Source organism: Lathyrus oleraceus, chromosome 3, assembly GCF_024323335.1.
Source record: "Lathyrus oleraceus cultivar Zhongwan6 chromosome 3, CAAS_Psat_ZW6_1.0, whole genome shotgun sequence".
Classification (NCBI taxonomy): domain Eukaryota; kingdom Viridiplantae; phylum Streptophyta; class Magnoliopsida; order Fabales; family Fabaceae; genus Lathyrus; species Lathyrus oleraceus.
Genome location: NC_066581.1, coordinates 244,920,640 through 244,992,728, shown reverse-complemented (window position 1 = coordinate 244,992,728; position 72,089 = coordinate 244,920,640). Strand labels below are relative to the sequence as shown.

Here is a 72,089-nt window from a genome sequence, read left to right as displayed (position 1 = left end):
ACAAGAGAATCAAGCTCTTGAATAAACAAAATTAAACACGACAACTTAAATACACAATTTTCAAGATAAACTTTTCACTGTCTTAACACTAACACAATGTGCAATGAACAAAATTGATTATAGAAGGATAAAAAGTGAGATATGGGAGTAGATAGTTCATAAAATCCGTGCTTTAGAAGTGAGCACAACACTTCTTTATATAGAAAAATATTTAGCTCAAAAAGGCAAAAATTCATGGGTCTGACTACTCTCTAATAGATTAAAAACGACAAGCTAATCAATTACATTAAGTCAACAAAGAAAATATTAAAACAGGTTCCCTCCTTAATCGATTAATTAGAATCCTCACCGATTAGGAGGCCAACCCGCTCATAAATATATTATAAGAAATCGTTAATGAATTAGAAAACAAATTTAAATACTTTAATTTTTCTGAATTGTTTCTTAATCAATTAAGCATTTGCCAAGATTGGTTATTAGAAGAAATGAGAAATAGATGAAGAAAGAAAAAAGGTTTTTATATGTATGTGTGTCTATATGTGTGTGTGTGTCTACATTTGTATGTGCTTGCGTACGTACGTATGTGTGTGTGCGCGTGTGAGTGTATGGTATGGGTGTGTGTGAATGCGTGCGTGTGTGTGTACGTGTGTCTGTATGTGTGTGTGTGTGGTGTGGGTGTGAGTGTGGGTGTGTAGGTGCGTGTGTGCGCACATACGTGTATGTGTGTGTACGTGTGTGTGTGCGCGTGTGTTATAATATTTTATCTGGACAATTCTGAGATTAACTTTGTAATCACTTTACTCTTGTTTCCTCTAGATAACTTACACACGAAAACTATCCCTAACGGCGTATTCTATTTCAATTGTAGATAACACAACACTTATTTATTTTTTGCTATGCCATGAGACAAGCGATTCCCAAGCAAGTGACACGTACTGTTGGTACTTTTTCGATCTAATTTACAACCAATAAATTTAGAATAAGAGTACATAACTAAAGGAAAATCACCCCATTTGGGGTACCATAAACCCATAAGTGGTGTGCTCATGAGATACCTTATAATGTGTTTGACCATACAAAGGTGTTATTCTTTGGGATTTGCTTGAATGAGTGCATACATACAGACAAAAAAACATTATATTAGGGTGAGATGTAGTAGGATAAAGAAGAGAACTGATATACCTCGATATATGCTTTCTTCAATCACTTTTCCTCCCTCGTCCTTATCGAGACTACACGAATTGCTCATGGGAGTTCAAATAGATTTCTATTTTTCCATATCAAACCTTCTTAGTAGTTCTTTACAATATTTAGCTTTATTGATAAAGGTGTCTTCTTTTGATCGATATATTTGTGAACCAATAAGTGTTGAAGTTCCCTTATTATAAACATTTTTTAATTCATTATGCGTCATATCAGAAAAATCGTTGTACTAGGACTCGTTAGTAGCACCAAATATAATATCATTGACATGTATTTGCACAAGTAAAATACCATGCTCATATTTCTTAATGAAAAGTGTTTTTGAACTATCCCTCTTTGAAAATTTCTTTCAAGCAAAAACTTGCTCAAATGCTCATACCAAGCTCTGGGAGTTTATTTCAAACTATAGAGATCCTTTTCAGCTTGAGGACATGACTAGGAGAAAAGAAGTTTAGAAAACTTAGAGGTTGTTCAACATACACTTCCTATTGGATATAACGGTTCAAGAACAAACTCTTTACATCCATTTGGAAGAGTTTAAAATTTAAAATGCATGAAAATACTAAAATCATACTTATGGCTTCTAATCTATCTATAGGGGTATAACTCTCATCAAAATCTATGCATTCACGTTGTTTGTACTCTATTGAAACAAGTTTTGCTTTATTTCTTAAAACTTTTCCATTTTTGTCAAGTTTGCTGCGAAACACCTTACACAAAGCTTTTTACAAGTTTAGCTTGCAACCTTCGAGTAACTTAAAAATGAACAATAGAACTAAGCTCTTGAAAAAACAAAATAATCACAACAACATAAATACATAGCTCTCAAGATAATCTTTTCACTCTCTCACCACTAAGACAATGTGTATTGAATAAAACTAATTTTAGGAAGAAAGAGTAATACATAAGAATATATAGTTCATAGAATTCATTTTATAGAAGTGGGCACATAATTTTTTTATATAGGAAAATATTTATTTTAAAAGGCAACAATCTATGGTCCTGACCGCTCTCTAATCGATTAAAATGACAAGATAATCAATTAGATTAAGTAAGAAAAGTAAACCCTAAAACAAGTTTGTTCTTTAATCGATTAAATTGACATCTTAATCAATTAAGAGGTGAACTTTCTCCTTAACTATTAGTATAACGCTTTAATCAATTAGACAACTAGTTTAGCTTTCCTAATTGGTCAAAATTGTCTCTTAATTGATTAAGCAATTGGCAGATTAAGTTTTATAAGAAATGAGAAATATATGAAGAGAGAATGTGTCTGTGTGTGTGTGTGTGCGCGTGCGCGCATCGCATTAGTACTTCAAGACTTATTCTTGCTTATTTTACATATAAGTGATCAGAAAGACAAATGATTAAGCATAAGATCAGGCAAGATTTCACATCTGTTCCTCTCAATTTTGATCTTTAAAATTGTTTTTTCTTGTTTTTATCTTAACATTGGAACTTGATTAACTTTGATTTTTGATAGTTTCTTATCTAATGATGCTTATGATTGATTTTTCTTTGTTCAATTGTCTTCATTGAAATCTCAAAATTCTTTAACCTGCACAACACATAGAACCACAACATTGAGTGATAATAATGGTGTCATGTTGGTCGAGGATGTTCCTAAGTTGTCTTATTCCGATCTAAAGATCACTTTATGAAAAAAAATCAGAGAATTGAATGTATCCATAAAACCAGTGACACCTGACTAAAATCAAGGCCTTACAACATCAAGGTTGTTTTCCAATAACTTTATTCCCAACATTTGTATACATAGATCGATGAACATCCTTGTGGATTCATAGGGTCAGGCTATAATTAAGCCTCACTTCATAGACACTAAGGGCTTGGTTATGAGTCATGTGAATGGAGAAGTCAGTGAACTTCTTAGTAAGTTGTCTTAAAGTTTCTTTATGTTGTTGTATTTTTTATTTCCTTGAGTCGAGTTCATTTTTTGTAGGTGGAATATCTAATATGCACCAAAAACTAGAGAAGTTTTAGAAATAAAAATGGCAATAAGGGTAAGTTTTCCAAATCCCATTCCCCGTCCTTACAAAAATGATATCTTGGAATTTCCAAATATAATTGTATGAAATTTTGTTCCTCATGAGACAGATGTCGAACACGATATCCTAGACAACTGGTTTGACAATATAAACCAGAATCACCATAATTAACACATATTTAATTTTGCAAGATAATGAAGCATAAAAGAAATAAATAAAACTATAATTTGTAACCTAGTTTGATGCAACAACACCTACATCTGGAGGTTTAGCTTCCAACCCAAAAAAGGAAATTCACTATTAGTAGTTTAGTACAATTAGTCTTACAAGCAACAACAAACCCTATGTTATTCAATTCCTCTTCATAACACTACCCAATGACTTTCTATTTAGGACTCTTCCTAAATATGAGAACCCCTCTCACTTTCTCTCAATTACTAGACCCTAGTGATTAGAGTTTAACCCAATTATGAATGTTGAATATTATAACTCAACTAGACAAACCTACAACTATTTCAAGTTACTGAAACATAGTGTCGTGTACATAAAGCAATAATAAGGACTTAAAAATAAAACCTATAACTCGAATATCTTCAATGTATTGCTTGCTTTCAACGGTAGGTTTTAAGCTCCTTATATAGAAAAAGTATTATGGGCTTTTTCCTTTGAATCTTAGCTTTAATTTTGTCCAGAATCTTTGCACAATCAATTGGATATTATTTGTTCCATAAATATCTCAAACAAAAAGATATGATTTGGTTTAATTCAAATTCAAATTTAAATTTAAACTTGGTTTGATCTTATCAACTATCTAACAAATCATATAATCATATAATAATATAATCATATAATCATATTGTTAAATAAAAACAATAAAATCTAACTGAATCTTCAACAAAAAAGTCATCCCAAAATGGAACAATTTGGCATGTTGAGCAATTCCCATATGTTGTACCCACATGTTGTGACATCACATCTATCACGTGTCTCTTCTCCACCAGAAAATCATCTTGAAGCAGCTTAGAAAACTTGAAAACTTCTCCATGATGCTATTTTATAAAATGCAATCAATCCAATAGGAACAACAATCTTCCCCTTTGGAAAATTATGGAAAAACAAATCTTCAAGATAGATATCACTTATTCAATCAGAACAAGTGACATTCAACAAAAGACTATCATAGCATACACTTTCATCAACAACAACTCTCATTAGAATAGTAGCATAACAACGCAAATCAGTAGCATAGATGCATGCCACACAAATAATGCTCCAAAATCAATCAGACAAACATGCAATCATTCACAACTTAGTCATGCATGGCACTCAGTCATCTCATAATTAGTAGCATACAATCCTACTAACTAACAATTATTAGCATGAAATCATTCACATACTTAGTCATGCATAATCCAAACAGTTAGTAGTTAATATCTGGATATGAAAAATACTACTAACACAAAAGCTCGCTCCAAAGGACTAGATGTCTTGCCTGATGCTCTAACATGTGATTCCATCATTAGTACTTACCCAAATGATCATTACTAAACAAATACATATGTCCCCTCAGTAACACCGTACTACTCCCCCTTTTTTCCATAATTTGGAAAAGGGTTCGTACATCAAATATCACCCAGAGGTCAGTCATGCATAGGTTAGTATGTTATCACATACACAACCACAACATGAGTAGAATAATTAGAATAGCATCTTGAGATGCACAAGTATTAGATTTGTTTTAATGTACATAGTCTAAAGATGCTATAGAGCCTTTACAAATCCAAAACATAAACAAAAAATGCCCAAATACAAGGGCCACAAACACTTGAAATAAACATTCTTCATACTTGATCTCTTGACCAACCATCTGACTCTGGGAAGATAACATAGTCTTCATCATCCTCTGAGTCAGATTCATGAGATTGAACATGTCGCTTCTTCAAGACCTTCATCTTGGTGACAAAATTCTTACCAGCTGAAGATACTCCAACATATGTTGTACCATGAGGAATCTCTTCACGTTAGCTTTCTAACGCTTCAAATGGCGCATCATTTCGACCTATGGATCAAAAGATACAGCCAAAATCGTCGAATAATGCAACAAAAACAAAAGTATAATTTTTCACTATTTGGCTTGGTGCAATCGATTGCAATCTGGTGCAATCGATTGCATATAATCATGCTTTGCTACTGACTTTGAAAAAAATCACACTTCCTGGCATTGCAATTGATTGTAATCCCCCTGCAAGCGATTGCACGACTTAATTTTTCACTTTTTTGAAGGCGTGCAATCGATTGCAATTCTGGTGCAATCAATAGACACTGCAATTTTTCTCAAAAATTCCAGTTTCTCTTCTACGATCTTCATCCCTCTCATCTCAAAAACCCCATATGTCATTCCAAAATATATCCCACAAATTTAACAGACCCAAACATGATTTTTAACAGTGAATCATTCTAGCATAATCATTAAAATATAAATATTGTTTCACCATAATTAATAGCGATTTCATCAATAATTTTAACATCAAATTCATCATCAATCATGAAAAAAATTAAGCTCTCACATCTTCATCAATGACATAATCTCAGACATACATAATCATGATCATTCAAACATAGATTCAAGTATAACAACACATATAAACACCAAACAACCAACAATTTTTCAGAATTTCATCATATAACACATTATCAAACAAAAACCTAGAACCCTAATGAGATTAAGGACTTCTCATCTCTATCCCATCATGTAATACACCTAGATTGAATGCCCATTCTCCCCCTTACCTTAGATTTCCAACAATTGATGATGAATCAAGCAATCGTTATGGTTCATTCTTCAGAATCCTAGCTTTTGCTCTTTCTCCCTTTTGCCTCTTTTCTACGTATCTGATGTTTCTCTAAAAACTTAACTATTTCCCTACTTTCATTATATTATCTTACCACTTTGTTTAATTATGAAATTTTCCCAACTCAATAATAACTTCTTTATTTTTACCACTTATTTCCTCCAATTCTCACAAATGGCCTAATTCTATCATTTACTTATTTATTTAATTTAAATAAAATACTATTTATTCTAATAATTAATTAAAATTCTAATTAATTCTAAACAAATATGTCAAGCTCTTAGTCTCTCTATACCTCCACTTCAAGGATACTTATCTCCAAAATTACACAACAAATAATTTAAAACACCAATTAATCAAATAAAATTATAAATAATTAAATTAAATTAATTAATTGAATTTGGGGTGTTACAATTACAACCACTCCCCACCCTTTTTGGTCTCGGGTGTTACATGCCAACCAACATCCGCTTAGTTCGTCCCGAACCACATCATATTGAGACATATTTTCTCTGATACTATTTATAACACCCTAGATTGCTTTCAGGATTATCGACTGACTCTACAAACCAACATGAGTCTTTTCAGCATAATTTGTCCTCACTCACACGTTTTCCAGGAAACTTCCCTGAAGGTTACCTATCCAAATACTACTCCAAGTCAAGCATGTTTAACTGTAGATTTCTTATTTGTTATGCTATTGAAAAGAATGTGTATCGTGTTAGTATAGGTAGTAGCAATCAATCCTTATAAGCCTTCTTTCAACCATATAGTTTCATACATGCACAACCTCAGGATCCTCACTTACCGATGTGAATTCAGGCGACCATTTCCCACCCTCTTCGACCTCAGATGTTAAAACCACTCCCCACCCTCTCCGGCCTCGGGTGTTACAAGGTTCACCCTTGCTCTCGTCCTTAGGGAGATCTTATATACTCAGGATCTAGCGTGCGTACCTTCTGTGGGCGGAGCTAGTTTTCCCGCCCCGACGAATCCTCCTACTATGGTGTTAAGTGTGTGGTACACAACTTTATTGCCCCCTCCTTGGGATACATCTTTTAATTAATTGGGTCTAGGGCTTCACACGCCCTCCCGCCCATGCAAGTTAGGTTTGTGTGACGCATGAGAGGAGTTACCCTTCACACATTTTTTGAGGTTCCCTTCTTGGATCAGCCTCTCAATTTCCTTTTTTAGCTGGTAGGAATCTTCAATACGGTGTCCTTTAACTCTATGGAACTTGCACCATCTTCCTAGTTTAGGGACCCTTATATCTTCCTTTAGAGCGAGGAATATAGGGATATGGTGTAGGTGAAGAACCTCGCGCCAGATCTGCTCACAATGGGTGTTCATGGGCATAATGTTCTCCATCGCCTTCTCTATTGGCGTGAACCCTCAATTTTGTGAATAAGCTTTTTGACATCACACACCTTCTTTTCGGTGTTCCTCTCCTCACCTTTTATGTAGCATTCTTCTATGGTGATCACCTTTGCCAATGAAAGCGCTAGCTTATGGGTGATAGATTCATTAAAGTGTCCCTCATAGAGTCCATTTTAAAACCCCTACAAATGTTTATTGGTTTGGTGGAACGACCATGATGGTGGCCTTGTTAAATCGGACGAGGTAGTCCCTTAGTGATTCTGATGGACCCCGCCGTATGTTGAAGAGGCTGGTTGTGGACATTTTTTTTGTGAATTCTGGCAGCAAATTGGTGCACAAGATTTCTTACCAAATATTGATAGATGGCGATGGAGGCACGGGGCAAACCCATACACTATTGAAGGGCAACATCCTTGAAGGTTCCAGATAGCAGCTTGCACTTCAGGGAGTCAGATTCTCCTATGGTGGCCATTTGTGTGTTGATGGAGGCAACATGCTTGTAGGGGTCACTACGCCCATCAAACTTGGCCAACAAGGGGGGTTTGAATCCCTCCAAGATAGGCGCCCCTATATCTCATATGAAAGTAGCTAGAGATCCAAAACTTCCATCTATTTTGGGGGATTGAATTCTTGTTGGAGTTGTCAGATGTTGTGGACATCATTCTCTAGTGTCCAGTTATGACGGTGTAACTCGTCCAAACACATATCTCTGCCAGGGTGTGGACATCATTGCTACCATCAATACTTTATGGTGTAAGGGGTAGAACTATCTTGTTAACCATAGCCAAATGAAGCTAAGTGTAGGAGTAAGAAGTAATAGTGAGTAGGGTAACGTCGATGGATAAGGTATGAACCAAGTTATTTTTACTAGGGCCCCATGGTGGATGCCACTATACTGATCAAAAAGTACATGTGTGTGTTCCTTCTACAAGGACAGGGGGACTCAGGGGCCTTTGTAGGTGTATAACAAATCATTGTGGTTAAGGCTTATCCACGACAGTGAGAAGCTATGCACAGTGGTGATTATGGTGGTTTTAGGGACATGCTCGCGTGAGGCGAGAGACCTTATAACAAAGTGGTGTGCTTAAGTATAAGCGTGTATAGGGGTGTGATATGTATGACTTAAGATATATCTTCTCTCTTTGAGGAGAGGTATTTATAAACGCCTCTTGGGCCTAGGGTTTGGGTAACCCTTAGAGGTGGTAACCGCTCCCTACTCAGAGGGAGTTGTTGACCACCTAATCTTTCAGAGGTAGTGTATGACTTCCTCTCCTTTTACTAATGGTATTTACACATCATCAGTACTAACGTCGAACCCTTTATTCTGGTGGGATATCGCCTAGGTGATGCCTCACTCGGGCGAGGGTGCCCTTGTTGGGGAGACTTACAAATATAACACTACATCAATCATACAAAATTGACTTGTAGGGTGAGGATTGCTCCAATTTATAAATATATATTCACACCATATATTGTTAAATGTGGAACTTTTAACACACCTCATCATCCCCAAAGAATAGACATTTTGAGTGTGGAAATAAATGGTGGATGACCTAGTAGTGGAAATCGGATAGTAGATGACCCACCGAATCTTAAACCGGAGTCTTGTTAACATGATAATAAATGATGTTCTCGATTAAACACCTACCACTACGCTAAGAGCAATTTTTGTTAATGAGGGCGCAACTATATTTGCTTATAGCACAAAGCCCTCAATGGGTTGCACATACACATCGTAAGTGCCATAAGTTGTGATGTTAAGCTCATCAAATCGCACCAGCGATGCTAGATAAATAAATCCAACAATCTCCTCACAGATAATCAAGGGGGGATTCGAACCCGTGACTTTGCTCTGATACAAATTTTTGGATCAAAAGTCTACCATTGCACTAAAAGCAATTGTGGTTAGTCAGGGCACAACTATACTTCCTTATAGCAAAAAGCCCTCAACGGGATGCGCCTAACACATCGTAGGCGCCATGGGTTAGGATGTTAAGCCCATTAAATTGCACGGTGATACTGGACAAATAAATACAATAATATGACATGACTCAACCCCACAATACTGACTTGTAAGGTAAAGATTGTCCCCACTTATAAGCACATGTTCAAGTAAAATATTTTTCGATGTGAGACTCTTATCACACCACACCTAAGACCGAACATTTGAAGCATAGAAATAAATAATGGATGATCCGATAGCGAAAACTTGATCAAATATGACCCATCAGATCTTAAACCAGACAATAATACCATATTAAGAATTGTGTGATTTGACCTAACTCAACCATACAAAATCATCTTGTAGGGTGAAAAATTCCCCCACTTATCGACACATGTTCATGCCTTTTATTGTCCGATGTAAAACTCTTAACACACTCTCTCACGCTTATAACTGAACATCTAGAGCGTAGAAATAAATGGTGGATAACGTGATAGAAAAAATCTGATAACAAGCGATCAATCGAATTTTAAACCAGACTCTTGACACCATGTTAATAAACGTGGTTTGACCTATCTCAACCTAAAAACTATTTAAGGTGAAAGTTCTTTATGATTTTTATGGTACCAATCAATTCTATAATTGTAATTTTTTTATATTTTAAATTAAGACTTGTAAATTTTAATTTAGACATTATTTTTATATTATAATTTATTATTCAATTCATAAATACATTTAAATGTAAACTTTTTTACATTTAACATACTTTTAACTAAATTTAATTTATACCATCAATTTATTAAAAACTAATTTTTTCAAAGAATAAATAAGTTTACCTTTTAATTCTATCATGTCTATATTTCATCATATTAGTATTATCAAACTCTCTTATCTTTTCTCCTCTATGACCACCAACCCTGCCCACATGAGAAGCATGATAAAATAAGCGAGATTAGGTAGTTTACATAGAAATTACCAATGTTGAAATTGTATAATATGATAGTTAGTACTACAAACAATAGGAAGAATCAATGAGAATAGTAGGACTAATAATAATCCAGATAACAAAAGTCTCAAACCAGCTCAACCGTACTCACCACCCCCACGACTTTAATAATTAAATTAACTCATCAAATACACAAAACTCAAAGCAATGAAATTCCTCAAACTAACTAAGCAGTAATCCAAATTATTGACCAACCACACCATGACACAACCCAAGAGACACCAATTATTTTTCCTTTAAAAAAACCTTACATATCATTTTTTTAATTTAAAAAAACGAAAAGGTAGTTTCTTTTATTTTTTTCAAAGAAAAAAAAATTGATGACCCCATAAACCGTTGGCGACAGCTGTATACCACCAAGAATTTTCAATAAAGACAGACATGCTGTCCAACAAAACGGGCAGCAACAAAAAAAAGTTCGGTCAGCCTGCCCGTAACTATATAAAACCAACCATAACCGCACTGTGATTTCCACCCACTGCCACTAATCTTTCTTTGTTTCAAAACATTCTCTCTCTTGAAAACAATGGAAGCACTGAAGATGAATGTTTTTGTGGCGGTTATGGTTGCTTTGTTGGTGATAGCTACAAGTGGTGTTTCAGCTGCCGATTCACCAGCTCCTAGTCCTGCTTCTGATGCTACTGCACTTTTTGTTCCAAGTGCTGTTGCTTCTCTCATAGCTCTTGCATTTGGGTTTCTCTTTTGATGCTTTAACTATGTGAGTTTGATTTGTGCATAGGATGAAGGATGAAGACACTTTTAGGTTTTGTTTGAAATATGAATTATTATTATTAATGATTTATTATTATTCATATATTCTTATGTAACACATTCATTTATCATTGTACTTTTTTTTATGGGTTGTGACTTGTGACATGTAATATTATTATGATTTGTTTGCTTCTATTCATTTGACTTTCCTCTATTGTTGGTAATGGAGGGTGAAATTTTGATTTTCTTTTTGTTGTTCTTAAATAGTATTCCAACATGAATGATTTTTTTTTAATTTAAAATGTAAATTAATTTACTATTTTTTTCCAATTCTAACATCTTTCATTTCAAATTAATAAACGTGAATGTTAATTAGATAGATGACATCTCTTAATTCTATTATTTTAAAAATAAATTAATTTAGAAAGTAAGTGAAAATCATAAAGGAAATTTAATTGAAAATATTAATTATTTAGATAAAAAAAATCTCATTTTAAGACTTTTCTCTTATAAAAAAACTCATAAAACTTTTTAGTTCATAAACTTATTTAAAATTTCACAAACAATCTCCTCATTAAAAAATGATTTAGAAAACAGTATATTTTAAGTTTTTGTCCACATTACCTCCTCAATTAATCCAATTTATTTGAATTGAAATTAGAAAATTAAAAACAAAAGCAACAACAATACTGGTGACTAGAGTTAGAGGATTCCACAGAATTTGCAACAATTCTTTTTATCCATAAAACGTTCACAAACTTTTTTATATTTATTGTTTATTCAAAGAATTCATAGCAATAAATCATATAAATTATATTTCAAAATTGTATAAAATAAATATCAACTATTATTTTTAATAGTAAAAAGATATAAGTGATAATTATTTTAAAGATATTAGTGATGGAAAATATTTTATAATTAATTTCGTTATCAATCATTAGTAGTGGTAATTTTAGCTGAAAAAAAATAGAGAAAAAGGAGAATTCGTTTTTTAAAATAATCATGTTTTAAAAAAATTCAAAATAACCATATTTTTTAAAAAATAAAATACAAAATTAATCATGTTTCAAAAAAAAAAAATCGCCCATAAGAGGATGTGTCACATAATGTGGCACATGCACGGCTATAGCGCATGTCCTTAGTAGTAGTCAAAGGGTGTGGCACATGCATTCAATTTTTAGGTGCATGCGTGTCTGCGGCTTCTGTGTTATTTTGGTTTTTTATATATAGATCATTCTTTTCCCATCATTTTCCATTCATTTTCTAATTCTCTCCTTCAATTTTTCTTCAAAACGCCGTGTTATATTATCAAGAGAAATGTCAACTTTATTTATTAAATACTAAAGCCTCTGATCCGACTCTAGAACACGGAGACTTCCGAGCATCTTCAGAGGAGCTTGATCTGTTGGTTAGATGAAGACATTGCATATGGTGAAAAAATCAGAAGAATTCAAAGGCTTGTTACAGCATACAACAATAATGGAGAAAGTTGTATCTAGGAGTCAATTAAAATTGACAATGATTGTCGTATTATGATACATAGTTCAGAGGAAATTGTCCTGATGGTTGTAATCGCATAGATATGTTGTTTAATCATTGTATTTGTTTCTCTTGTTGTTTAGTTGTTTTTTAAATTGTTGTTTAGTTGTTGTTTAAATTGTTGTAACCCAATATTGTGATATTTATGAAAAGAACATTGTTTTCAATATCAAATAAAATGGTTACATAAAATGCATGACTAAAAGTGGATTATTGAATTATGTTGTGAAGCTTTCTCTAACATTGGACAATTTGTACGATTGTGTATGAGCTGACAGCATGAACTACAAAATCTCACCATTTTGTTCGTCGTATCCATTTCGATTTAAATACTCGTACTTTTAGGGCGACCCTTTTTCTTTCTTCGCATATTTTCATTGTGTTAAACCATGTCCTCTTGATATGCAGGTTAATAATCCTCATTTGCTACCACCAATAAGCTATTGTTTTACACATTGCATAAGTTTATGACTTTGTAAACGACAGATAGTAAGTTGCAAGGGTCCTCTCGAGCATGTGAAAATGTTGTTATGACATGGGAGCAAGGTATACGAAAGGCTTAGAACTTTCTGTAATCTCACCAACCTCTATCTAGTTCGACCTGATAGTATCTCACATGCTTCTTCTTATTGTGGTTCATTGTCTTATCTACACCGAACCAACCTTTACGACAGTCAAACACTGTAACCACATGTATGTTAGCTTTGACAACTTCCTCCTTAATAAATTTCATATAAGTCTCACTGAACAACTGCCTCGATTGTAACACCGAACTCCATTTTGAATATCTGATCTCAAACAGTGACCCTAAGTTAAAATAGGTTGCTCTTACCAAAGCAGTCATTGGTAGGTTTCAGATGCCTTTGAAGATAGATTTCATTAATTACACGAGATTTCTTGTCATATGGCCCCATCCTTGACCATTGTCGAATGCCCTGGTCCACTTCTCCACTGGAATATTATCGATCCGCCTTGCTGCATCTGCATTTGTCAATATGATCTCTTCGCGGTAGTGTTTGAACGAAGGTTTTGTTAATGCATACACTGCATTCACAACCTTCTTCCGAAGCATCTTTTCTTTGATCTCTCGCATGAAATTTTGAGCGATGTGTATGATGCAGTAGACATGTGTAGATGGAGGATCTTGCCAACCGTTATCAATGTTTTTATATGCACTCTCAATAGATGGATGGATGTCTGAAATCAAGCATAAATTAGGTTGTAGAGCAACATGTAATCAGAGGTTTTTGAGAAAAAATCTCCATCCACCAGCAATCTCCCCTTCAACCAGAGCGAAGGCGATTGGGAAAACGTTGTTGTTTCCATCTTGTGCCACATGAGTAGCGTTCCTTTATATTTCCCGTACACCCGTGCTTCATCAATTTGAATAATATGTTTGCATAATTAAAAAAACTTGATGCATGGTTCATACTGTCGCATCTCGAAAAATACGATTCCTCGCGATGGTCGCGGAAAAAATTACGTTCGAACAGAGTCGCCACCGAACTTTATTTATCCCAATGAAGGGATAGGGAAATATCGATAAAAACCTTAAGGAAATGGAATAATGGTCGTCGCAACCATATCCGGGTTCGGGAGTGGATTACGTAAGGGGAAGGTATTAGCACCCCTTACGTCTGTTGTATTCAACGGGAACCTTTTAGTTCTAATGTGCGTTCCGAGTGTTAATTTATGTTTGTTTGTTATCTTCGAGTTATAAATATATTGTAAATAGAAATTGATGGGAACCTCAGAAAGGAGAAAGGGGAGGTTTTTTTATAAGTGTGCTCGCGAAGATACAGCAATCTCCTGCCTACGTATCCTTATGGTGTAATAAGGAAATCAGAGCATTCGTAGTTCGGGGAACAACGGTTGGTTGGTGTTTTTTAATGAACAACTGTTTAGATCGCATCCTAAAGGCTAAACGTTGGCTTGTCTACTCTCGGCGGAGGCTTAAGCATTGGTTTGTTATGCGTATTAGAAAGGATTAAATAGTGTTTTTTTAAAAGAGTTTCAGTCGCACGGGGGTGACAAATTGAGTTGATATGTTGGATGTTTTGATTGGTTGAGATATTTTTGGTTGGATGACGATTACTCGGATAGTCGAGTAAGACCACTCGTATCCTAACAGTCGGGAAAGGGAGTAGAAGACTCTAGACCACTTTCTTTTTCATCCTTAATTATAGAAAGGATTTGATAATAGTTAAAGTGTTTTGAACGGATGACGAATACTTGGATAATCGAGTAAGATAACTCGTGTCCTAATAATTGGGAAAGAGAATAGAAGACTCTAGACCGCTTTCTGTTTCATCTGAATATTCATGAAAATAAGGTTGTATATGGTTAATGTTTTTTTGTAATAAACGGCAAGTACTTGAATGGCTGAGTAAGACTACTCATATCCAAGCATTTGAGAAGAGGAATTGAAAACTCAAGACCATCTCCCTTTTCGTACAGTTTGTTATGAAAATGATTTGATTAAGTTGTATGTTTGTAAAAATGACAATTGTTCGACTGACCGAGTGAGACAGCTCGTGTTCAAACAATCGAGGAGTGAAATTGAAAACTCAAAGTCAACTCCCTTTTCATTTAGCTTATTGTGAAAATATTTCGATTTAATCAGAGTTTGGAAGTTGGTATAGGAACGACAATTATTTGACTAACCAAGTAAGAGAACTTGTATTCAAATAGTCACGGAGAAAAAATTGAAGACTCAAAGTTATCTCCTTTTTGGTTCGTTTTTATAAAAGGATTTGACTTTGTTGTGCTTAAATGGATTAGAAATGACGACCATTTGACTAACCGAGTAAGAAAACTCGTATTCAAATAATCGAGGAGAGGAGTTGAAAACTCAAAACCATCCCCCTTTTTTCATTTTCAAATGGAGTGTTGTTTTAAATGTGATTAAGTATTTTAATTTAACTTTCGATGTCGGATCGAGGTTTTAAAATTTGCATTCTTGTGAATGAATTGAGTTTATTTGGTGAATAATCCATTTAATCGATTAATTAAAACCGAATAGGTCTCATTGTAAGAAGGCCCAAGAGTAAGCCATGTGAGGTTGATGGCGATGCTTTTACAAGCGATCGACTTACATAGGTGTTTTGAAAATGGGCTCGATTTTGAATCAAGAATTATTTTGTTTCCAATGATTCAACAAATGTTTGAAATGATTGACGGGTGGACACCCTTAGGAAAATAGGACATGAGTATAAGATTTATCCAACTAAATTAAATCAAGCAAGTGCAAGATAAAAGCTAAACAAATCCCATATAAATAATAAATCAAGTAATTAAATAATATTAATAAATGAAATAAGGGGGTTAATAAAATTAAATAAATCAATTAAATGAGGCATTAAATAAATAAATTTCTAATTAGGTAACTAACCTACATTTATCTAATTAATTGCTAATCATAACCAAAATAGGAAGAAAAACACAAAATGGGCCTAGCAGCCCAACGGTGCCCCTACGTACAAAAACATGGGTGCAGAAAGCCAAAAATGCAAAGCCCATAATCAAAAGCCTACAATGAGGGAGAGCCCACCTAAGACCTAGTCAACCTTCGTTGACTCAAGGCTTCGATCTGGGACCGTCAGATCACTTTGATATGACTTGATCAACCAAATCCAGCGGCCTCAATCTTGGGAACATGGTAGTATGATGGAATATCCCACACGGGACAAATGGAAGGAGTTACAGAAACGGTGACAAGTGTCTCAAAGATGGGGACACTTGTCACCACCACATCGGACTTAGAAAATAATACTTAACACAAATGTTGGGCCAACATAACTCATTTCCATAAAAGTTTCTCTCTCTTCCTTTAAATCCTCGTAAATCTCTGCAAACACACTCTCTTCTCACTCCAACCTACCTGCCTGAGAAGAAGGTGGAAGGCGGCCGTTCACGGCGGCGCCGCCCCTCTACTCCGGCGAACAAAACCAAAATTCCACCTTCCCCATTAAAACACACTCCTAAGTACGAATCCAAACTCAAATTCCTCATTACTCATCTCAAATGCACGAATCGGGGTCCCAAACCGAACCCTAGAATCAAATAATAATATCAACCAAGCTAGCTCAGAGCGATTAGACCAAGGATTCAACATAAATCGACAAGGCGTGAGTGGACTAAGAGGCGTATCGATCAAAAACCCTAAAGTAAAAACCCTAAATTAGGTGGTGATGGAGCGTCATTTCAAACCAAGACGTTAGGGGTTTCAATCAGCATAAATAGGTGATGTGTGCTTTCGCAAGTATACGAACGCGTCAGAGTATAAAAGATTGTCGAATCCACAGAGACCAAGTGTCAATCTATCGTTATCTATTGTTATGGTGTTTCTCAAAGGCAATCAAAATAGGTGTTTTTTGGAGTGTGCAATGAAAAGTAAAATGTTGAATAAAGATTAATTAATAAAGACAGGTCGAATGTAATTCACGTAATTAATTAATAATCCAAGTACTTGCTAGTAGAGCTACTTATGGGCAATGTTTCCTACTTTGAAAATAACTAATTTAACAGGAACTATCGCTTTCGCGTATTCAGAACCGAGTTGTACTCCCTAATCAAACCCTCTTATTGTCACTTATAAAAAGGTGCGCATTGCGTTAGAGTAGTAAACCTATTTTTAAGAAATATAGTATCTTGACTAAGTTGAAAAGTATTATAACCTGGATTTCTTAACCAAAAGAGGTTCTTACGAACCAGACTCTAAACTTATAAACGTGTCCGAAAATAGTTTTAAAATCTCTTTTCTTCTTAATGTTAAAAACTCCTAATGAACTAGACAAAGCGCTTTCGCTGTTTTTGAAATAGTTAAAAACAATTAAGTTTAAAAAGACGTTGGACGGCTTTCGATCTTACCCAACGGAATTGAAGTGCTGGAAAACTTAAGTTGAAAGTTAAAATAGCCCTTAAGTGTTTCTACGAACAATTGTACGGATTACCGGTTCAATTACGATCCTTACATTCTAACCTTATAAATTTAGCTAGACATGGTAAAGTAAAAGTGCATTAAAATAAATAAAAGTAGTGCGAGTGCGGAAAGTAAATAAAAGTAGTGCGAGTGCGAGGAAATAAATAAGATAAAGACAAGTAATAAAAACCTGCTCCAATCGGAGGGTTGAATAAATTGCAAAGCGGAAATGAAAATGGCGGCAGGATTAACTTCCTTCCAAAGTGCTCCAAACTCGATTACAGACTCTATCACAGACTCGATTACACAATTGTGGTAACACTCCAATGCGAAACGATTACCACTTTAAAATACTGAATATATGCCTAAGTGAAACAAAGTTGCTCTGAGTTTGCCTCTGCTCTAAGTTTGGATGATTGTAAAAGTGAATTCGAGTTTCTATTTATAAGCAAGTAAAAAGATGGAAATGACTTGGATGCCCTTCAACTTGAAAATGGGAGGGAAACTATTTTCCTCTTGTGGCGCCCGCCACAAGGCCATGGCGCCCGCCACAAGCACAAAATGAGGCGCCTTAGTGGAGGTAGTGGGGAACGTGGGAGTTGAGGGAAGTTGAGTTTGGACACGTCATGGCAGGGTCTGTGGCGCCCGCCATGGGGTAGACCATAAGTACAAAATGCTGATTTTTAGGGTTTTTGGCTCTTTTTCGCTCCTTTTCTCGATCGGGGCTCCGATTAAAGTAAAAACCTGAAAACAAAGGAAAATATAGCAATAACACAATAAAATGATAATAAAACAACTAGAATGCATGTGAAATCGGAGTCGAAAATACGGTAAATTTCAGTGTTATCAACAGGAGAATACAAAAGTGCATTGGATTGGTCAAGGCGTGAAGAAATCTACCTGACCGGAATTCGTTCTGTGACGTACTTTCCGGCGACTAAAGATAAGTTTACCTTCCCTCTCGTTTCTGCTTTGTTTCTCTTCGTTACTAGCTCCGCCTCATCCGCGTCTTTGATCGCAGTGGCTATAAGGAAGTGTTTGTGTTTTTAAGAAAAGGATCCTGTTGTGTTGTTCTAGGTTTTCAAAAAAAAAACAGATCGTTTTTCTATCTTCTGTGTGGTTTCTTTAGGTTTTTTTATGAAATATTGCTATGTTGTTCTTGATGTGTGTTCTAGGGTTTTTTGAAGAAATCTCTTGCTGCGCATATGCTGTTGTCGTCCGCTGTTGTTGTTGTTGTTGTTATGTTCTTCTTTTTTTCTTAGAAAAATCTCTTTACTGTGTATTTGCCCTGTTAACCTCCCCTGAATCGTTTATGAAGACCAGATCAAGTCTTTAAGAAACTCTTTCCTTTTTGAATTTCTCATCCCAGATTATGTGGGATTTGGTTTGTTCTGTTTTAAGCTAATGTCAAAAGTGTTTTTTGGATGTTTAGGTTAACCTTATGGATAAAGTTTTAATCAGAGTAATTTTTTAGTTGTTTTTCAGTTCTCTAAGTGCTTTTGAAAAGTGCTTTTTAAATAAGCTGTTTTTGGTCTCTGCAGATTACAACTCTAAAGAGACTTTGATGGAATGGAAAAGTGGTTGTACGAAAGCACACTTGGAGGCGCGCTGGTCTTGGGAGTTTTCAACCTAGCTACTTGGTTTTTGATTATTAGGAACCTGTTTCCATCTGTAGCAATTTTTTCACTGTAATTACCTAGCTTAGTTTTTTTAGACAAAATGTGTGTTTGGATTATTTGGAACTTATTGAATTAAATTTTAATTATGTAATTACCTTTTAAGCTTTCAAAATTTAACTCAATATTTATTTATGCTAATCAATTTCAACTTTTTTAAAAACAACACATTTTTAACTTAAGTATAATGACTTAATCTAAAAACAACATAATTCTAACTTAGGTACAAAGAAACTAAATATAGTGATTTAATTTAAAAACAACACAATTCTAATCTTAAACACAAAAATCTAAATATGGAACTTTTAATTTAAAAACAACACATATTCTAATTTAAACACAAAAATCTAAATACGGGACTTTTAATTTTAAAAAAACAACATATATTCTAATTTAAACACAAAAATCTAAATATGGAACTTTTAATTTTTTAAAAAACAACACATATTCTAATTTCAACACATAAATCTAAATATGGTACTTTAATTTAAAAACAAACACATACATGCCTAAAAAATGCAAATTTAATTTGGGCACCTATGAAGAACTTAGAACTTGGCATAAATATTTGGGATGTGTAAATGGACTAGTAAACAGTGATCATAGAAATATAACATGGCTCTTAATACTTACTAAAAAAATAGGTTTTGGATTAGTAATGTAAAAAGATTCAAACCACATTTTAGATTATGAACACACTTATGCAAATGGGCCTTTGAAACAAAGAGATCTCATGGGTAAACCACAAATGGCCGGACAAAATTGGGGTATGACAGCTGCCCCTATTTATCTACCTCAAACCGGTAAGTGATAATGACAACAGTCTTTACGCATTCATGGTGGGAGATAATTAAACACAAGAACACCCAAATTTTGTCCTAGGCAATGAAAGGAAGAAAATACAGGAAGAAAATGCGGTGAGAAATGGCAAACGACATCATCCCACAGTAAAATGGAATAGTCAAGACTTTCTAGTTGTCGTCAGAACAGTATATTGGACGTCACAGTCGAGATATGTTAGCAATGGAATGACATCCCTAGCTAAAATTCAAGATTTTTCAAGATGCTAAAGCAGTATAAAGAAAATCTGGCATGAGACTCTTCATATCGATGAAGTAGCATCTCAACAGTAAAAGTGAGATTCTCTATATCAAGTCGAAACAACATCTTATATGATAGAATTAAAATATTCCAGCAAGGGAAAAATACTTTAATTGGATCTAAGACTCTCCGAGGATATTAGAGCAGTATCTCTAAAAGAAATCTGAAATGAGACTCTTCATATTGATGAATCAGCGTCTCAAACAGTAAAAATGAGATTCTCTGTATCGGGTCGAAACAACACCTTATATGATAGAATTAAGATATTTCGAACGATGGAATGATACCTTAATTGAATCTAAGACTTTCCGAGGATATTAGAGCAGTATCTCTAAAAAAATCTGAAATGAGACTCTTCATATTGATGAAGCAGCATCTCAAACAGTAAAAATGAGATTCTCTGTATCGAGTCGAAACAGCATCTTATATGATAGAATTAAAATATTCCAGCAAGGGAATGATACCTTAATTGAATCTAAGACTTTCCGAGGATATTAGAGCAGTATCCCTAAAAAAAATCTGAAATGAGACTCTTCATATTGATGAAGCAACATCTCAAACAGTAAAAAGTGGGATTCTCTGTATCGGGTCGAAACAACATCTTATATGATAGAATTAAGATATTCCGAACAAGGGAATGATATCTTAATTGAATCTAAGACTCTCCGAGGATACTTAGAGCAGTATCTCAAACAGAGAAATGAGATTCTTCAGATAAATGAAGCAGTATCTCAAACAGTAAAAATGAGATTCTCTATATCGAGTCGAAGCAGCATCTTATATGATAGAATTAAGATATTCCAACAAGGGAATGATACCTTAATTGAATCTAAGACTCTACGAGGATACTTAGAGCAATATCTCTGAAAACAAATGAGATTCTTCAAATTGATGAAGGAGTATCTCAAACAGAGAGACGAGATTCTTCAGATAAATGAAGCAGTATCTCGAATATTCGTCTGTTGGGGGAACTTTAAGAAAAGACTCCTTTTGAGGGAGACATACTGGAAATGCTCTGTAGGGGAAAAAGCTCATAAGATACTTTTTAGGGTAACCTCTGCTTGGGGAGCGATGATTGTAAAGAAAATTGCTGGGAATATCATTATTAATCGTAAAGTCGAAAAAATGATTTACTGAGATATAATCCCACGAGCATATGCAGGGTAATAACTTTGTTCAGAAATGAGAAATGTCCAAGATACACATAAATGACCTTGGATATTGTTATTTTATATTTGATTTTTGTATGATGTTCTGCTTTAGGTGGGAATTCCATGCATGGGATGATGCATGGGATGTACGCAAGTATGCAATTTTGCTGGGGATATTTGGCTGTGCATGTAGGAGTTATAATGATTTTTATTTTTTTGCTGAAATTCCCATTTTGTGGGAGTGTTATGCATGAGTATGCTGATGCTTGATATGACTGCGTGTTGTTGTTTTTTGAATTTCCTTGTTTGGCAGGAAATTATGCATGAAATGATGCCTGTGATGTATGTAGGAATGCAAATGGGTAATTGGATATGCCCCGGTTAAGACATTTCGCTTTGAGGTATGATGCCAACAGTGTGGATTTTTTACCATTGGGCCGATCAATGGAGATCAAATTTTAATGCCCCTGCTAGGTGGTTTTGGGAATATATTTGGGTTGTTCCGAATCATTGAAAGGTCCAGACTTTTTAACACGCGATACTCCGTCCATGATTTATCAATATTTCTGTTGGAAATGTGATGGAGCCTTGCCCCGGTCTGGCTATACCATGAATACATTTATGAGAGGCATGACTCAGTAGTTGAAAGTAACATAACCGTCTATAATCAGTCCTGCACCTTTACGAAAGACAAGAGTGAATCTTGGGGATTAAATGATTTGTCCGCTTACTGTTTCAAAAGTAATTTTACCACTTTATTCAAACATGCATTTTATTTTCTCCAATAGTTTTTAAAAGTGATGTTTATCAAAAATAAAAGGTGCTTTGCAAACAAACAGATAAAATAAAATAAATGATTTAGGCACACTTTGTTGAGAAAAATTCTCTTTTATTGATTTGACCCTTAAATGGGTGATTGTACATAAATACGCAATTCCTTAATGAGGTAATTGTTGTGCATAGAAACGAAATGGCAATGAAAATTGAGTTCTTATTGAGTTTTCACACTACTATGATCCTTATGTCTTTGATAGCCCGAGCACTTTGCTTTTGAAAAGTGAGGTAGATTGATTCTTTGTCTTCGAGGGTATGTCAGATGTCTGTAAGTACAACTCTTTGCCTTGGAATTAATCCCTAACTTTTGCCTGGACCGCCCTTTCGGGTTTTCAATCCACCGGGATACCCATTTTTGCCTGAGTCGCCCTTTCGAGTTTTCAACTCAGCGGGTCAAGTTCTTTTATTTTTATCCCTAATTTTTGCTTGGATCGCCCTTTCGGGTTTTCGATCCACCGGGGTAGCCATTTTTTTTTTTGCCTAAATCACCCTTTCAAGTTTTCGATTTAGCGGCTTTTATTATTCCACTTTTTAGGTGAAATACTTTTTAACAACATCAGTATTGGTGGGAAGCGGCAACTCATCACCGTCCATAGTTGCTAGAATTAGAGCGCCTCCAGAAAAGGCTCTAACCACCACAAATGGACCTTCATAATTTGGCGTCCATTTTCCCCTGGAGTCTTTGTGAATGGGCAAGATTTTCTTCAGCACTAAATCTCCCTCTTGAAACACCCTGGGACGAACTTCCTTGTCGAATTCCTTTTTAAGATGCCTCTGATAGAGTTGACCGTGACCTAACGCTTTCAAGCGTTTCTCCTTAATAAGGTTGAGCTCGTCATACCTTGATTGAACCCATTCCGCCTCGTCTAGCTTAGCCTCCATCAGGACTCTCATCGAGGGGATCTCCACCTCTATAGGGAGAACTGCTTCCATACCGTATACCAAGGAATAAGGAGTTGCCCCTGTTGAAGTTTGTATCGACGTGCGATAGCCATGTAACGCAAAAGGTAACATCTCGAGCCAATCCTTGTACGTAACAACCATCTTTTGGATGATTTTCTTGATATTTTTATTTGCAGCTTCAACAGCCCCATTCATCTTAGGTCGATAGGGTGATGAGTTGTGGTGCTCGATCTTGAATGTTGCGCATAACTCATCCATGGTCTTGTTGTTGAGATTGGACCCATTATCAGTGATGATTTTGTTGGGAATACCATATCGACATATGATGTTATTTTTCAAGAAACGGGTGACTACGTGCTTTGTGACATTCGCATAAAACGCGGCTTCCACCCATTTGGTAAAATAATCTATGGCCACCAAGATAAATCTGTGTCCATTTGACGCTTTGGGTTCTATCATTTCAATCATGTCGATGCCCCACATAGAGAAAGGCCAAGGTAATGCTATGACATTCAGCAGGGTAGGCGGTACATGTATTTTGTCAGCATAGATTTGGCACTTGTGGCATGCTCTGGTGTAATGGTAACAGTCGGTTTCCATCGTCAACTAGTAGTAACCCGCCCTTAGAATTTTCTTGGCCATAGCATGCCCATTGGCGTGCGTACCGAAAGAACCTTCGTGTATATCCCTCATAAGCTGATCTGCTTCGTGTTTGTCCACACACCTTAACAAAACCATGTCATAGTTTTGCTTGTACAATACTTCTCCATTCAAGAGGAACTTTGATGCCAACCTCCGGAGAGTCCTTTTATCAAGGCTGGAAGCCCCTGCCGGATACTCTCTCTTCTCCAGATACTGTTTGATATCAAAGAACCAGGGTTTACCATCTGGCTCTTCTGTTGTTGTCAGGCAATGAGCAGGTTCGTCAAAACGCCTAATCTGAATATGAGGCTGATGGTTGGGCCATATTAATTTGTACATGGAGGCCAGAGTTGCTAAGGCATCTGCCATCTGATTCTCTTCTCTAGGAATATGAGAGAAAGTGATTTCGTCAAACTTTGGGAGTAACTTCAGCACATAATCCCGGTATGGAATTAAGTTAGCATGTCTTGTTTCCCAATCGCCTCTGATCTGATGTATGACTAAAGTGGAGTCCCCGAATACTTCTAGTATCTTGATCTTCAACTCAATGGCTTCTTCCAACCCTAGTATGCAAGCTTCATACTCGGCCATGTTGTTTGTGCAGGTAAAATAGAGCTTTGCAGTGAATGGTAGATGGAAATTCTTGGGAGACATTAGCACTGCCCCAATTCCATGGCCTATTGCATTTGAGCCACCATCAAACATGAGCGCCCAACCTGCTCTTGGCTCGAGGCTTTCCTCTAGTTCGGAGTCTTCAACATCCTTAACAGCCATGATGTCCTCATCTGGAAAGTCAAACTTCAAAGATTGGTAATCCTCCAGTGGTTGGTGAGCAAGATGGTCTGCTAGTATGCTTCCCTTGATCGCTTTTTGTGTAACATATTGGATATCATATTCTGACAACAACATCTGCCATCGAGCAATCCTACCAGTGAGAGCTGGTTTCTCGAATATGTACTTGATGGGATCCATTTTAGATACCATCCAAGTTGTGTGAGTTAGCATGTACTGCCTGAGACGCTTAGCAGCCCATGTGAGTGCACAACAAGTCTTCTCGAGTAATGAATATCTGGTCTCACAATCATTAAATTTCTTGCTCAGATAATAGATGGCATGCTCTTTTCTACCAGTCTCATCTTGTTGTCCCAATACACAACCCATGGATTCATCGAGCACAGTTAGATACATGATGAGAGGTCTTCCTTCGGCAGGGGGCATTAGAATCGGTGGCTCTTGCAAATATTCTTTGATTTTGTCAAAGGCTATCTGACAGTCCTCATTCCACTCCACGCCTTGATTCTTCCTCAGAAGCTTGAATATTGGTTTGCATGTCGCAGTAAGGTGAGAAATAAACCTGGCGATGTAATTTAGTCTCCCTAAGAAACCACGAACCTCCTTCTCAGTCTTTGGTGCAGGCATGTTCTGAATGGCTCGAACCTTGTTAGGATCTACTTCAACTCTCTTTTGGCTTACAATAAAGCCTAAAAGCTTACCAGATCGAATCCCAAATGTGCATTTATTAGGATTAAGTCTCAACCTAAACTTCCTCAAACGAGTGAATAGTTTCTCCAGGTTGGTGATGTGCTCTTCTTTTGTCTGGGATTTGGCAATCATGTCATCGACATACACCTCAATCTCTTCATGAATCATGTCGTGAAAGAGAGTCACCATGGCACGTTGATATGTTGCCCCAGCGATTTTTAAACCAAACGGCATTACTTTGTAATAAAAGGTGCCCCAAGGAGTAATGAACATGGTCTTCTCCATGTCTTCGGGATCCATTTTAATTTGATTGTATCCTGAGAAACCATCCATGAAGGAAAACACGGAGAATTGAGTTGTGTTATCCACCAGTTCATCAATGTGAGGTAATGGGAAATCGTCTTTGGGACTGGCTCTGTTTAAGTCTCGGTAGTCTACGCACATGCGGACTTTTCCATCTTTCTTCGGCACTGGTACAATGTTGGCAACCCATTGTGGGTATTTAGTGACTTCCAGGAAACCAGCGTCAAACTGCTTTCTCACCTATTCTCTGATCTTGAGAGCCATATCTGGTCGAGTTCTTCTTAGCTTTTGTTTGACGGCAGGGCATTCTTCTTTAAGGGGAAGCTTGTGGGTCACGATGTCAGTGTCTAATCCGGGCATGTCTTGGTATGACCAAGCAAACACGTCGTCATATTCGTGGAGGAGCTCTATCAGTCTTGTCTTCACTGTATCTTGAAGCGCATCGCCTACCCTTACTTCTCTCTTATCTTTTTCTGTTCCCAGATTGATAACTTCAACGTCTTCCTGGTGTGGTTGAATGACCTTTTCTTCTTGTTTGATTAATTTGGCCAACTCTTCAGGGAGTTCGCAATCTTCCCCTACTTCGCCTTTAGCTTGGTAGATTGGAAAATCAAAGTCATGTTGGACCATAGCAATGTCGTTATCAATGGTCTCGGTGGTGTTTCTGCATGTTATGATTTATGCAGTTTATTTAGAAAGTGCGTGCATAAAAATTGATTGCCATTTTCGTAAATAGATCAAAACGAAAGAAAAGGAACAAAAATTTGAATGCAAAACGTCATTTCATTAATGATAAAAACTCTTTAAAAAGATAAAGGAGGCCCTAAAACATGCCACTGTGCCTTGGGCAGAGCACATGGTTTTGTCTAAAAATGATAAAATTACTTTTGAAATATTTGGGGAACCTCCACAACCTTCCAGTTTGTTAGTTCTTCATTAGGAGCGGCTTGACGCATCCAACTGGACACCCCCTTCTTGCAGTCTTCTTCACTGATCATTGCCACCTGCTTGCCAAAGATGTGGCCAGCACTGGTGAACGTTTTCTCCACAGATGGAATCTTTTCTTTGTCAGGTTGGTTACCGGCTTTGTCTGATGATGGGTCGTACCCCAGGCCAAACTTGTCTCGCTTCTCTTTCACTTCCACCACTTTTCCCCAGTCTTGAGCATCTTCACTTCCCATAACAGCTTTAGCTCCTTGCCATGAGGCCATGGATGGTCCGGATTTCGGGACCTCCAAGGTCTGTTGAACGACCATCATGTTTACCACTTCCAGGGATTGGAATGGTGTCTCAGTGATTTCACCATCCACCTCGATATATCGGAAAGATGTCAAGTGACTAACCAAGATATCTTCTTCTCCTCCAACCACAATCATCTTGTCATTTGTGATGGATTTTAGTTTTTGGTGCAGAGTGAAGGTGACAACACCTGCGGAGTGAATCCAGGGTCTCCCAAGTAGGCAACTATAACCAGGATGTATATCCATGACCTGGAATGTGATATTAAAAATAGTTGGACCTATCTTGGTTGGTAAGTCAACCTCTCCTATCACTGCTCGCCTTGAGCCATCAAATGCTTTTACGATTAGGGTGATGGGCTTCATACTTATCCCTTCCACTGGCAATTTTATCAAAGTTGTCTTTGGCATGACGTTCAATGAGGAACCTGTGTCTACCAACACTCTTGACAGTATAGTATCCATGCATTTCAAAGAGATGTGGAGAGCCTTGTTATGGTTCTTTCCTTCAATCGGTAGTTCGTCATCATTAAAACCCAAGAAATTCCAAGTAGTCACACAAGCTATCACGTCATCAAACTGTTATATTGTTATGTCCTTGGTGATATGAGCGACGCTCAATACTTTCAATAGCGGATTCCCGTGTGCTTCTGAGTTAAGTAGGAGAGATAACATGGAAATTTTGGAAGGTGTTTGGTTTAGCTGGTCCACCACCTTGTAATCGCTTTTCTTGATTATTCTCAAAAACTCCTCAGCCTCCTCACGAGTGACACCAGTTTTAGGAGATAGGTGCATGTCTTGCATCCCCTGATTAGGGATGGGGATCTAGACAGCGGCCTCCTTCCCTTTAGCTCTTTCAGAAGTATCAGCAGTTCTTGGTGCGAACACCCGGCCACTGCGCGTCATTCCTACTGGCCCCACAATTGAAGTGACATTTGGTTCGTTAATCATTAAAGGTTTATCTTCCTGCCCCTGCTTAAAAGCTCTGGGCTGATATATCCATGGGACTGCCTTCTCATCTTTATATTCGAATGGTGCTGGGAACTCTATCACCAACGGGCTTATAGGTATTTCTACTTTGACCTTATCATAGGGAATATCTACCACGGCTATCTCTTCCTAACGCTTGCTCTTGACACGGTAAGTTATCTGTAACTCGCCTCGATCCAGCATTTGTTGTATAAAACTCCTCAACTCTTCATTATTCTCTTCCTCAACCAGTTCTTCCAGGATCAGACCACTCTTCAGCAATTGTGCTCCTATCATGGTGATAGGGGTTTGAATCTCTTCAACCTTACAGATCAGTTTGCCTTCATCACTCTCCTCAATGGCACTGACGGAAGCATCCTTATGCGTCGACATAGGGTTGGTATTCATGTTCGGGCGTCTTGGAGTGAAAGAAACGGCCTTGGCTTCGATCAAGTCTTGTACTCGATTCTGAAATGCGAAACAGTTTTCCAAAGTATGACCAGGTGCTCCCATGTGAAATTCACAATAGGAATTAGCGTCGTATCAAGGTGGATACGGAAAAACAGCTGGTTTCAACTCCCTCAATGTTAGGAGGCCCTCCTTTTGCAGATATGGGAATATCTGACTATAGGGTACTGGTAGAGGATCAAGTTGTCTCCTTGGAGGTCTTGGTTGAACTGTCTTGGTGGTGCGGTATTTTGCTGATGATGATGTTGATGATGTTGTGGTTGATACATTTGTTGTTGCTGCATCGGTTGTTGATAGGGTATAGGTACCACGGCGGTGACTTGACCATATGAAGCTTGTTGCTTCCCTTTATAGTTCCTGGATGTGGCATTTGTTTCACCTTCTCTTTTCCTTGGGAAGCCTCCAGAATATTTCTTTGGTGCGCTAGATGTTGTCACTGCTCCAGGAATCTTTCAATCCATCAACCCCTTCTCTATGCGGTCTCCAATCGTGACGAGATGTGCGAAGTCAGATGCTGCACTACTTACTAATCGATCAAAGAATGGGTCCTTCAAGGTGTCCACAAATATCCCGGTCATTTCCTTCTCAGACAATGGTGGCTCTACCTGAGCAGCCAATTCTCTCCACCGCTGGGCGTATTCTTTGAATGACTCACTCTCCTTCATAGCCATCCCTTGCAACTGCATTCGGTTGGGTGCCATATCTAAGTTGTATTTGTACTGACGGAGAAATGCGTCAGCCAAATCCTCCCAACTTTGAATTCGCCCCTGTTCTAAACTCATATACCATCTCAGAGATGATCCACTCAAACTGTCTTGGAAACAGTGTACAAGTAGTTTGTCATTTTCGGTATGAGCAGCCATTTTCCTGAAGTACATCACCAGGTGACTTCTTGGACAAGTCTGTCCTTTGTATTTCTCGAAATCGGGGGTTTTAAATTTAGCCGGGATGACTAAATTCGATACCAAATTCATGTTCATGGCAGAAGCACCGAAGATGTTGTTTCCTTCTATGGCTTTGATTTTCTTTTCCAGGGCACAGAGCCTATCTGCAGCGGGATCTGAAAGTAACTTAGGCTTTGGTTGATCAGGCATATAGAATGCATCATACTGGTCATCTCCAATTTCGGATCCATGATGAGTAGCCGTATCAGAAGGTTCTGCACGGTCTCCATCTCCTTTGCCTCCTACTGGTATCTGAACCAATCTCTTCTTGGTGGGGACGTAACTTTCGTCTTGGAGATTTGGACCTGGTGCGCCATCATTCTTTCTTGCCCTAGCTTCTTCCTCCTCGCTCCTCTCTCTCTCTGAGCGATTGCAAGCATTGTCTCCAACAGCTGATCCATCTTCTCCTAGATTGTATTGATGTCTGTCCTCATGGTAACCTGGTTGGCCTCCACTTGCTCTAATGTCATCTTATATTTGCTTCGCGTCTCGTACCGGTGTTGATTAGTCAGTGTGGCTGGATAAAGGGTAAAAAGGTTGGGTAAGTTTTTTTTGATTTTCATGAAGTGTGATGCATAATGAAGATGCAAATGTTATGCATATTTTATTTCCAGGGAGTCATTCGAGTTTCATTAGTTGTTAGTAATTCGAAGAAACAAAAAAATACTTATAATAGCAATAATGGAGTAATTTTTAAACGTCATTCATTCCAATACATAACATAGAGGTCCAAAAAGTCATAGTTCAAAAGTACATTTGTTAAAGGAACAAAATTCAAGACATAAGCAAATTAAACAGCTGGCTTTCTGGCCTGAAGCTCTTCTAGTTCCTCATTGAATCTCTTCAACAACCCTTTACAGAGCAGAACGAAATTGATTATGGTTGGAGGAGTGCTATATTATTTCAACTCTTCGATTGCGTCTCTCAACCTTCATGGCAATTCTTTAGCTGCCCAATTACAGAATCCTACTAGCCCATCGAGTTTTGCACAAAACTTATCCATGTCCCCTTGTAAGAAGTCTATGGTCTTCTTAAAGGATTCATAATCTTCGATCAGATAGTCTCTCTCTTTCAACCATATGGAGCAGTCTTGGCGTAATGACTCTAGCTGGTTCTTCCAATAGCTTACAGACTCCCTGGCATCTCTTACTTCTCGACACTTTTCCTCCCATACCATGGGTGACACCCTAGAAGCTTCAATGGCTATTTTCTTGAGTCGGCGCTCCTGATCTACTTCTGCTTTTGCCTGATGAACAGAATTTGTAAGTTCTTTTATCTGAGCCCCAAGTGTATCCCTTATTGTCTTGTTCTCCTTTGTGGCTAGATGCCACCAACGCTCATTGTCTTGACATTCTTTCTGAGCATGTTGTAGTTGACCTTTAAGAGTATCCAAACAATGATCAGCCTGTTCTAATTCCACTTTGATCTTCTTTATCTTATGCTCCTCCTTGTTGAACTTTTCCACGTGGGCTTGAAGTTGTGCCTCTTTTCTCTCGAGCTCCCACTTCATATTGTTCTTCTCATTGATGGTTTGTTGGAGTTTTGTCTGCAGCTCTTCATTCTCTTTTTCTAGCTTTACCATGGTGGTCTTGAGTTCCTCCATTTCTTCAATAGGGATATGGGTGAGCTTAGGTTTAGGAAGAGGTATAGGTGTCCGAATGACGAATGGCATTTTAATTATCTGCACCCTCTCCTTTACCCACTGAAAATATGGTTCTTTTGTAATCACATTTGCTCTCCCTAACTCAGCTTTTCCTTTTCGATTGACATTTTTCCAAGCTTCTTTGATTCGCTGGAATAAGCTAGGATTCTCAACCCCAAAGTCAAGTAACAAGAAAGCTTCCAAAGAATTTGCCTCTGGAGGGCCTTCCATTGGGTAGCCAAGTTGTCTGAGAGATAGAACTGGGTTAGCATTTACACATCCTTGAGTTTCAATGAGCGGTAGATTTGGGAAATCTCCACAACTGAATATGATGTCTGCGTTGATATATTCTTTGGAGTACCAAGAGAGATCTTCAGATCGGAGTGATCCCAATCTCTGAGGCCAACTAATATCTGTCTGTTCAACCCAAGCACCTGTCTTCGGAAGATGTTCTAGAAACCACTGATACAATAAAGGAGCACAACAAGCAATCAATCCCTTCTTCTTAGTATACCTATGACTTATGTGATAATAGACATCGGCTAACAAAGTGGGTACTGGGTTACTAGTAAGGAAAACACAAATGGCAGTCATGTCTACGAAACCATCCATATTAGGGAACAAGACGATGCCATAGATAGCCAATGCAATAGCAGAGTAACAAGCATCCCAACTTTCTGCCTTCAACAGGGTATGAGCTCTTTCCAAAAGAAAACTTAGTGAAAACCCTTTGGTATTCCCTTTGGTCTCTAAGTTGTCTTTTGCTTCCTTTTCATCCATGTGAAGCGCACTAGCAATGACCTCAAGGGGCAAAGATTCATCTGTCCCTTCAAATAGTGACTTGTCCTTCATAGGGATCCTAACAAGACGCTCGAATTCTTCCAACGTTGGTGCTAGCTGGAAGTCTTGGAATGTGAAGAATCGTAAAGGTAAGTCATAAAATTGGGCTAAAGTGATCAAGGTTGTATGGTCCACTTGTTGATTGAGGATGCTGAGCAAATTTCCATAATTCTTTCCAAAGTTGATTCTGTATACAGGGTGCATCTGAGAGACCAAGTTACGTAAATTCTTCAGATCGGGATCCTTGAACTTGAAGGAGTAAATGTTTCTTTTGCTTGATTCCATGTTTCTTGAATTCTTGCAACTCATGATACTCAGATTCCTTGGAAATAAAATAATAGGAATGCTATGCTATGAATGATATTATGCGTGTCACATGTAGGTTGATATATAGGTCATGCGAGTGGGTACTCTTGGTTACTAAACAAAACCCTTTTGGTAGAATGCTAAAGGTAAGAGGTTCCCAAAGTCATCAATCAATATCTAGGAAAGTTATTGTCATGATGAAAACTCATCTGCAAATAACATCCCCAAACAAAGTTTCATCTGGGTGAGGCCTTCGTATGGTCCCAAAAAGGAAAACTCCTAGTGGGCCCATACTACACAACTCTCGAGTCCAAGGTTCTAATAAGGTTCTCAGAGTCATAGATTGAGGTTGGGAATACCACTGTAAGGTAGTAATACGCCCAAGGGATCTCATCTGATTGGGGCTTTCGTACTAATCCAATAAGTCTGGGACTTTTCAGGTAAATACTACATAACCACCAGATATAATGGGTTAAAAGGTCCCTAGAGTCATTGATCCAACTTGAGAATACTATCGTCGTGACGAAAACTCGTCGGGCAATAATATTTCAAGAGAATCTCCTCTAGGCGGGGTCTTCGTATCTTCCCAACAAGGAAGACTCCTTGTGGGCGCCCACTACGCAACCACCAACTTAATCTTATGGTTTTTCTCAGACTCGAGTGGAGAGCCTATCTCACAAAGTATCACCAACCAGAGAACCCCCAATAAGACATAGTCAATAAATCACAATATAATAATTATGACAGAATAATAATAGCAGAATAAAAAAAATAACAAATAAATAAACAAGATTAACACACAATGCAGAAACTGAACTAAATTAGTCTTCACTCTCTTGTGCTATGAGCTTTTTCGCCAGCAGAGTCACCATCTGTCGCATCTCGAAATATACGATTCCTCGCGATGGTCGCGAAAAAAATTACGTTCGAACAGAGTCGCCACCGAACTTTATTTATCCCAATGAAGGGATAGGGAGATATTGATAAAACCTTAAGGAAATGGAATAATGGTCGTCGCAACCATATTCGGGTTCGGGAGTGGATTACGTAAGGGGAAGGTATTAGCACCCCTTACGTCCGTTGTATTCAACGGGAACCTTTTAGTTCTAATGTGCGTTTCGAGTGTTAATTTATGTTTGTTTGTTATCTTCGAGTTATAAATATATTGTAAATAGAAATTGATGGGAACCTCAGAAAGGAGAAAAAGGAGGTTTTTTATTAGTGTGCTCGCGAAGATACAGCAATCTCCGGCCTACGTATCCTTATGGTGTAATAAGGAAATCAGAGCATTCGTAGTTCGGGGAACTACGGTTGGTTGGTGTTTTTTAATGAACAACTGTTTGGATCGCATCCTAAAGGCTAAACGTTGGCTTGTCTACTCTCGGCGGAAGCTTAAGCATTGGTTTGTTATGCGCATTAGAAAGGATTAAATAGTGTTTTTTTAAAAGAGTTTCAGTCGCACGGGGGTGACAAATTGAGTTGATATGTTGGATGTTTTGATTGGTTGGGATATTTTTGGTTGGATGATGATTACTCGGATAGTCGAGTAAGACCACTCGTATCCTAAGAGTCGGGAAAGGGAGTAAAAGACTCTAGACCACTTTCTTTTTCATCCTTAATTATAGACAGGATTTGATAATATTTAAAGTGTTTTGAACGGATGATGAATACTCGGATAATCGAGTAAGACAACTCGTGTCCTAATAATCGGGAAAGAGAATAGAAGACTCTAGACCGCTTTCTGTTTCATCTGAATATTCATGAAAATAAGGTTGTATATGGTTAATGTTTTTTTGGAATAAACGACAAGTACTTGAATGGCTGAGTAAGATTACTCATATCCAAGCATTTGAGAAGAGGAATTAAAAACTCAAGATCATCTCCCTTTTCGTACAGTTTGTTATGAAAATGATTTGATTAAGTTGTATGTTTGTAAAAATGACAATTGTTCGACTGACCGAGTGAGACAACTCTTGTTCAAACAACTGAGGAGTGAAATTAAAAACTCAAAGTCAACTCCCTTTTCATTTAGCTTATTGTGAAAAATATTTCGATTTAATCAGAGTTTGGAAGTTGGTATAGGAACGACAATTATTTGACTAACCAAGTAAGAGAACTTGTATTCAAATAGTCATGGAGAAAAAATTGAAGACTCAAAGTTATCTCCCTTTTGGTTCGTTGTTATAAAAGGATTTGACTTGGTTGTGCTTAAATGGATTAGAAATGACGACCATTTGACTAACCGAGTAAGAAAACTCGTATTCAAATAATCGAGGAGAGGAGTTGAAAACTCAAAACCATCCCCCTTTTTTCATTTTCAAATGGAGTGTTGTTTTAAATGTGATTAAGTATTTTAATTTAACTTTCAATGTCGGATCGAGGTTTTAAAATTTGCATTCTTGTGAATGAATTGAATTTATTTGGTGAATAATCCATTTAATCGATTAATTAAAACCGAATAGGTCTCAAGGCCCAAGAGTAAGCCATGTGAGGTTGATGGCGATGCTTTTACAAGCGATCGACTTACAAAGGTGTTTTGAAAATGGGCTCGACTTTGAATCGAGAATTATTTTATTTCGAATGATTCAATAAATGTTTGAAATGATTGACGGGTGGACACCGTTAGGAAAATAGGACATGAGTATAAGATTTATCCAACTAAATTAAATCAAGCAAGTGCAAGATAAAAGCTAAACAAATCCCATATAAACAATAAATCAAATAATTAAATAATATTAATAAATGAAGCAAGGGGGTTAATAAAATTAAATATATCAATTAAATGAGGCATTAAATAAATAAATTTCTAATTAGGTAACTAACCTACATTTATCTAATTAATTGCTAATCATAACCAAAATAGGAACAAAAACATAAAATGGGCCTAGCAGACCAACGGTGCCCCTACGTACAAAAACATGGGTGCAGAAAGCCAAAAATGCAAAGCCCAGAATCAAAAGCCTACAATGAGGGAGAGCCCATCTGAGACCTAGTCAACCTTCGTTGACTCAAGGCTTCGATCTGGGACCGTCAGATCACTTTGATATGACTTGGTCAACCAAATCCAGCGGCCTCAATCATGGGAACATGGTAGTATGGTGGAATATCCCACACGGGACAAATGGAAGGAGTTACATAAACGGTGACAAGTGTCTCAAAGATGGGGACACTTGTCACCACCACATCGGACCTAGAAAACAATACTTAACACAAATGTTGGGCCAACACAACTCATTTCCATAAAAGTTTCTCTCTCTTCCTTTAAATCCTCGTAAATCTCTGCAAACACACTCTCTTCTCACTCCAACCTATCTGCCTGAGAAGAAGGTGGAGGGCGGCCGTTCACGGCGGCGCCGCCCCTCTACTCCGGCGAACAAAACCAAAATTCCACCTTCCCCACTAAAACACTCTCCTAAGTACGAATCCAAACTCAGATTCCTCATTACTCATCTCAAATGCACGAAACGGGGTCCCAAACCGAACCCTAGATCAAATAATAATATCAACCAAGCTAGCTCAGAGCGATTAGACCAAGGATTTAGCATAAATCGACAAGGCGTGAGCGGACTAAGAGGCGTATCGATCAAAAACCCTAAAGTAAAAACCCTAAATTAGGTGGTGATGGAGCGTCATTTCAAACCAAGACGTTAGGGGTTTCAATCAGCGTAAACAGGAGAATACAAAAGTGCATTTGATTGGTCAAGGCGTGAAGAAATCTACCTGACCAAAATTCGTTCGGTGACGTGCTTTCCGACGACTAAAGATAAGTTTAGCTTCCCTCTCATTTCTGCTTTGTTTCTCTTCGTTACTAGCTCCGCCTCATCCGCTTCTTTGATCGCAGTGGTTATAAGGAAGTGTTTGTGTTTTTAAGAAAAGGATCCTGCTGTGTTCTTCTAGGTTTAAAAAAAAACATATCGCTTTTCTATCTTCTGTGTGGTTTCTTTAGGTTTTTTTATGAAATATTGTTATGTTGTTCTTGATGTGTGTTCTAGGGATTTTTGAAGAAATCTCCTGCTGCGCATATGCTGTTGTCGTCCGCTATTGTTGTTGTTATGTTCTTCTTCTTTTTTTCTTAGAAAAATCTCTTTACTGTGTATTTGCCCTGTTAACCTCCCTTGAATCGTTTATGAAGACCAAATCAAGTCTTTAAGAAACTCCTTCCTTTTTGAATTTCTCATCCCAGATTATGTGGGATTTGGTTTGTTCTGTTTTAAGCTAATGTCAAAAGTGTTTTTTGGATGTTTAGGTTAACCTTATGGATAAAGTTTTAATCAGAGTAATTTTTTAGTTGTTTTTCAGTTCTCTAAGTGCTTTTGAAAAGTGCTTTTTAAATAAGCTGTTTTTGTTCTCTGCAGATTACAACTCTAAAGAGACTTTGATGGAATGGAAAAGTGGTTGTACGAAAGCACACTTGGAGGCGCGCTGGTCTTGGGAGTTTTCAACCTAGCTACTTGGTTTTTGATTATTAGGAACCTGTTTCCATCTGTAGCAATTTTTTCACTGTAATTACTTAGTTTAGTTTTTTTAGACAAAATGTGTGTTTGGATTATTTGGAACTTATTGAATTAAATTTTAATTATGTAATTACCTTTTAAGCTTTCAAAATTTAACTCAATATTTATTTATGCTAATCAATTTCAACTTTTTTTAAAAACAACACATTTTTAACTTAAGTATAATGACTTAATCTAAAAACAACATAATTCTAACTTAGGTACAAAGAAACTAAATATAGTGATTTAATTTAAAAACAACACAATTCTAATTTTAAACACAAAAATCTAAATATGGAACTTTTAATTTAAAAACAACACATATTCTAATTTAAACACAAAAATCTAAATACGGGACTTTTAATTTTAAAAGAACAACATATATTCTAATTTAAACACAAAAATCTAAATATGGAACTTTCAATTTTTAAAAAAACAACACATATTCTAATTTCAACACATAAATCTAAATATGGTACTTTAATTTAAAAACAAACACATACATGCCTCAAAAAAATGCAAATTTAATTTGGGCACCTATGAAGAACTTAGAACCTGGTATAAATATTTGGGATGTGTAAATGGACTAGTAAACAGTGATCATAGAAATAATAACATGGCTCTTAATACTTACTAAAAAAATAGGTTTTGGATTAGTAATGTAAAAAGATTCAAACCACATTTTAGATTATGAACACACTTATGCAAATGGGTCTTTGAAACAAAGAGATCTCATGGGTAAACCACAAATGGTCGGACAAAATTGGGGTATGACACATACACCTAGAAAAGTCAGTGGAATATTCTATTTCCACTAACACAAGTCCAGTTTGGGGGTATATGCCGGCAGGGTCTCCAAAATTGCAACACTGGACCACACTGCAACTTCTTTTCTATTCTCGCTTTCAAATGTGAAAATTTTGATCGTGTATTTATTGTAAATCATGTAACATTGGTATTACGGAAACTAAAACTGAATAAGTCATATTCAAATGTCTCGGCATTGATGTGAGTATTGATCTGGTATTGTGGTGAATCAGCCATTTTGATGTCTTATGCTCTTCACAAAGGCGTCATTGCATGTGGCTTGTCATGTGTTCTGCTACATTACATGCATACCAACCTGAGTCTAGCCTCACTAGCCTGCAAGTCCGCCACACTACACTACATACATGGCCCTAGGACATACCACTTTGACTGGTGCATGTGTAGAAAAGTAAGCCCACGTGCCATAGGCTATGGCACATTAGTGGTAGGTTGCATGAAAAAACTTTCACGTGAATGGTTTCATTCTCTATAAATATGGCTATATCTCAACATATTTCCATCAAAAAAATCAACAAACATATTTGATCAGTAACAAACACACATAAGCATTACAAAATATGGCTCTATTAACCATAGGTGAGACACATAGAGGGACTATCAATAACATTGTGGGGTTTGTAAGTCATTATTTCGAATGTATTACTAAGAGATTTCCTTAATTATTTTCCTTAATTATTTTTTGTTAGGATCCAAAGGTATTTCGTTGTCTTGTACATGAATATGTCCCACACGACAAATTGATAGAACAATATTTATGAGCATCCGCTTTGGGTCATTTACTCAATATAGTCTCATACTCTGTTGATTACAAATTTTTCCTCACTTTGGTAGAAGAATGTAGACTCGAGACACACACATTTCACCTTTTGTTCGGTGAATGTATCGTCACACTAGAGGATATGTACATGTTGTCAGGTCTACCTATCGAAGGTAGGGCTGTTAATGGTATGGTTAACCAAGATAACGCAATATGCAAACAACTTTTGGGTGTCCGTTGTTTGAAGACACAACAAGGGGTCAAGGTATTAATCTAAAGTGTCTTAAACAACACTATTTAAATATAATATTAATCAAAGAATGACCGAGGATGAAAAAATAATTAAAACTCGGTGTTATATTATGTTACTATTTTGTAATTTTTTAGTTCCCGAAACTACTGGTAATACATTAAATATTATGTATTTTCCTTTGTTAAGAAACATAAATAAAATAGGAAGATATAGTTAGGTTCAACTGTTTTGTCCCATCTATATATTTCTTTGTATAAAAACGTACAAAAGGGTACTTCTAGTTTTATTCTTGTGCTTTTTTTGCTCCAAGCATGAGATTGGTCGAGAATGTCGTCACTCGCCTCTATCAACGAGAACAAATTCACATTCCCTTACGCAACAAAGTAAGTTTATCTCATTATTTTCACTTGCTTACTTTATACTACAACTAACTGTAAATAATTTATTTTCACTCTTTTCGGTTTAGGTGGTATGTTCTAGGGATGAACTACAACAATTGTTCCAAACACGTTATAATAGTCTATCGAAATCTTATAGATCACCTTGGATCAGACGATGTGTTACAACTAAACAACTCATAATCTCGTTAATTTAGTTTTGATATTTCCAATTTACAAATCTTCTAATAATGTATTTTACCTATACAGTTTATCTAGAGGCCGTATCTGGGTCTTAACCATGAGGTTAACCCCGGGGATGATGCAATTTAGACAACAAGAACACCAATCATCAGGTTCACTATTGCGGAGATACACCGAAGTGACAGTTTCAAACTGTAGTTCGGCATGCAACAACAAACCTCAGACCCCCGGCGTGTTTGGAACAATGGCATCAACTAAGAGTCGATGCCTAATGGAATTATTTTGATTGGAGAGAGTCTGTTAGGGAGGAGTGTTGTTAATGGAAGCAGCGATGTTAACAAATCATAAATGAACCTACCATGCAGAATGCTAGACCAAATCAGAATTATATAAATTGGTATATGTCGGTTACAACGACATAGTTTGTGTCAGACCTGAGGTATTTGATCGACCCACACCAACGAGTTTTGTCATCATACGCCCAACAACCAACCCCCGCCCAACAACCAACCCCATAACATTACCAAACCTAACAACATTTTCAACCCGCTCAAACCCCACAACCAACCTTACAACATTACCATACCATATACACTAAACAACAAACCAAACATGATAACAAACCCACATACACCTAACCCCGCAACCAATTCCTGCCACACACCCAAGCACAAAATAGAGAGCATGACTCATACCACCAACAATCATATGCCGCCACCACATCTTACTATAGTCTCGACGAGGCATATTATTCCACCCCATCCCACCATAGCACATAACCAATGTGCATCCAAACATCACACCACCAAAGCGCCAAAACATCATATAGCCAAATCACTAAACCAACACATGCCTTTCAAACACCACAAGAACCATTGATTTGTTTCCAAAATGATTAAATGTTCCATTTTAACTAACCAACACACCCCATGTAACCCAACCAACACGACCCAACTACGACAACATGACAACCAAACTCAACTACGACAACGCCGACTACTAAGGAGATATGATCGAAGATTTGTTAAATAACACTAATATTCCAGGAACTTCGCACCAACCACCTTTGACTCGGGTGAATACTAGGAGATCCCAAACACCTCAAGGAAATCGTGGGAGACCTCGAAGACAAGCGAATGCACCGAGGTGTGGAATCGATGGACGTTATATCGAGCAGATCATTAAATTTTTATCCAATCGTTGTGTAATTCTAATTGAAAGAATAATATTATAATTAATTTTTATTAAACATTATATTTAATATTATTTTATTATTAAAATAATTAAAAAAAATCAAAACAACATAGTAACCACTCACTATGACGCATGCGCCACCTATAACGCCTTAGATCAAAAGATGAATGCATGTGCCGCAAACAATGCCACATTCTCTTAAAGCGTTTTTTTTTATTTGAAACATAATTACTTTTTTTTTTAAAAAAATGTGGTTATAAAAAAACATAATTATTTAAAAAAAAATCAAAAAATGACATCCAATGTAAATAACATAATTAAAGACAACATACCTGGTAATAATCCAATGGATCGTAGTGTTTTAAATGATTTCCCATCGTCTTACAAGTACACAATATATATATATATATATTATATATATATATATATATATATATATATATATATATATATATATATATATATATATATATATATATATATATATATATATTCTTTCGTCTAATTTTAATTGACTTCTTTAAATTTTGTAAACTTTTAAAAAATGATTAATTGTATCAATATAATAATAATATATTTACTAAAATATTCTTATTAATGATACCAAACGAAATAGTTAGTTAAGTTAAAATACAATAAGTAAAAATAATAATAAATAATGTATTATTATTATAAAAAGAATCTAAAACATTTTTTTTTATAAATGGACTTAAAATGAGAAGGATTAAATAATATTTAATCAATATTTTATCATTTCACAACCTATCACTTTTATAAATATAAATTTACTTATTGAGCATTTCTTAGCGCACCTTATAAATTTTTACCGCCCCATGCGAATTTTCCAAAATATCTCTTAATTTTAAAGATATATTTTCGACTATTCTAAGTGATACCCTATTGTTTTGTTTATTTTATTTCGGAGATGCATCTCCGAACCGTACTTACATTTTCGTGAGTCAGAGACATCAATACCAGATCCAAAAATAAGAAGTTTTTTCAAATTGGAATTAAGATTCATAAAATAAAATTAGGATTATATAGATGAGTTCAACATAAAATGCAACATTATATTTCAATATCCAGGTGGACACTTCAACATCTTCTGAATATCTTCGATCGATCTTGAAATTGTCGCTTTCAACTCGAGCGGAACTTTTGCTTCGAAACGGAAAAACGTATTCCACATAACCCTTACATCCGCTTGTGTCTTGAGCTCAAATTTGCTAAACTCAATCTTCCATCCGTTGTCAATCGACGGTGGCGGTACTTGAGCTTCACAATCTTCTGATTATCTCCATAAGGTAGGAGATAATAGATTTCATCTTTGATATCTTTTAGGGAGGTGAAATCGTTGAGCTTGAATGTGCGCCCGGGTGTAGAGCTGGAGAACGAGACATTTGCGACATACCAGTCAATGTTTAGTTATGACATTTGAGACATTTTTAGTTTATATGAAATATAACATAAGAGTACCTTAATCTATAGAAGCCATATATCAATATGAATCACTCAATGACTGGTTTGATGGTTTGAGAGATATATCTTTGGGACCGCACCATATTATCTTGTTCTGGAGATGGAACTTCTCATGAACCAGTTTCAAAACAGAACCTATAACATAACTTGTTTTTTCATTTACAAAAAACACAAACGTTGTTATGTGTAAGATAAAAAAAATGAATTAAGACAAAATATGAACAAAGGGTGAATATATAACACTTCATTTGTATTGAGACACAATTACATATACTTATTTGTCTGGTAAAACAAGAAATTCAAATGAATTGAAACATATGTCGCCGACTAAATCTATTGGTGATACCCCCTTGGACTTTTGTGCATTTGATTCTCTTTCAATGTTGCTTAATTTCTCAAACTCTTGCATCCTTTCTCTAAAATGATTCGGACAAGTCTCGACTTTTGTCGTTGAATGATTTGTCCACTCCGATGATGTAAGTGGTATAGGGCATCCCGATTTCATATAAAATTGAACAAAATGACTTGACTTTGAAAGTCATCCAATACACATAATACGATCATTTGGATTTTGAGATGGGACAATGCACAGTGGAAAAAGGTTTCCGAAAATCGTATCGTGTCAGATCAATACATACTCTACCATACACACATGATATTGGGTGACCCATTTCAGGGAAGCACATCCATTTTGCCTCCGGTGCCCGACCGCTAAGGCAAGGAACAAGATACTCATAAACGTTGTCGAAGTTTTCTTTCTTTCCGTAGAATCGTGTGTATGATTCATTATGCGTATTCAACTCTTGGATAAGTTGATGGTGAATAAATGTATGACTATCTTCTCCTTTACCGAGTAAAGCCGAAACGGATCGGTAACCGCAATTACCGCCCCTCAACATTGACGACCCGCTCGATATATTTGTGCATAAAAATCGGAATCTCGTCAATGAATGGAATCTTTGGCGGAGGCGGTGACGGAGGTAGTTTGCTAATGTGAGCTCCTTTGACAACACTTTTTTGAGATTTTGGAGTTGGTAAGTCAGGAAAAACTTTGTTAACATGTTCAAAATATGAAGGAGATCGTGTAGTCGAATTGTCATTCAGTGTATGCTTCATTTTCTTCGGAGCACCTTTTGTTTTTACCGGTTGAAAGGAAGGTTTCATATCGGTAGTTTCCAAATATACAATCTTCCTCAATTGTTCTTTGATGTGGAGTTTCATGTTGTCATCGACTTTCAAAAATCTCTCTTGTATCACTTTCCATCAGGTCAAAATAGAGATATTCGATTTACCGTCATTCATGACACCATCATCATCAAACCTAAGTCTCTTCCAATGATTGCAAACCTCGTCCATTTTTATTGGGTCACCAAGTTTCACTTTTTTTAGCAATAACACAGGCACATGGGAGACCATATATTTTCACAATTGTGCATCCACGCATTCATTCTCTTCCGGCATGAGTCGACACACACTAGAATGATCAACTAATTTTTCACACAAATCAAGGTTATGCAACCACATATCACATTAAATCTCCAGTTTTTGTTTTCCAATATATAATCACAGACCTTGAATGGACACTCACCTAGAACTAGTGTCGTCTCTTTTAAAGTTTCGGAGAGAAGTTCTATATTTCCTGCTTCTTTCGCATGTCATTGTCACAAAAGCGCATCTTCTATCCAAACCATTATCGGACCTTCCGATAACCACACCAAATATAAGTTTAGAGGCCTCCATACGAATCCATTGAAGTATTTGATCACAAGATTCAAACTCTTGCTTGTTTTTAAATTGGTTGCCAACATCTACCGCCTTCACGACAACACCTTGGACATCCGGAGAAACAACTTGTTTTGGGAAAACATCGGAGTGCACCATATTTAATGAAAATAATTTCAATATAACAACATATAAGCGTTATTGCTGAAGTGAGGAATACAGAGAGAAAAGAATGATCTTTACGTGAAGTTCTATCTTCTTTTGCTCCTTATGATGTGATGGATCAAAATAATGGAGATTTGGAGTGAAAAATGGATTGAAAATAAATGATTTTTTGATGAAGGGTTTGATTGAAAATCAATTATGGCAACAATTGTTGTGAGATAATGCAAATGCTTCTTTTATCAGATGTTTCCGGAGATGCATCTTCGAAAAAATATCTGACATGCAAAAGTGATAGAAAAATTTATAATTCCGCCATAATTTTGAAGATGAATTTCTGGAATTTCTATTGAAGTAGTAAATAAATAAGATATTTCTTAAAATATTATGGAGATGCATCTCCAAAATAAAAATAACCCAATTTATAGCGCGTCTCTTAAAATGACCTTTGTTGAGTAGGTAAGAGATGCATGCATCTCTGAAAATAAGAGGCATTTTTAAAAATTCACGTGGTATGGTAAAAACTTATATAATGCGTTATTAAGAAAAGCTCTTACTAATTTATGATTGATCGAGCATTTTAATCATGTAAATTTGCATTGACAAAATAGTAACACACCCCAACCCAACATAGAAAAATAAAAGAAAAGTAAAAGTTTAAAATTTGAAACAGTGGATCGAGTATCCATCATAGCCACATCATCCATAAACTGATACAATATATCAACGAATATTTTATCTACTATAATTTTTTTTCTTCTTAAAGGCATATTTGGTCTCATATTTTATTTTTTTTTAAATTTTAATTCTTTTATTTTAAAATTCAGCTTTTTATCTCTTAAATTTATAATTTTTGACTTTTAAAGACGTGACAATGATTAAAATATAAAAATTATATTTAATAAAATAATAATGATGATTAGGATAATTTATTATTTTATATTTTTTATAAATAAATTAATTTATCAATAATTTTAAATATGTTTTTAGAAATTAATTAATATAAAATTTAAAATATATATGGCTGGGCCTAGCTTAAGCCCAATCCTTCACAACTTGTCTTCAACCCAGATATGGAATCAATTCTAGTTTGAATAGAAAAAAATTTAAATGTGATTTTTATTAATTTTCAATAAAAATATAGCAAATATACTTAAATATTTTAGAGAGTGAAAATAGAAGGAAATTACATATGCTTAAGAAAAAATTATGCATTTATCAATTTTATTAAAAAATAGTAAAAATCACACAAAGAATTATATGTAAATCTTTTTTTTAATATCCTATATAAACACTAATTAAAACTCTAACAAAAACAACGTGCGTCTCATGTTTCATGGTAAGTATGAGCAACTTACATGAACAAGTCTTGCTTCATAAGCTTGTCAAATTAAAAAAATTGGCTTTGTTAAATTGCACTTTTGCCACTCTAATCTATCTCCCCTTTCATACTATCAGCCTAGAATAGAAATTGCTTGTTACCATGAGAAACCAATACCTCTTGTGTTTCAAACTGATATTAGGAAAACTCTGATTCTTATAGTTAGTAGAATCACTAGAACTGGAAGTTAATAGTTCCACATCACCCTGCTCGGCCTTCAAATCCTTATGTCATGACATCTTGAGATTTTTTCACACATTTCTTATATTTTAGATTTTAGATGTTACCATATAAGTTTTTTTTTTATCAAATATATTAGTGCACAATATGAAGAAGATAAAGATAAAAGAGAGAGAATAAATAACAAATTTCTACTACTCTTCAAAACGATTATAATAAATGGTTACGCATTATACTCTATTGATAACTACACTTGTTTATATATACAAACAATAATGTCACACATGCGAAAATGCTAACCAACACTAGCTTGGTTACGCTTAACAAAACTAATATTACTACTGAATACAAATTATTTCTAACACCATCCCTTAATTCATGTTCAGCTAATCAAAACTAACAACACCAATTTCATCCCTCAAGTGGAGAAATTTGATCAGTCTTGATCGCTTTCGTCAGCACATCTGCAAGTTGATTTTGAGTACTACAATGCATAACTTCTAGAACTCCATTCTGAACCAGATTCTTCAGAAAGGGAAACTTAGTCTCAATATGCTTGCTTCTTCAATGCAACATTGGGTTCTTGACAAGATTGATTGCAGACTTGTTATCAATCATCAGCTTCAGAGGCTTCTTTACCTTAATCTTCAGATCCTGCAATAAATTCAGAAGCCAAACCACTTGATATGCGGCCACAACATCTACAGTGTATTCATCTTCACAGGTTGACAAAACAACAACTGATTGCTTCCTGGAACACCAAGAAATAGGACCTCCTATATACTTAAACAAATATCCAGAAATACTTATTTTATCAACTCTGTCTCCATATCAATCAGAGTCTGAGTAACACATCACCTATGAATTATCTTTTTCACCAAAAGAGAACAACATTCCATACTTCAGAGTCCCCTTAATATACCTTAGAATCCTGACAACAGTTTGATAATGAGACCACTTCGGTTTACTTATGAACCTACTAACCATTCCAACTACATAGAAAATACCAGGTCTGGTATTACACAAATACCTCAGAGAGTCAACCAATTGCTTGTAAGTTGTTGCATCTATATCATCACCTTCATAATCAGAATCCAATTTGTGATTTGTTTTTGAATGTGTACAACAACCTTACAATTTAGCAGTTCAAATCTCTTCAGAAGCTCAAGTTCATACTTCAGCTGATGCAAAATGATACCCTTCTCATAGTACAAAATCTCCATCCCTAGAAAATATACCATATTTCTCATATCAGTCATCTCAAACGCACTCATCAACACATTCTTAAACTTTATTATCTCATCTGAACAACTTCCTGTTAGCAATATGTCATCAACATTGAGACACAACATAATTATATTGCCTTCATAAGTATGCTAAATATAAACGCCATACTCTATCTCACACTTTCTGAATCCTTGGAGCTTGAAAAATGAATCCATTTTCAGATTCTAAGCTCTAGGAGCTTGCCTCAGTCCATACAACGCTTTATGTAACCAGTACACCATCCCTTCCTGATTCTTTTTCATAAATCCAGAAGGTTGTGACACATATACCTATTATTGCAATGGACCATTCAGAAATGCAAATTTCACATATAAATGCATTAGATGTCAATTCCTGTTAGCAGCTATCGCAATCACCTATCTAATTGTATCATGTCTCACTAAAGAAGCAAACACATCAAAGTAGTCTAACCCAGGTTTCTATAGAAAACCTCTTGCTACTAACCTTGCTTTGTGTTTGGCAATTGATCCATCTGGCTTCAGTTTCACCTTGAAAACCCATCCGACGCTGATGGATTTCTTGTCCTTTTGAATCTCGGCCAACTCCCAAGTATTGTTTCTTTCTATAGCCTCAAGTTCTTCTTTCATGGCCTTCAGCCACACTTTCTTCTTGAGTGCTTCTTCAACACTAACTGGTTTAGAGTCTACTAACATGGACACTGAATGACTTCTCCCTCAGAGTCTATTTCAGTATCTTGCAGCATATCAAACTTTGCCAATCTTCTTAGAATGTTTAGGATTCTTTGTGGCCTCTGAACATGTTGAAATTCTAGTTAACAGACTTCCGATGTCACAAGGGTTGTTATGACATCCAATTCTGCGCAGACAAGAATTATGCAGAACTTAAAATGTAAGTGCAGTAAATAACACAAGTAATTGTTTACCCAGTTCGGTCCAACATGACCTACGTCTGGGGGCTACCAAGCCAGGGAGGAAATCCACTATTAGTAGTATTAATTCAGACCTTAAACCAACTGTTTAACCCTATCACTTAATACCTACCCAATGCAATTTCAATCTTACACTAAGATCAGAGTTCCTACTCACTCCCCCTCAATCACCTCAGTGATTACTACCTTTAATCAATATTAAAGACAATTATGAAGTCACACTTCAAACAACTCTTGATTGTGCTTAACAGCTTTAATCAAGATACACAGCACTCACACTTAAAAGCTTAGAGTGACACAACACTTACAACTCAATGAACACCCTATACCAATGCAATCATCTACGTGATAATAGCTTGGCTTACAAGATACGTCTAATACAAGACACATAAAATAACAGCAGTGAAGTATGATGAACACACTAAATCTTCACGCCTAAAATCCCCAGTTCTGAATGAAGGATTGCCATCCTTTTATATTGCAGCACTTGGGCCTTGTACTTGTATTTTCCTAAAATTAAGGTCACGCGAGTTCCCCTAAATTCCACATCTAGGTTACTAACAAATAGGCTATTTGTTAGGTTCATTAATTGTAGCTTGGTTGTTGGTTTCCTGGATTTTCTCTCAACTGTTGAATCCCTGAAGAATAGCCTGAGAAAAATGCTGAAACAGAAAAACTAAACAACCTACAATATAGCATACGCTGTCAGGAATGAATGTCACAACATTCAGTTTGACATCCAAATCAAGGACCATATGCTAAGTCTGTTTTTCCTGAAAACAGACTGTACAAATTTGCTGAACTGTACAGGACCAATCTGTCCATACCTCAGTATCAGCGTACATTAATAAATGTCAAGACATCCAATTTTACATTTACACAATTAGCCTTATGTCAGGTCTGTTATCCTCCTGAAGAACAGACTGAGATACATACTGAAGTGTAGCAGAAAACCACTCTGCCTATTGTTCAGTATATGCTGTCAATGATGAATGTCATAACATCCAGTTTAACATTCAGACAGTAGGCCTTATGCCAGGTCTGGTATTTCCTTGATAACCAGACTGAAAATAAATACTGAGTTCTAACAGAACACCAACTGTTCTATTTCTCAGTATCTGCTGACAGGGATGTATGTCATAACATCCAGTTTGACATTCAATAAATCCTGTATTAGCTAATCCTGCAGTATACTACTAAAGTATGTCATGACATCAGCCAAGACATCAGAGTACAACTAGATATTCTAACATACAATACAGTCAAACAAACACCTCCACAGCATGTCATGACATCAGTCAAGACATTAGAATCCAGCTAGTGTTTTACCATACAATGCAGCCAATTAAACACCTACAAACTCCCCCTTTGGCAAATTTTTGGCTAAAACACTTTGGTCTCACAACAGAGTCCATAGCAGCGGAAAACACACATCTAGCAGGAAATTAACCTAGCTAATACACTCAGAGTAGCAGCACACTCACACATATGGAAGTTAAATAAAAACTTCACATTGCAGCACACATACAAAAGTTAAATAAAAACTTCTAACTGCAGCACACAGACAGAAGTTAAATAAAAACTTCTAACTGCAGCACACATACACATACTCACTCTCATAGAAGTGGAACATCAGCTGCAGAGTAGAGGATCTTGAATCTATCTTGAATATTTGTTTTAACAAAACACTCTGTTGTCCTGGGGGTATCACATGTGTTACTCCCCCTTTTTGTCAAAAATGTTGCCAAAGCAACACTTTAAATTACAGACCAACATAACATAAACAAAATTACACATAAATGACAGAATTACAGACTTGATTTATTCATCAGCCTCATCATTAGTGCCATCATCAGAACTGGCCTCCTCCTCACCCTCTGAGCTTTGCCTTGCAGCTCCATCTGTATCCTCAACAGACATCTCCAATTGAAAAATCAGCTTTTCCAAGGCGAGCTTCCTAACCTCCAGCTCTTTGCAAGTCTCTCTGAGCACAGCAATGACAACAGCTTTATCTGGTTGGTTGCCAACATTGGATGTTTCTCCAGATGTCATGACAATGTCAGGGACATGCTTACCCAGGAACAGTTTGTAGTTGAAGGCCAATGGACTCTCTCTTCTTTTCACAAAGTCATTGTCTGTCAAGATGTTTGGGAATTGATTCAGCACAATGCCACATATGAGAGAAGGAAAGGCTATAGGTCCCTTCACACTGAAACTCCCAGCATGTTTCATGGTCTGATCAAAGATGTAGGTACCATAGTCAAACTTTGCCTTGGTTCCAACAACATAGATGAACTTTCCAAGCATCACAGACACAATTGACTTGTGATTTGTGGGCACCAGTTGGCAGCTCCAACTTTATGTAGCATGGCATACTTCACACTGAGTTGGCTGGCAACCAGCTTCCCTTTAAGAGGCCACTTCCGGACTTGATTTGCAGTGATGACTTGACAGATTCTGTTGTCAGTCACTTCAAGCTCTGGTTGCACTACATCAGCTCTTCCCAAATACAGATTGATTACTGAGGGAGAGAAGGTCACACAATTGCCACGCACATAGACCTTTCTGAATTCTCTGGACTTCCCATCTGCACATTCCTCAGACACATTGACAATGAACTCCTTCACCAAGGTCTCATAGCACTTTGGGAGTTGAGTCACAGTTCTCATTAGCCCTGCCTCTTTAATAAGGTCCACAATCTCCTTACACTCCAAGGCATTCTGAGCCAGTTCCCTCTCTAAGGCCAGCCTCTTGTGATAGACATACTTCCACCTGTTCACACTAGAGGCAAAATGAAATGACACATTGTCAATAGGTACCTCTGGAACACTAGCAGCCAGCTTGCTAGTGGTTGGCTTCTTCTTAGACAGGGATGTTGTGACATCACCGGGGACATCTGAATCAGACTCCACCACAACAGCCTTGGTCTTCATTTTCTTGGGCATCTCTTTGCTCCAAGCTTTTGCAGGTCCATGTTCTTTCCTTTTGAGGGGACTCTCTTTCACCTTTTGCTTGGGAGAAGTTGTCATATCAACCTCCCTAGTTGGGGACCTCTGCACCACAATCTTTCTCTCCCTCCTAGTCCCAACCCTTTTTGCTATGCTAGGGACAACTGAGGTCAACAGTTCATTATCAGAGAACTCTTCCAGATTCACTGTGTTAGCATTAGGGTTGTCACTGACATCTTGAGTGACATGGACCTTCTCACCTCCCACATTGTCTAAGGGATTTTCAATCCTTGAATCCTCATGAGCATCAGGTTGCTCAGCATCGTCAGAAACATTCTTTCTTAAGACGACTGCGTTTTCTTGACATGCAACTCTATCAGGTATGATAGTGTTCAAGGGAACGGAAACTCCAGGAACATTCTGATCACCAGATGGTATCTTCGTGACAATAGTTGCAATGGCATTATGCACATACCTCGAGCCTTCCCTGGTTGGTTCTTCAAGAGCGATTGCTGAGGAGAATCCAGAGACCGTTTCTTTCGGTCTTCTTGCATGAGAAGAAGTTACAGCGTTAGCAGCAGAGTCCTCCCGGTTAGGGTTGCACGACTCAGTGCTGGGGGAATCAGACAGGGTCGTGTAGGAGGTGGAATCGGATTGGTCTGCCATGCTGAATATCTCGAAGGAGAGTTGAACAGTTTCTTTGGGAGAGGGTTTGCAAGACTGAAAGTTGAAGCGATGGAATAGGGAACGCTTGTTGCACGAGTAATGTCTATTAATTTTTGACCACTCAGAGTGCACTCTTAATTGTTTAATAAGTTGACTTACTAAACAGTAGCTAACTAACATCATTAGTTGCTACAATTTCTCAAAAGAGCACATTCCCTCTTTGCCTCTACCATTGTCAAACTGAGTAGCATCCAATGTCATGACATTCTGAGTGACATTGTACTCAGTCTGCATCAGGTTCATCCATACCAGTGATGACCACCTGCTACCAGAAGCTAGGTACTTAGTTTCTGCAGACGACAATGTTGCACACCTCTGTTTATCCCCTGCTACCGCACCATTTGTATGATGACCAATAGGTGCCAATGACTCACAGCTTTCAATCAGACGTTTTCCACAGTCTGTTCTTTTATCTAAAGGCAGATATGGGATTCCTCTAATTGCTTCCTTGGAAATGATCTTCTTCATTCCTTTTAAATGAAGTTGTCCAAGTCTTCCATGTTTCAGCTTCAATTCCTGCTCTCCCTTGGCTACGGGGCACTTGGGGAAGTCTAGTGAGTCTTTAGATTTCCATAGATAACAGTTATCTTTGGATTTGGCCCCTCTCATCACTTCCTGATTGCAACCATTCAACACCACACATCCTCCCTTAGTAAATTTCACATTAAATCCTTGGTCACACAGCTGGCTTATGCTGATGAGATTTGCAGTTAGGCCTTTTACTAACAGCACATTACTCCGTTTTGGAACTTCAGGACAATCCAACTTACCAACACCCTTGACTTCTCCTTTAGCTCCATCACCAAATGTCACATACCTGGTGGCATGGGGTTGAAGATCCACCAATAGGTTGCTCATCCCAGTCATATGTCTTGAGCAACCACTATCAAAGTACCAGTCTTGTCTGGTAGGTGCCCTTGGAGATGTGTGAGCTAGTTTAGCAACACATTGTTGATTCTCAAGGGAGAGATTAAGCTTAGATGCCTGCTGCTTAGGTCTGACTTGAGGTGTCTGATTATCAGCCCATTTTTGTTTCTTAATGGGGGCATTAAGCTTAGACGCCTTCTGCTTAGGTCTGACTTGAGTAGTCTGGTTGGGATAACCATGCAGCCTGTAGCAGAAGGGTTTTATGTGACCAAATCTACCACAGTAATGACATCTCCATCTCTGAAATTTCTTCTTCTGATGGTTACTCATTCTGGTTCTCTGATGTTGAGACATCGGTTGTGACTTCTGCTTGAATTTCTGAACTTCAGCCTTAGATCTTTTGAGTTCAGATGGACATTTCTTAGCAAAACCTAAACCAGACATGGTTCCTGACTTCTGTCCTACCTTTAGAATCTCTTCCAAGGTGTCAATTCCTTTGTTCAACATTCTGATGGATTTTGTCATTTGTTCTAGCTTAGCCGTCAGCAAAGAAACCTCACCAGTCAGACCATCTATGACTTTCAGCTGCTTCTGTTTCTCAACTTCCAGCTCTTTGATGAGTTTCTTCTGCTTTTCTCCTTGGATACATACTTCTGCACTTCTGACACATAACTCTTTATATGAAGCAACAAGTTCATCCAAGGTAAGCTCATCTCCGCTTGAGTTATCCTCTGAGGCACAGACACTGGTCAGAGCAGTGACATGTTTAGCAGATTCTCCTTCAGATTCACTCTCAGAGTCTTCTTCAGACCAGGTGGCAGCTAGCCCTTTCTTTTGCATCTTGAGAAAGGTAGGGCATTCAACTTTAATATGACCATAACCTTCACATCCATGGCACTGGATTCCCTTGCCATGAGTGACCTTTTCTTCATATTATGACTTTCTACTGATGTCATATGAAGAGTTCTTGACATTAGGTCTACCCTGTTGATCAACCTTCTTTATGAACTTGTTGAACTGTCTTCCAAGCATGGCTATGGCTTCTGAAATGCTTTCATTTCCCCTAATGTTTCCTTCTTCTGAGTTCTCTTCAGTATTTGATACAAAAGCTACGCTTTTGTTCATCTTTTCAACATTCTCACACAAGCCCATTTCAAAGGTTTGGAGAGAACCAATGAGCTCATCCACCTTCATCTTGCAGATCTCCCGAGCCTCTTCTATAGCAGTGACCTTCATTGCAAATCTCTTAGGTAAAGACCTGAGAATCTTTCTTACAAGTTTCTCTTTAGCCATTTTCTCACCTAAGCCACCAGAGGTGTTGACAATTTCAAGAATATTCATGTGAAAGTCATGAATAGTCTCATCCTCTTTCATCCTCAGATTTTCAAACTTGGTGGTCAGCATCTGAAGTTTAGACATCTTCACCTTGGAGGTACCTTCATGAGTTACCTTGAGGGTATCCCACACTTCCTTGGCCAGCTCACAGTGGTGCATCAGTCTGAAGATGTTCTTACTTATTCCATTGAACAATGCATTCAAGGCCTTAGAATTTCCAAGGGCTAATGCCTCTTGCTCCTTGTCCCACTCTTCTTCAGGGATTTGCATACTGACTCCATCGTTACCTGTCTTCGTTGGATGTTCCCATCCTTTGTTGACAGCTCTCCAGACTTTGCTATCTAGAGACCTTAAGAAGGCTATCATACGAGGCTTCCAGTCATCATAGTTAGAACCATCCAGAATGGGTGGTCTATTTGAGTGTCCTACATCCTTGTCCATGGTACTAGAAAGTAACTTCCCTAGATCTCACCCAGAAATTAACAGGCAGGGTGCCTGCTCTGATGCCAATTGAAATTCTAGTTAACAGACTTTTGATGTCACAAGGGTTGTTATGACATCCAATTCTGCGCAGACAAGAATTATGCAGAACTTAAAATGTAAGTGCAGTAAATAACACAAGTAATTGTTTACCCAGTTCGGTCCAACATGACCTACGTCTGGGGGCTACCAAGCCATGGAGGAAATCCACTATTAGTAGTATTAATTCAGACCTTAAACCAACTGTTTAACCCTATCACTTAATACCTACCCAATGCAATTTCAATCTTACACTAAGATCAGAGTTCCTACTCACTCCCCCTCAATCACCTCAGTGATTACTACCTTTAATCAATATTAAAGACAATTATGAAGTCACACTTCAAACAACTCTTGATTGTGCTTAACAGCTTTAATCAAGATACACAGCACTCACGCTTAAAAGCTTAGAGTGACACAACACTTACAACTCAATGAACACCCTATACCAATGCAATCATCTACGTGATAATAGCTTGGCTTACAAGATACGTCTAATACAAGACACACAAAAATACAACAGTGAAGTATGATGGACACACTAAATCTTCACGCCTAAAATCCACAGTTCTGAATGAAGGATTGCCATTCTTTTATATTGCAGCACTTGGGCCTTGTACTTGTATTTTCCTGAAATTAAGGTCACGCGAGTTCCCCTAAATTCCACATCTAGGTTACTAACAAATAGGCTATTTGTTAGGTTCATTAATTGTAGCTTGGTTGTTGGTTTCCTGGATTTTCTCTCAGCTGTTGAATCCCTGAAGAATAGCCTGAGAAAAATGCTGAAACAGAAAAACTAAACAACCTACAATATAGCATACGCTGTCAGGAATGAATGTCACAACATTCAGTTTGACATCCAAATCAAGGACCATATGCTAAGTCTGTTTTTCCTGAAAATAGACTGTACAAATTTGCTGAACTGTACAAGACCAATCTGTCCATACCTCAGTATCAGCGTACATTAATAAATGTCAAGACATCCAATTTGACATTTACACAATTAGCCTTATGTCAGGTCTGTTATCCTCCTGAAGAACAGACTGAGATACATACTGAAGTGTAGCAGAAAACCACTCTGCCTATTGTTCAGTATATGCTGTCAATGATGAATGTCATAACATCCAGTTTGACATTCAGACAGTAGGCCTTATGCCAGGTCTGGTATTTCCTTGATAACCAGACTGAAAATAAATACTGAGTTCTAACAGAACACCAACTGTTCTATTCCTCAGTATCTGCTGACAGGGATGAATGTCATAACATCCAGTTTGACATTCAATAAATCCTGTATTAGCTAATCCTGCAGTATACTACTCAAGTATGTCATGGCATCATCCAAGACATCAGAGTACAGCTAGATATTCTAACATACAATACAGTCAAACAAACACCTCCACAGCATGTCATGACATCAGTCAAGACATTAGAATCCAGCTAGTGTTTTACCATACAATGCAGCCAATTAAACACCTACACATGTTCATAATCTTATTTGGATGCCAAAACAATATCAGATGCTGGAACCCCATAATTACCACCTTCAGCGGTATGACCACCTTTTGATTCTGAAACATTCCCAGAGTCTGGATCACCACCAGAGTCTGAATCACCATCATAATCTGGATCAGAATCAGATTCACCTTCAGAGTCAGACTCACCTTTAGAGTCACCTTCAAAATTATCTTCTTATTCTGACTCATCTTTAGAACGTTAGGATTCTTAAGTATCTTCATAAGTTAACTCACCAGAGTTGGATTGAGACTTACTCCAATCACACGCTTCTGGTTCTTTCGCAATGACATCTTTGCTGAAGTCAAACTTGTTAGTGACATGACAATAAAGGTCATACACACTTGTATTGTGGTATCCAATCAACAACATTACTTTGCTTTTATCATCCATCTTCTTTCTAGAAGTACCTAGGAGATGTTTGTAACAAATAGAACCAAATAACCTGTAATGACTCACACTTTGCTTATCACTAGTCCACTTCTCAAAAGGAACAATTTCCTTCAGCTTCTTTGTTGGACACCTGTTTAGCACATATGCTGCAATGGCAACAACTTCTCCCAACAAGGTGTGAGACAACTTCTTCTCCTTCAGTATGCTTCTTGTCATATTAAGCAAAGTTCGGTTTCTTCTTTCAGCAAGACAATTGTATTGACGGGTGTATGGAGCGATCACCTCATGCTCAATTCCATTCTCCTGGCAGAACTTTCTGAACTCTGTAGAGTTATACTCACCTCCACCATCAATTTTAGGAACTTTAAACTTCTGACTGCTCTGATTCTCAGCCGTGATTCTGAATTTCTTAAATTCAGCAAACACCTCATGTTTGAACTTTATAAGGGATACTCACATCATCCTTGTGAACTCAACAACAAGTGACACAAAGTATTTATTCCCTCAAAGTGAAGGTATTGGAAATGGTCCACACACATCAGATTGCACCATAGCCAGATCATGCTTTGCTCTTGGAGGCATTTCAGATGCAAATGGCAGTCTTAGTTACTTCCCTCTAATGCACACATTGCATGACTTCCATGGCTTCTTAATTGCAAGAATTCCATGTACCAACTTTGAATTCAGATGCCATAAGCTTCTGAAGTTCAGATGACCAAATCTTTTGTGCCACAACTCACTTTCCTTCATAACACTTGTTGCATTAAGGCATTCAGAGTCTACAGTTTTAACATTCAACTTGAATGTTATTCCTTCCTTGTTCTGACTTCATAATCAGCTTCTGATTACAATCATATAACTTCAAAATATCTTCCTTCATGGTAACTGAAAATCCTTTCTTAATTAATTGATCTACACTCATCATATTGCTTTTCATGCCAGAAACATATCCTACGTTATGAATTTATGCAGTTTTACCATTATTCAGAACTACTCTGACATTTCCCATTCCTTTAGTATTCATATACTTATCATCAACACATATGATCTTGGTCCTCTTACCAGAGTCAAACTCAACCATCCCTTTATTATTTCTAATGAGGTGATTTGAACAACCAATATCCATGTACCACCAGTCTTCGCTCTATCAGACTCAGAAGCCATCAATAACACAGATTCATCATTAGAATCTCCTCTGGCTATATTTTCTTCTTCTGACTTCCTTTCCTTGTTTGACCAACAATCACCTGCAACGTGACCAAACTTCTTGCAACAATAGCACTGGACCTTCCTCTTGTCATACTTCTCCTTCCCCTTCTGAGCACTCTTCTGCCTTTCAAAAGTTGAGATTTATGACTTCAGAACACCATCAGATTTCTTCCTGGCTTCTGACCAAGAATGCTTATGATATTTCTTACCAGAAGCTGATTTTAGAGTCTGTTGCTCTACCTCAATTTTAGAGTTTCTCTCAGTCAGACGCAATTCTTGTGCCTTTGGATTTCTTTTCAACTCTTCAATTCTCATGGTGCTAAGATCCTTAGAATGTTCAATTTCTACAACAATGTAATCAAACTGAGGAGTAAGAGATCTAAGTACCTTCTCGATGATCTTTTCTTCAGTAGAGTTTCTCCAGACGACTTCATCTCATTTGTGATTAGAATCACTCTAGAGATGTAGTCATGTACCTTCTCAGTTTTCTTCATGCTGAGATTCTCATACTACTTGCATAGAAACTGAAGCTTCACCTTCTTCACGGATGCATCACCGCCGTAACACCGTACCAGTGAATCCCATGCAGCCTTCGCCTTCGTCGAATCAATGATCTTCTCAAACAAGTTCGCATCCACACGCTGATGGATGTAGAACAACGCATTTTGATCCTTCTTCCACAGTTCACGATGAGCATTCCTCTATACATCAATTATATTCTCCAAAAGTGCAACTGGAACGTATTCGTCGTTGACGAGATCAAGAACATCTTAAATGCTAAAAAACACACACACATCTGAATCATCCATAAATTCCAGTTCTTGCCATCAAACACTGGAAGCTTAGTACTCAGATTACCGTTTTCATTCATCTTCAACCTTATAAAATTCACTCAGATTTCACAAAACACTAGTGTTTCCCAATCCCGCAGAATCAGGAAGTGCGATTCATTTACGATTCCGATAAAAAAATTCAACACAAATTTAAGAAACAAAATAAATGTATGAGTGTTCATGGGCCGGTTTAGATTGGGTTTGGCCATACCCAATACCTAATCCATATAGGACACTTTGGTTTGGATGAGGTAAAATAACCACCCATAATACAAATGGATCGATTTGGGCAAACCCACTAATTTTTGGGTTGGACTGGATTGGACAGTGTGTTGCCCAAATAATTGTTCTGTTTTATTAATATTAAATGACTAAATGATGAGTCATCATATATTTTCATAAAATTTATTTCAACATTTTTATCTTCTTAAAAAAATTAAATATTTTTACTATTTTTTTCTTTATAAAATAATAAATAATAACATCAACTAATAAAAATTATCATAAAATACTAGTAACAAACTAAAGTTACATGACATAAAATTGTATTAACATCAAAATAAGCAAAGAGATAAATATCCAAAACTTAAGTTCCATCATCTTGAGTTCCCCGTCTTTGGTAATTCTCTCATGATCTAGGAGTCTCCCCCTGATCAGAAGATATAGAAAACACGAGTCATCTCCAAGTGTGATAAACATCTCACCATGCGGGAGGTGAAATGATGAGGTCTTTGAGTGTCATCTCTCCACAGACGCATTAAGCATCCTGTGGTTAACCGTACTATAACCAATCATGCACAAGTCCTTTAGGCCAAATAAGGACAAAACTGCTTGAAAGCAATCTTCATTCGGTTGAGGCAAGCCAGTAATCTTCTGCCCGTGGTTAATAAACTTCTGCGGATCACGCTCCTGAAAAAATCAATCTTAGAAATTTTTCAATTAATCCAACTAATGCTACCTCTTCGTCCCATGTATGTCTGACAATATGGTCTAGATACATAGGCAGTAATGATAAATCAACATGGTCTCCTCCAAATGCCTCTAGCTCAACATCTGCAGTAGCTTCACCCTCTAGAGGTGTCAGTGAATCAGCAACATCAGCAATATGAGATGACACAGACTCAGAAGCATCTACAGTAGGAGGTGACACTAATAAATTTGCTACCTCAGGCACCTGAATAGGGAAACCTGGTGCATGTGGGAGGATTGAGGGAGTGATGCGTCAGATGGTGAATCGCGTCTCCTACGGAAAGAAGAAGATGAAGTGGCATTAGGAGAAGCACAAGCCCAGAAGTAGATGATTTTGCATGACCAGAGGGACCAGGAGCCTCCGGAGCCTGCTGACTCTTCTCCCTCCGCACTGATGCGTGCTGAGCAACCCTCCCGTGCCTCTATCTATCATATTTATCAGGCATTATGCATGTAAGTTAAAGTAAAATAGAGAACTAGTGGAGGCAAACAACACCACAAGCAAGAAAATCAAAAAAATAAATACTGAGAAAATTCTGGAGATGCATCTCAGGAATTTGGGAAACTAAAATGCAGAAAATTCTGGAGATGTATCTCCGAAATTTATGCAACTAAAAAGTTGCGTCAATGATGTGAATGTACCTCATGCAATCCCAAAATAAAGCATGCTTTGATAAACCATTTCAGCCAACAAACGTCTAATACACTATGTTTCAACTATCTTAAATTCTATTTTTACTCATTTCTAACCTTAATCATCGATTTCTACTCATTTATACAAAAACTCAAAAATTTGTCAAAAACTAAAAAAGCTTACAAGAGATTGATGTTTCTAATGTTAGAGATGTTGATTGAAGTTCCATTTAGCCTTCTTGATTTAGTTTTGACTTGTTGTAGAGAAAAAAAGTTGAGAGAATTTGAAGTTGAGTTTGAGGAAAATGAGAAATGAGGAAGGAGAAGGGTCTAACGTGATTTAACCTCCAAAATATTTCGAAAATGCATCTCTAAAATATTTTAACGTTAAATGAGCTTTTGGTGCATCCGGAGATACATCTTCGAAAACTAGAGCATTTTTAGATTTTCGCGTGGTGCTTAAGAAACATATATGATGCATTAAGAAATCCTTTAAAACTTTTAACTTGTAACACACACTTATACCTGGTACTCCATATTTAAAACATTTTTACTATTATACCCTTTTGTATTTTTTTTAATTTACCTGTTCATATCAAATATTTGCAGTATGTATTTGAAAATTTTGAAAATTCTATTTTTTTTATTGAAAATTTTCGGAATTTTCAATAAAAGATCAATATTTCCAATTTTTTTTTGAAGAATACCAGAATTTCAAAAAAAAGAAAAAATCAAGAATTTCAATTTTTTTACACTATCGGAAATTTCAAAATTTTCGATAAACTTCAAAACGTTTTAAAATTTCCGATAAACTACACCATATTTCAAAATTTCCGATAGTGTTACAATTTCTTTTATTAAATATGAATAATCGAAAATTTCACTTTGGTTGAAATTTTCAGAATAACATGATATTTTTATATATTTCAGATTTTATTCAATTTCACGAAATTTTTCAAAAATTCTAGTATACCGAAAATTTAATCATATCAATTTTTTTAATTTGTTTACTGAAAAATCTGTATGGAAATGTTTCAAAATTTTTATTAGGAGCAGTTTTGAAATTTTAAAATTATAAAAGATGCCAAATATAATTGAGAATGACAAGTTAAATTCTCCTCTTTAAAACAATCTAATTTAGATAACGAGCTCCTAAAATCAGAATATTTTATTTTTTACATTCAACTTATTTTTTTTTTCAAATCTTGATATGTAAGATTAATTCAAGAAGATCAATTTAAACCAACACAAAATTGGTTTACACCCAACTTGTATTTCCACTCCATAAGTTCTCCAAAATCTCTAACTTAGAAGTGAAAATAAATCACACCGATCAATATTAGCCTAGAGCCCAGACTACTTCATGTTCACACAAAAGCCTTTTAAAGCCTACCCTATTGGATTAGTAAAGTAAATGTAATTATTTTAAAATAATTATTTTTATTATATTAGATATTATACTTTACGTTAATATTTTCATTTTATTTATGAAAAAAAAATCATTTATTTAATCATATTAGTTATATTAAAATACATTAGCTTAATTTCAATTTTAATTTTCTATTACTTTTTTAAGTTTCACTACTATTTATCACGTTTCATAATGATATGTTATTAGAAAATCAATATGTAATTAATTCTTTTTACAAAAATTATTTAATTTTAAAATATAAAGATTAATTTTATCATTCAATTAAAATAAAAAACCAAAGTGTAACTAAGTCAAATATATTTAAAATATATTATTAATTTATTTAAATGTTTCATTTAAATAAACTAATAAGATAATAAAAATATCTATCATAAATAAAACACAATTTTATTGACTCATTATCTTATTATCTATTTAAATGTTTCATTTTTTAAGTAATTAATTTATAAATATTAATAAATTGTTTATATTAGTATACAATGAGAAAGTATATTGTCATTTGATCAATAATTTAAATCATAGTAACTCAAACTAGTTGAACTATCGGATGAATTATAATTCTTTATGTCGAAACAAATTATTCGACATAAGCAAGGAAGTGTCGAATTATGATAGCTGCCGAAATATTGAAGTAGTGTATTTTGACAGGAATTTCGACTTCGGTATAATTTTGTAGTGTTATCAGAATTATGTATTTTGAGTTTTGTTTGAGGAGCGAGCAAACTCAAAATCTATAGGGAATAACCTATATCACTGCAATATAACACATACTTGCAGTTGCAAAGAATAAAATTCAGTTTGAGAGCAGAGATAAACTCTGTCGAAATTCTCAAGTTCTTATTCTTCCTTCTTCTTTCGAAAACCCTAATATTTATTTCTTCACCAATTCAATTTTGTGTTTTTTCATTACAATTGTGCAGCGAAATCTTGCAACAAAAGTTGGTTGATTTATTCGAGTGAAGAGTGAAGAACAAGAGGAGTAATCAATCATAAAAATTGATTCTTGTTCATCAAGATTCGATTCAAAATTCTGCATGGATTTTGGTGAATTTCTTGAAGAGAAACGGGTGAATTTCCAACACTATCCACCTTATGCTTTATATTACTTATATCATAGAAGATTTTTTTAAAAAGAAATAAGACTCGTGTCAAAATATAAACATATGAGTGGACCAAATTTGAGTCTTAAGTTTTTTATCAAGTAAATATTAAGTTTTTTTGTTTGTTTGTAGACAGTGGTATTAATAACAACTAAAATTTCACACACACAATCGTGAGTATCAAGATTTGATCTTAGTGATGACATCAAACCTAATAATATCGATTTCTATCGGTTGGGTTTAGATTTAAAACAAATTCAATATTAAATTTTACATACTCTAATTCGACTCGACATATTTCTACCAATGCTCATGACATAATAAAAAAACATAAATTTTAAGTTTCTAAAATAAGAATGTTTTAATAAAAGTCATCATAGCTTCTCCACTTACTATTGGCTAGTGTCTCTGATCAAAGACTTACAAAAATGCATCAAAATTACATATGGCTAGGCAATGGCGGAGCCAGATAAAAAAATTTGGGATGACCGCTAACGTAAAATAAAGATTATAAATAAAATGTAAATAGTATTTTAAATAAAATATTAAAGTTAAAATAAATACAAAGTTAATTACTAACAATTTAAATTACATGACTTAAAACTACCTTAAAGTAATGTTTTACGCGTTCCGAGTGACTTGAAATCGTCAATAATTGACTCTGAACTAATGCTTGCACTAATCTCCCTTTCAATATATACTGTAATGCTATCTCCAAGAAACCCATCATCCATCTTGTTTCTCAACTTAGTCTTAATAATTTTCATTGCTGAAAAAGACCTCTCATTTGTGGTCGTAGAAACGGGAAGAGTCATGATAAGACGAAGTAGTCTATCAATCAAGAAGTAAGTTTCAGCCTGTCCAGATGCAACCAAACATGAACATAGTTCTTGAATAGTTGATAAATTATTCAAGTTTGATGCTTGACGAACAATAAATAGAAAATGTTGGAGTTGAAATTGCAAATTATTCTTCTCTTGATCACTAAAATCCATAGGATAATATTTTTTAACTAAAGAACAAATAGTATCAATGCTAAAAGCTTTATATCCATCCTTAGGAGATAAAGAACAAGAAAGAGTTAACAAATCCATTGCCTGCTCAGTGAATCTGCTATTCAACTCTTGTAACTGTTTGTCAATGGTAGTGAAAAAGATTTCAACTTTAAAGTAATGTTGAATTGTGACTTAATTCTCTTCAAGACGAGAGCGTCCAAACCTTGTTGTTGAATGAACATCATTAAGATAAGGAATCTCAATACCATGCTTTTCACAAAAAGATACCACTTTAGTAAACAATATATCCCAACCATTTTCTCTTAAACCTTGAATAAGATGTTTTGTTGAACGAACCAAGTTCATAGCATTAACTACATCTTGATTTTTTTTGTAAGGCTTGACAAAGCATATCTGTTATTCCCATGATTTCTTTCATCAAGTGCAAAATAAATATAAAATCAAATGCCTTCAAGTAATTGTAACAACTATCTGCATCCCCACGTGTAGCATAACTCCCTCTATCTTTTGCAATTTTTTTAAAAACTAAACAAGTTGCTTCATACACGTTTATCAAGCTAGAAATTGAATCGTAATATGATCCCCAACGAGTATCTTCAGCTCGTTTCAATGTACCAGCTTGATTTGCACCTTTACCAGTTACAATCTCATCAATCTCTAACAAATAAGAAATTTCTTCTAATTGGGCAGCTTGTAACTCATCATGACGCTTTGTAGAAGAACAAACAACATTCACAACAACGATCAGCTTCTCAAAAAATTTATGAACAGGTTTGACTTCTCTTGATGATGTAACTAATGCAAGTTGCAATCGATGAGCAAAACAATGAACATAGTATGTATAAGGATAATCCTTCATAAAGAGGGCTTGTAAACCATTCCATTCTCCTCTCATATTGCTAGCACCATCATACCCTTGGCCACGAATGTTAGAAACATCAAGGTTATGTCGAGAAAGTATATCACATATTGCTTCCTTAAGAGTTAAAGATGTGGTGTCTTTAACATGTGCCACATAAAAAAATCTCTCTTGTATTAAACCAACTTTATCAACAAATCTTAATACAAGAGCCATTTATTCCTTTTTTGACTCATCACGAGCTTCATCAACAACGATACAAAATTTGGAATCACCAATTTCCTCACGAATACTCTTTTTCATCCTACTAGAAAGAATTTGCAAGAGCTCTTTTTGAATTTGATGTGAAGTATACTTGCAATTTTGGGGAGCATTTTCCAACACAACTTTTGCAACTTCATCATTGTAGGATGCTAAAAGTTTCAATAACTCAAAAAAGTTACCTTGATTTCTTGATTTGCTACTTTCGTCGTGACCCCTAAAAGCACAAGCTTGTAGTGTTAACCAACGAACAGTGTCAATTGAAGTCTTGAGTCGTAACCGATTATTCATTCTTTGACTTGAACTTTACACTTGAATAACATTTCTAATATGACCATCTTGATTCAACAAGTCTTGACAAGTTTTCATTGCATTGTTGTGTGGTGAGCAAGGATCCTTCCCTATGTGTTTAAGAAAGGAACAATGTTTTCCATTCCTAACTTTCTTCCAATTTCTAAAACCCATAGAAATAAAGACAAGTGATCCGGGACGTCCACTTAGTTTTTTGCTAAAAAGGTAACATGGTAAGCAATATGCGGCATCTTCAGATGATGAATATTCTAACCATGATAGAAATATGCTAAACCAAGTATGTTGAAACCTTCTCGGATGATCCTCGTTATCGGACAAAAGATAGTTTTCTACATGAATTTGATATGGACCCCATTTTAGATAAGCTCTTCGTATTGCATCCACTTGATTTGGTGGATATTGCCAAATCAGAGGACGCTTTCCAGGATCGCGTTCCAAAGAATTTTCAAAACCATGATGCTCTTCAATTGTTGGATTCTCAAGAACTGTTTCAGATTCAGATGTCGGGATTATAATTTCTTCATCTCTCTCTTCTCTTTCAATTTCACATGCTTTCCTTTTGAAAAAAGAATCAATTTTCCTATTATTCATCTTTACTCTTCCTATAATATCATATCAGATCCAAAAATCAATTTAGAGAACATAAAAATTAAAAGAGAAAAAAATTAATAAACTTAATTAATCAACTTTAATCCGTTTTCAAATACCGATAACTTCACTATTAGAAATTAGCAGCAACAATGATTAAATAAATCTTATTACAGTGTATAACTATATTTGTAAATTATAGTGTTATGAATTGACTTAATAAACCTCATATAGATTATTTTAACACATCAAGAAAGTAGAACCCTAAAAATCTCAAAAACACAAATCAAGCAATCACTTTAATTTGTTACTTTTTATAAAAGAAGAATGAATAAATTTGTTTACCTGTTAGATGCCGATCACTTTAATCTGTTCCGATTCCGGTGCCGGTAGCAAACCCATATGAGAAAGAAAGGAAAGGTAACAACTTTTTACCTTATCTGTATTTTAACCTAACTTCAAATGAAAAATAAAAAATAAAAAATAATTTTAATTTAAAATAAGAATGTTTTAGTAATTTAATATATATGAATTTAAAAAAAATAAAAAGTTGAGGGGTGGCCGTGGCCTTCCCACGTCCCCCCTCAATTCCGCCACTGTGGCTAGGAGACACATCTTAATCAAAATTGGTCACTCTTTCGTGAAAAAGAGCTTACACGTCTCACTCTCAAGGTGGTATAGGGATGAGATCTCTAATTACTCTTAGTTAGGCCATCGATCTCAAGCTTTGCTAGGACGTCATCAATTTTAAGTAGGACTGAGCAAGTTTGCTCAACATCAGAGCTTTAAAAGAATGGAAAAGGCATTAAGTACTATATTTATTCCTTAATTTGGAGTGGCATACCTCATTCAAAATCTTTTTTAGCTTGGAGATTCATACACCAGAAGCTTCCCACATATGACATGCTCATGATTAAGGGCTTATAACCTGCCCTATACTACTAACCTTATGCCATCAAGATTTGGACATGGTTTCTCTACTACAATTGGCTTCAACCTGCATTTTAACTTAATTGGTGTGATGGGGTCTAGAACCCTCAAAGCAAGACTGTCATCCAAGCCTCTAGTTAATATCCTTAACAATACCTAGTTTGCAAGAAACCAAGCCAGGTTTAAACACAAGACCCTTAATTGGAAAACTGCCACCAACATTATAATCTATGATGTCTCACTAGCAGATAACTTAACCAAGAAAACATCAACATACTCTTCATCTGATTTTATTATCTTAAAAGAAGTTCAAAGTGGATATTCACCCACTAAAACCCCCATGGTCAAAGAAGTTATATGGCAACTTCCAATTTCTACTTTGACAAAGTGTAAAACTGATGAATATTCACGGGCTGAATAAGGCAAGACGAGGGTCTCCAAATTAAAGGGCTTTATTTTATATATATATATATATATATATATATATATATATATATATATATATATATATATATATATATATATATATATATATATATATATATATATATTAAATAAGTTATAAAATAGAATATAAACATGAATTTGTCATTTGCCAAATAATAGGAGATTAATTTTCAAATATAATGCTAAAGATTGTAGATTCAATCCTCTTTGTTATACTTTTTTAATTCCTGGTTGTATATATTTGTTATACTCTTTTAATTATTGTTGCATAAATTTTTTATTATTATAATAAATGTTAATCATTTATACTAGTTAAATATAAAATATAAAAAGTAAAATTAAATTAAATATTTAATTTTTTTCTTTATTTTTTTAATCATTGCTTTTTATTTTGTAATTGTTACTTCTTTTAATTCTAATTTTATTTATTAATTATTTAATGATTTTTTTGAAGACACTAAAATATAAAGACTTTGCTGATGAGTTTGCTTCAAAAAAATATTTGGAGAAAAACTCTATTTAATTTATTAAAATTTTTAAGTTGTATGAAATGTTTTTTTATAGTTTAAGCAAAATTTTGAGATTTTTTGTTGCTTCACTTATGATTAACTATATCAAGGTTGATCATAATACTGTTTATACTATTTATTTAAATTTATGAAAATGTTTTTGCAGTATTCAAGTTCGAGTAGGAAGTAGTTATAACTATGTCGACACTAAAGAATACGAGAATTTGATAGAGAAATGATTGTAATAACATATTTTTATTTGACGAATACAAGGTTGTTCTTTTTTTTTTTATAATAAAATTATATTTTTTATTAGGAGTCCATTTTTATAATTTGCCCTGGGCCTCTAAAAAGTCAGGATCGGTCCTGGATACTCAACCACTAATCCTCAGCCCGTGGTGGAATTTTTAGAGCTATGCGCATATTTTTTGGGTTGCTTTAGTGAGAAGTTTTTTTGGTTCACTCCATTTCAAGTTGAGTTGTGGGGAGCTATCATAGCTATTGAGATTGCAATGCAAACCAATTGGTATAACTTTTGGCTCGAGGATGATTTTGTTGAGAATATAATTCTTTGTGCCAAATCACCATTTTGACAGAGAGTGTTGTTTTCAAAATGCTTTGGGTGCAGAAATTGTATAGTTGTCGAAAAGAAGAGTATCTCGACAGAAAGTTAAACTTAACATTTATTTTGTGTTTTAGTTGAGTTAGTTAGTTTGTTAGAGATTAATTTGTGTGCAAGAAATCTCAATGAATAAATAGGGAGGTACCGTATCATTGTAATAATGGAGTTGCATAGTGAAGAAAAGTTGAATAAAATTTTCAGTTTGAAAGTAGAGAGAAGCTCTGCAAGAATATTCTCCTTCTTCCCCTTTTATTTAAAACCCTAATTTCTCTTTTCTTCTCCAATTCATATTTTGTTTTCTTCCTTAATAATCATTGTGCAACGAAATCATCTTACAACCAAGGTGTGATTGATTCACTCGAGTGAAGAGTGAAGAACAAGATGAGTAATCAATCAGAAAGATTGATTCATAATTCTTCAAGATTTGGTGAAATTCCAACATCTAGTATCTAGAGCACTTGTCGTGTAATTCTTGGGAAACATATCGTGATAAATTACCCGAATGGCCATTTTCCAGCAAGTCTTTCAATTCTGAATAGTAAGAATCATGATAATTAGTGTAAGTAGATGAAGATCGTATGTTGTTACCAAGACATGTGGGAACTTGTGAAGGAAGGAGTAATGCCATTTGTAGAAAATACGACGAATGAAGAAAAGGCTGCGCATAAAGAATTGAAGAAGAAAGATTAAAAAACTCTCTTTATAATTCATCAATGTGTTGATCCAGAAAATTTCAAAAAGCTGAGTAGTGTTGAATCAGCGAAAGAAGCATGGGAAATTTTGCAGAAATCGTTTGGAGGCGCTGAGAAGGTGAAAGAGGTGAAGTTACAAACTCACAAAAGAACATATGCATTGCTTCAAATGGAAGAAAGTGAAACATAATTGATTTTTTCACCAGGGTTACCAAACTGGTGAATCAAATTAAGGTATGTGGAGAAGTGTTGACATCAAGATCAGTTGTTACAAAGATCTTGAGGTCATTGGCTCCAAAATTCAATCACGTGGTAGTATCCATAGAAGAATTGAAAGACTTGTCAACATTGAAAAAGGAAGAGATTCAAGGGAAGCTTGAATCTCATGAACAAAGAATGGCCGAAAGATCTGCAAGCAAGTCGAAGAGTGATGTGGCTTTGCAAGCGTAATCAGCAAGAGAAAATAAAGGCAAAGGAAAATGGTTCGATAACAAAGGTAGAGGAGGCTACAAAAACTCGACTGGTGGAGGAAGCTAGCAAGAAGGAAATTCGTCAAATAAAAAAAGACCCTCATACCAAAGTAACCACAGAGGTGGTGTTACAAGTAGAGGAAAAGGCGGTGGATAAAAACCAGACAAAAGTCACATTTAGTGTTTCAATTTTCAGAAGTATGGTCACTACTTTTGTGATTATCCTGAAAGACAAAAGAATCAAGAAAATGATGCAAAAATGGAATAACTTGAAGAAGAATAGATGTTGTTGATGGTCACAACAAGAGATGAAAAGAGATTTAATGACCAATGGTACTTGGAATGAGGATGCTCATCACACATAACTAGTAGGAAAGATTGGTTTGTCAACATAAAACCTTCGATGAAGAACATGGTGAAATTTGCTCACTTGTGGAAGGTTAATATAAAAAGCTCACATGGCTCATAATAGAACCCTCAAGATTGAAGTTAATGTAATGGAGCACAAGTGCTTTGCAACTGCAGCTAGCAAGGATGAATGAATATGGCATTATAGACTTGGCCATCTCAACTTCAAAGACATCATTCTGAAAAAAAAATATGATTTCAGGGTTACCAAAAATTGACATTCCAAATGAAGTTTGTGAGAAATGTGTGCAAGAAAAGAAGCACAAGAATAACTTCAGCAAGGATGCTGGAATCAAGTTGAAGGTAATTCTTGAAACCATACACTCTGATGTATGTGGTCATATCCAAGTGGATTTATTTGGAGGTAACAAATACTTTGTCACATTCATAGATGATTTTAGTATAAAATTATGGACTTACATGATCAAGAAGAAAAGTTAAGTGATTGAGGTATTTGTCAAGTTTAAATCTATGGTCAAAAGACAAAGTGATTGAAAGCTTAAGATTCTGAGCACTGATGGTAATAGAGAATATGTGTCGAAAGACTTCGACACATTATGTGAGAAAGAAGGGGTTGTGCATAAGGTGGTGCCACCCTATACTACACAACAAAATGCAAATGCTGAAAGGAAGAATATAACTATCATGAATATCGTAAAAAGTATGTTGAAAGAAAAGCATCTACCAAATAAATTAGGAGGAGAAGCTGTGTCGACTGCACCATATATTTTGAACAGACATCAGACGAAAAAGCTAGAAGGAATCATGCCAGAATTTTTTTAGTCTGGTGTCAAGCCTAGTTTAATTCATATGAAACTATTTAGATATATATCACATTGATATGTGCCTGATGAGTTAAGAAAAAAACTTGACGATAAGTCGATTCATATGATTCTAATAGTATATCATTTGACTGGTGGATAGAAGTTGTTCGACCTAGTGAACAAGCAAGTAATGATCAACAGGGACGTGATCATGATGAGCTTAAGGAATGGGATTGGACATGTAAAGAAGGATTCAATGAGAATATTATGTGAAGAACCAACAAGTGAAGTCGAAAGAGAAATTTGATAGGAAGAAGTAAGAGGTCAAGCAAGCACAAGCAGACCTCAAAGAACAAGACACATGCCTCCAAGGCTGTAGGAATGTGTGATTACATCAGATGATGCAATTCATGATGAAGGTGAGCTGGTACACTATGCTTTCTATGTAGATGTCGAACTAGTCAATGCAGCTGAGGAATTGAAGGATTCAATATGGATAAAAGTGATGAATGAGGAACCGGAGTCCATCGAAGTCCACAACACTTGGTCACTTGTCGAATTTCCTCAAGGAAAGAAGGAAAGATGTGAAATGGGTATACAAGGTGAAGTTAAATCCCAAAGGAGTAGTAAATTAACACAAGGCAAAACTTGTGGCGAAAAGATTTCTTCAGAAAGAAGGAATCGACTTCTTGTCGAATTTCCTCAAGGAAAGAAGGAAAGATGTGAAATGGGTATACAAGGTGAAGTTAAATCCCAAAGGAGTAGTAAATTGACACAAGGAAAAACTTGTGGCGAAAAGATTTCTTCAGAAAGAAGGAATCGACTTCGACGAAGTCTTTGCACCTGTTGCTAGAATTGAAACAATCAGGTTGGTTGTTGGTCTAGAAAACATGAATAACTGGCATATGTATCAGATGGATGTGAAATTTGCATTCTTGAATATTACCTTAGATGAAGAAGTTTATGTTGCACAACGAATTGGGTTTGTGAAATAAGGCCAAGAAAGAAAAGTATATAGGCTGCATAAAGCCCTGTATGGACTCAAATAAGCTCCAAGAGCTTGGATAAGAAGATAGATAGTTTCCTAAGGGAGAAGGAATTTGTGAAGTGCACAATTAAGTATGGAGTATATGTAATAAGAAGCAAGAGTGAATTGCTTATATTATGTCTCTATGTCGATGACTTGTTAATGACAGGTAGTTAAGATCCAAGACTTCAAAGGTGATCTTAGTAAGGATTTCAAAATGTTTGATATGGGAAACATTTCATACTTCCTTGGTATCAAATTCTAAAAGAGTAGTATAGGTATGTTGATGCATCAGAGAAGATATGCAAATGAAATTCTTAAAATATTTGAGATGGAATACTGCAATGCAACTTCGACATATGCAGAACTAAGACTGCAATTGTCGAAAAACTCATATGAAGATGATGTCAAACCCAACAAAATATATAAGACTTATTGGGTCATTAAGATACCTTTGTCACACAAGGCTTGATCTGGAATACAATGTAGGTGAGTTGATTCATGCAGAAGACAAATGTATTTCATCTAGTAGCAACGAAGAGAATACTAAGGTATCTTAAAGGAACTTTCGACTAAGGTATTGTGTTTCCTGCATCTGATGAAGGAAAAGATTGCAAGCTATTGAGTTACACCAACTCAAGTTGGTGTAGTGATATTGAGGATAGAAAATCCGCAGTTGGTTATGTGTTTATGTTAGGTGGTGCACCAGTTGATTGAAGGTCAAGAAAAGAACCAGTAGTGGCACTATCATCATGTGAAACATAGTAGATAGTTGTTTCCCTCTATGCATGTCAAGCAACATGGATGATGAATTTGGTCGAAGAAATTATAGGGAAAGATCATAGAGCAATTACCATGAAGTTCGACAACATGTCTGCTATTAATCTAGAAAAGAATTTGATATCACCTTGAAGAAGAAATACATCAAAATGAGGTTCCATTATCTTCGAAAACAAGTAGCAAATGGAAAGTTGAACTTGGAATACTGCAGAATTGAGAATCAGATTGCATATATCATGACAAAAGATGAGTAGGTCAAAGTGTTCAAAAGATTGAGAACAATGATGAATGTAGATAGCTTAGACAGAATGAATTAAATGGTGTGTTGAGAATGTAATTATTTATTTCAAAGAACAATTTCGTTAGAGCCTGTTGTTGTCGAAACGCTCTACGTGCAGAAATTATATAGTTGTTGAAAAGAAGAGTATCTCGACAGAAAGTTAAACTTAGCATTTATTTTGTGTTTTAGCCGAGTTAGTTAGTTTGTTAGAGATTGATTGGCGTGCAAGCAATACCTATCAATCTCAACCTATAAATAGGGAGGTACCCTATCATTATAATAATGCAGTTGGATAATGAAGAAAAGTTAAATAAAATTTTCAGTTTGAAAGTAGAGAGAAACTTTGCAGGAATATTCTTCCTCTTCCCTTTTTCTCTAAAACCTTA

The 72,089-nt window shown here is 35.9% G+C and overlaps 1 protein-coding gene across 1 annotated transcript; it reads right to left on the bottom strand.

The window, feature by feature from the left end:
• Nucleotides 1-30,199: 30,199 nt before the first annotated feature.
• LOC127130674 (uncharacterized) lies at nt 30,200-32,035 on the bottom strand. The gene is made up of 2 exons (XM_051059643.1): nt 30,956-32,035; nt 30,200-30,841 (listed from the first exon to the last, which is right to left on the bottom strand). Exons 1-2 carry the CDS (start codon nt 32,033-32,035, stop codon nt 30,200-30,202), a joined length of 1,722 nt encoding a protein of 573 aa, XP_050915600.1.
• Between the last annotated feature and the right edge of the window lie 40,054 nt (nt 32,036-72,089).

Excerpts from the sequence above, each read along its gene's own strand:
- LOC127130674 (XM_051059643.1), bottom strand. The coding sequence starts at position 32,035 with ATGGAATCAAGCAAAAGAAACATTTACTCCTTCAAGTTCAAGGATCCC. Across the intron at positions 30,842-30,955 it reads TTCAGTGGGTAAAGGAGAGG|CTAGAAAAAGAGAATGAAGA; the intron begins GTGCAGATAATT and ends ACCATGGTAAAG.